This window comes from Oryza glaberrima, chromosome 2, assembly GCF_000147395.1.
Source record: "Oryza glaberrima chromosome 2, OglaRS2, whole genome shotgun sequence".
NCBI lineage: Eukaryota > Viridiplantae > Streptophyta > Magnoliopsida > Poales > Poaceae > Oryza > Oryza glaberrima.
The window spans coordinates 30,712,426-30,773,373 of record NC_068327.1 but is presented as its reverse complement, the minus strand read 5'-3'; the positions used below and the strand labels follow the sequence as shown (position 1 = coordinate 30,773,373).

The 60,948-nt window shown below is 44.1% G+C and overlaps 7 protein-coding genes across 9 annotated transcripts; 4 read left to right on the top strand and 3 right to left on the bottom strand.

Moving 5' to 3' along the window:
* Positions 1–242: 242 nt before the first annotated feature.
* LOC127761334 (transcription factor bHLH94-like) lies at positions 243–2,503 on the top strand. 2 transcript variants are annotated; one of them, XM_052285611.1, is made up of 4 exons: positions 243–538; positions 608–1,130; positions 1,491–1,895; positions 2,157–2,503. In XM_052285611.1, the coding sequence occupies exons 2-4, from the start codon at positions 624–626 to the stop codon at positions 2,247–2,249; spliced, it is 1,005 nt and encodes a 334-aa protein (XP_052141571.1). In that variant the 5' UTR covers positions 243–538; positions 608–623; the 3' UTR covers positions 2,250–2,503. The 2 variants fall into 2 exon arrangements, with proteins under 2 accessions (XP_052141571.1, XP_052141570.1); XM_052285610.1 differs by having other exon boundaries at positions 248–1,130.
* Positions 2,504–8,309: 5,806 nt separating this feature from the next.
* LOC127763787 (blue copper protein-like) lies at positions 8,310–9,614 on the top strand. The gene is made up of 2 exons (XM_052288581.1): positions 8,310–8,726; positions 8,842–9,614. Exons 1-2 carry the CDS (start codon positions 8,555–8,557, stop codon positions 9,408–9,410), a joined length of 741 nt encoding a protein of 246 aa, XP_052144541.1. The 5' UTR covers positions 8,310–8,554; the 3' UTR covers positions 9,411–9,614.
* Positions 9,615–24,928: 15,314 nt separating this feature from the next.
* On the top strand, positions 24,929–25,921 carry LOC127763804 (uncharacterized). The gene has a single exon (XM_052288597.1). It carries the CDS (start codon positions 25,121–25,123, stop codon positions 25,682–25,684), a length of 564 nt encoding a protein of 187 aa, XP_052144557.1. The 5' UTR covers positions 24,929–25,120; the 3' UTR covers positions 25,685–25,921.
* Positions 25,922–27,347: 1,426 nt separating this feature from the next.
* LOC127763393 (uncharacterized) lies at positions 27,348–34,540 on the bottom strand. Its single transcript, XM_052288080.1, has 14 exons — positions 34,093–34,540; positions 33,360–33,436; positions 32,524–32,682; positions 32,079–32,292; positions 31,914–32,000; positions 31,688–31,827; positions 31,389–31,469; positions 30,837–30,901; positions 30,455–30,630; positions 29,507–29,637; positions 29,324–29,411; positions 28,965–29,178; positions 28,537–28,643; positions 27,348–28,393 (listed from the first exon to the last, which is right to left on the bottom strand). Exons 1-14 carry the CDS (start codon positions 34,258–34,260, stop codon positions 27,896–27,898), a joined length of 2,205 nt encoding a protein of 734 aa, XP_052144040.1. The 5' UTR covers positions 34,261–34,540; the 3' UTR covers positions 27,348–27,895.
* A 1,857-nt stretch (positions 34,541–36,397) lies between these two features.
* On the bottom strand, positions 36,398–37,543 carry LOC127763125 (24.1 kDa heat shock protein, mitochondrial). Its single transcript, XM_052287744.1, has 2 exons — positions 37,194–37,543; positions 36,398–37,088 (listed from the first exon to the last, which is right to left on the bottom strand). The coding sequence occupies exons 1-2, from the start codon at positions 37,438–37,440 to the stop codon at positions 36,673–36,675; spliced, it is 663 nt and encodes a 220-aa protein (XP_052143704.1). The 5' UTR covers positions 37,441–37,543; the 3' UTR covers positions 36,398–36,672.
* Positions 37,544–37,754: 211 nt separating this feature from the next.
* On the top strand, positions 37,755–42,191 carry LOC127763126 (polyadenylate-binding protein 2-like). 2 transcript variants are annotated; one of them, XM_052287745.1, is made up of 6 exons: positions 37,755–37,943; positions 38,035–38,146; positions 39,098–39,168; positions 41,364–41,555; positions 41,666–41,787; positions 41,870–42,191. In XM_052287745.1, the coding sequence occupies exons 1-6, from the start codon at positions 37,839–37,841 to the stop codon at positions 41,916–41,918; spliced, it is 651 nt and encodes a 216-aa protein (XP_052143705.1). In that variant the 5' UTR covers positions 37,755–37,838; the 3' UTR covers positions 41,919–42,191. The 2 variants fall into 2 exon arrangements, with proteins under 2 accessions (XP_052143705.1, XP_052143706.1); XM_052287746.1 differs by having other exon boundaries at positions 37,756–37,943; positions 38,035–38,134.
* A 4,739-nt stretch (positions 42,192–46,930) lies between these two features.
* Positions 46,931–49,737, bottom strand: LOC127763500 (F-box protein FBW2-like). The gene is made up of 2 exons (XM_052288225.1): positions 48,687–49,737; positions 46,931–47,861 (listed from the first exon to the last, which is right to left on the bottom strand). Exons 1-2 carry the CDS (start codon positions 49,001–49,003, stop codon positions 47,204–47,206), a joined length of 975 nt encoding a protein of 324 aa, XP_052144185.1. The 5' UTR covers positions 49,004–49,737; the 3' UTR covers positions 46,931–47,203.
* Between the last annotated feature and the right edge of the window lie 11,211 nt (positions 49,738–60,948).

Genomic DNA, 60,948 nt, shown 5'->3' with positions numbered 1-60,948 from the left:
TACTACTTCCCTGCACTCCCACTCTGACTCTCAAAGTCTATTCTACTGTTTGTATACATCACCTTTTTCAACAAGGACAAGGAAGATGGAATCAAAGAATAACCAATGCGTACTGCACCAGATAATTAGCCCACAAAAGGATGATTAGTTGATCCCTAATTAAGCTAAAGCTATGCTAATCCAAGCAAGCTACCATGCGCGAACGTGGCATCGGGCGACAGGCCGGACACGAGGATACGTGTGGTTTGCCTCCCCTGGATTCGCCATGTATATACCCCATATTCCCTTCTTCTTCCCCGTGCCGTGGCAGGTTGGGTCGTTGTCCCCATAGCACATCCATGATATTCCAAGCTTCTCTTTAAAAGGGACCACCTTTTGCTGCCCCCCTGACCCGAGTTCTCTCCTCTCCTCTCCTAGTCTCCTCCCTCCCATGCACGCCGCCCATGGTGGAGGTGGAAGGCAACCAGTAACCATCTTGCCAATCTCGAGTTCTCAGCTTGTGGTCACAGGTGGAGATTGGCCACTTCTTGCCTACCTGGTACGTGCTAATGACCAGCTAGCTAGAATGGTACGAGGCTGAGCGAGTGACTGGAAGCTTGGTTGGTAGGTAGGAGAAGGCTCTCATGGCGCTGGAAGCTGTGGTGTTCCCGCAGGAGCACCTGTCGTGCGCTGCCGCCATGTACGCGGCGCCGCCGTCGTCGCTGGGATGCGGCGTTGACATGGACGAGTTCGAGGAGAACGGTGGTGTGGTGCTGCAAGAGGAGGCCGGAGTGGCGGTGCACGGCGGCGGCGGCGGTGGCGCTGGTGGGATGATGAGCGTCTGGGTCAACGCGGCGACCTGCGCGCGCTCCATTGCTGCTTCCGGCGCCGTGGAGGAGTTCTGGGACGAGAGGCAGTACCCCGTGTCGTCACCGCCGGCGGCGCCGACGCCAGCAGCGTCCGGCGGTGGTGGCGGCCACGCCAAGGCGGCCGCGCGGAGGCGGCGGCGGCGGCCCAAGGTGGTGAAGAACAAGGAGGAGGCCGAGAGCCAGCGGCGCAACCACATCGCCGTGGAACGCAACCGGCGGCGGCAGATGAACGAGTACCTCGCCGTGCTCCGCTCCCTCATGCCGCCATCCTACGCGCAGCGGGTACGTATACGTGACACCCTCTCTCGCACGATCAGTACTGTATCATCATCCCTACGCCTCGTCGTGCCCGTGTGTGCTATGCATGGACGAACGGCTTGGCATTCACCGCATCGCCTCGCGCTGAGTCCCCAACATTTCACTGTAACGGATGTCAAATCTCCTCCCTGGCCATATGCATATGGCGCGCAGCGGGCGCTTTGGTTGCATCTGTCACGGAATCTATGGCGAGACCTTGTGTGGTCGTGTACTCGTGTACCACCACCACTTCGCCGCGCATCAAAAGCCGCGCCGTCCTGCGTGTGCGTGGCGCCAATGCATGCTAAGCTGATGATCGACCGTACGTGGTGTTTGCTGCTGCAGGGTGACCAGGCGTCGATCGTCGCCGGCGCCATCAACTTCGTCAAGGAGCTGGAGCAGCTGCTCCAGTCGCTAGAGGCCCAGAAGCGTCGCGCCGAGCACGCGCCGCCGGCGCCGCCGTTCGCCGGGTTCTTCACGTTCCCTCAGTACTCTACCACAGTTGGTGACAACAATGCGGCCGGCTCTGGCGCCGCCGACGGCGAGGGCGGCTGCGGCGCGCGGCCCGGCGCGGCCGACATCGAGGTGGCCATGGCGGAGAGCCACGCGAACGTGAGGGTGCTCGCGCCGCGGCGGCCGAGGCAGCTGCTGAGGATGGTGGTGGCGCTGCAGTGCCTCGGCCTCACCGTGCTCCACCTCAACGTCACCACCACCGCCGACCATTTGGCGCTCTACTCCTTCAGCCTCAAGGTTTGCATCAAGCCGTTCTTTCGCGCGCTACAGACCTACAGTGACAGATTAATTTTTTTTTTTTTGCGGGGAAGGGTAAATCTATTACTCAAATTTAGAGTCATCACAGATTATCTGTGATATAAAGTTACAAGACCCTTCCAACCAGAAATCAGAAACATTCTCCGACCGTGCTTTATTCGCTAACGCATGGCTAACCCGGTTCTGACTCCCTACGCGCAGATTAATTTGATTTGATTGATTCATCATTTTGTGTTGCAGATGGAGGATGAATGCCGGCTTTCGTCAGTCGACGAGATCGCCGGCGCCGTCAATCAGATGGTCACGAAGATCGCTGGCGAGTGCATTAGTTAGTTAATTAGCTTGAAAAAAAAAGAGGTGTTTTTGTGCGTGTATGTGTTTGTAGCAATTAATCCCGTCCTAGTACATGGATAATTCAGGCGATTTGAGCCATTGTCAGGGTAGTACAATACTAGCTGCCCGCCATGTTTGCGTGCAAGTAATTAAACATGTATCAATCAGCGGATCAGATCTGCTTAACTGAATTTTCAAAGTACATATGTAAGCATCCAGCTCGTCGAGTCACATCTCGCAGCACCAATTATTTAGCACCTGCGTGTGCCTACGGGTGATCAACTCGTGGTGGCTAATTTTCTTTCATTTTTTCTAATCATTTCTAAACGAAACTGGACGGTTTTAGTCCATGAATCACAGTTCATCAGGTAGGAAGTAATGTACTATGACGCGCTTCAATCATATTTTACATTGCTATCACCCTGGCGATCACGTATGTACCTTGATGGCTTCAGATGTCGGAGTCTGAAGATGAAAAGAGCCTCTCGGGTAACAGACGTCGGAGTCATTGTGACTGAACCAGCCGTAGTGGCCTTTCCTACATCATGCTGCTGCTACTGATCAGGGCAAAAGTTTTCGTAGGATTTTTGGACTTTCATCCACAAAGTCTCTTTCTAGGATTCGAATGATTAAAATGGGGGCCATGGTTGCGGATTGGATTTTAGGAGTATATCCCATAGGAATTATTGCAATTGAGTTGAACAATGCTAATGAACAGGAATCCTCTTCTTTTTAGAGAGTAAAATGGCAAGCCTGGTTGTGAAGTTTCTGAAAGATTGAAAACGACTCAAAAAGAATGAAAGCCACTGCATGTACGGATAGCTTTATTTTCGGAATCATTCCAAGCTATCACTAACATGTGGGGGTCCATCAATTTGCTTAAATTTTCTAGGCTATATGTGAGAGATGGTTGAAATCAATTCTGAGTTTTTGTAATGCACCGTCAGTCCGCGGAAAAACGAATAAGCAACCGTACTAAGCTTACTGAACTGTAACTGAAAAGAATGTTACCCACATGCCTGCAAATCTGCAATACTGCATCTGCATATGCCTTGGCAGTGGGTATTTTGCTGCTTTCTGAACTGTAGTGTCTTTTTGCGGCCTACTAGCTTGCTCCTTCAATTCAATCTGCAGTCCAGCTCTGAAAGAAAGGTGTGCAGAAACGATAGAAGAAAGAGCTTTAATTTCCTTCAAGAATTGTATTGTCCCTTTTCTGTAAGATTTTTATTTGTTGTTTAGTGATTTGAGTAAGTATCTGCTTCAGTTCTTCAGTGCCGTCTCAAACAAAACTGGATACAGTACAATTAGGTGACAATAGAGGAATCGATTTGGAGTATCTAGAGGCAGAGGTAATTCTGCTTTCTTCAGTTCACTCCTCCAAGAAAGTTTCGAACTTTATAATAACAGCAAGTGTGTTCATATAGCTGTAGTTTGATAGAGAATCATAAAATGTCAGAAGGTAGCTGGGCTGGCTAACAGTCTTATAAGATGACAGAGGGTCTCAAGGACGCTAAAATTAGGCATTTGCTATTTTTCAATAGATCACAATCAAGGCATTTTCCATTTTTCAATTATCAAAAATCAACATTCATCACCTTCAGGAAAAAGAAACTGAACATTCAGAAAGTTGTTACTCACAGCTGCCTAATCATGGAGAAAAATAGGATGGTACTGAAAGTCTTGCTATTCTCAATGGGACAAGGAATCATCCCTTAACATGATTTCTAGGCCGATGCTAACTAAATAGATCATCCTGCAAAAAGTTGAAGAGAAAGACAAAGCCACTGTACTTTTGGATCTTGTCTTAGAGCAAATGAGCAAGCCAGTGCATCATACGTACCATAGCCAGTAGCGAGCTATTTGGTGTTAGGGTTCTTACAAAAAGGGCTACGAGGACTGAGCACATGCGGCTGCACAAAATCTGGGTCTAGCGAACCCATTTGCCAACTCTGTAACATCAGGTTAGGTCTCCAGAATATAACAATGTGATTGATGTCTGAAAGAGATCAGGAATTCTTAAGTGGTCCACTGCATTTCCAATGGAGGAACATGCCAATGACTCTACCATCAGAAAGATCTCCGGCACCAGATCTTGGTTGGAAATACCCGTATGAAAAATTCACAACCATAGTGCCATACTTAGTTGACGATCATTGGATAATTAAGCTTATCTGTTAGATAACGTGTGCCTTAATTATTGTGCTTAAACAATCAAAGAATGAGAGTATCATACGCTAAGCATAACTTGGACAACTTGATCCGTCAGACATACTATCTTGGATTCATGCTACACTGTCCATCTTCACTCGATCATCAGCAGATGTCTCAGGAGATCTGAACTGAAATGAGATGCAATCAGCGCGCTGGCTTGATTTACTTAAAAACTTATGATTAAACATATTCTTAAATCCCCATTGATTAGCCAACAGCTAGCTAGTCATATGTCAAAATAACTTATTAGCGATAAAAAATAATTTGTGAGTAAATTTTGTCCTTAGCGACTTAAAAATTAATACTAAAAAGAAAGAACGTTAAAAATATCCTAAAATTGACTTCAAAAATTAAGTTTTAAATTTAAAATTTAAAGTTTAAACGTCCAACCCTTGATCCCAAATTTCATGTGTATTCTGAAAGTAAAAAATAAAAATAAAAATGAGCAGTTCTATGTGTGCAGGGACAAACCAAACCACCAAACACATTTCAGGAAGGGCTCGCCGGTCACCAATCGCCGTATGCAGATGAAATAACAGATACATCACACCTACCATGGGATCCCTTCTGGACCAGGAAATGCAAATACCCGGTGTTCTTGCCCTTCAACTCTGCAAGTCTAGTGATCCATCACCTGATGCATGTATCGACAAGAAGAGAAAAACAGGCCATCTGCTGTGGAATAATGACTGGTTAAAGGTGTTGCCAGATATAGAGCTATCGTGGTGAGCCCCCTTCCATTGATTCCTGTATCTCCCATCCCATTATGTAAGCGAAAAAAAAAAAAACCACTCCGCTGAGAAACAAAACGCGAGTGAGACTGAAAAAGGTCAGGCCTGAATTACTGCAAGTTGGTACTTGTATGCTGTACAAGAAGGAACAGTATTATAGTAGACCAGTGGTTAGGTACAATGGACCATTCAGGCCCTTGCCGGCTCTCCTCCAAGGCTCTGCAAAGTGGTCGAGAGAATATTTGTTGTCACATTCTGTTGTACCCCCCGATTGGCAGGCTCTTGATGCAACAGTGGTAGAACACAGGGCAAAGTGAGAGCGAATTCAGCTCGTTAAAGGGACGCGAGCAACAGTTGTTCATTTATTATTTACAGTGTCGATGCGGCGGCACTGAATTTTGATCGATCCAACCGAATCCTTGAATAACAGTTGGGTTGGAGTACGGAGAGGAAAATCTGGTTGGCCCGGCCGTGAGTTGATCGTGTATTGGCGCCTGATGCTTTGCACAGTTTACGGATCATTTCCTCACGTCGTCACTGCGGGCAGTTTATTTTTTAAAAAATAACCGTAATGACACATAACCATCACGTAGGCACCATGACGAATGAAGACCGGATCAACAGGCCATATAGACCCCATATCAGATAAAACCACCTACAAAGAGTTGAGGGAGACACGATATCCAGTTTTGCATGTAAGAATGATAATCGGACTCGGCCAATAATTAAGGGACTCCAAATGAATTTTCCAATTTTTAGCCTAATATGGCCCACAGAATGCTTGGGTCTGATTGCTAGTACCAATTTTAGTATGTTCTGGCCTTGGGAATAAGTTTACTCTAGGTCCCTCAATTTGTCGCCCAGTCTGATTTTCATCCTCAGTCCAGAAAACCGGATAAAACACATCCCTCAACTTACAAAACCATGCATAAGAGGTCCCTTGGCAGTATTGTGGCCGGTTTTAGATGATGTGGCACACACGTGGTTCCCTTTGACTAGGTCCTCATCCCACGTGGTATTGACGTGGCGCTAACGTGTCAATTGGATGCCCAAAAAATAATAAAAACTATGGGACCCACATGTCAGCTACACACGAAAATAAAAAAAAGGCGGGCCCATGTGGTCCCACATGTCATCGTCCCTCTTCCCTCCACCCCCTCTCTTTCTCTCTCCTACACTACAAAAGGGCAAGCGGCGGCGGGCAGCGCAGAGCGGTGGGCGGAGCGACAACGGGCGGCGGAGAACGGAGGGGTGGCGGGCGGTGGGCGGAGCGAGCGCCGGGCGGAGAAGAGGAGCGGCGGGTGGAAGCGAAGCGTCGGCGGGGCGGTGGGCAGAGCAGTGGGGTGGCAGGTGGAAGTGGAGCGTCGGTGGGGCGGTGGGCCGAGCGACGGCGGGCACCAGGGGCGGTGGCCGCAGCGAGAGGAGCGGCGCACGACGGCGGGAGAGAGGAGAGGCGGCCGGCGGACGAGAGGAGCGCCGCGCGGTCGGCCTCCCTTCCTCTCCCTCTGTCATCCGCGGTGAAGAGATGGGGTGGAAAAGGTGGGTTTTTTTATTTGACTGATAGGTGGGTTCCGCATATTTCGTTTAATTTTTTTTGTTTCTAATTTTGTTCCTTTATTTTTTTTCTGATCAAAACGCCACGTCAATGCCACGTGAGATGAGGATCTAGTCAAAGGGAGCCACGTATGCGCCGCGTCATCCAAAACTGGCCACAATACTACCGAGGGACCTCTTATACACGGTTTGTTTTTGTAAGTTGAGGGATATGTTTTCTGGATTGAGGATGAAAATCAGACTGGGCGACAAATTGAGGGAATGGAGTGAACTTATTCCCTGGCCTTGTGGGTGTACAATTGAGCTACAGAATTCAGAACAGAAACGGCATTCACAGAACAGGAACATCACAAGTCACAACATCTCCTACTACCATACGAGCATGCAGAATTCAGAATAGAAACGGCATTCCCACCTAACGCGGACCATGACACCTGATGCCTTCACACTTTGGAACTGACCGGGAGCATGAGCATGGAAGGATGGGCCACGCACAGGGTCGCGTTCCATTGTTGTTGATCTGAAGTCTGAACTGCAAAAGGAGCATTTCAGTCTCGTAGGAGGAGAGTGCCTTACTGTCTGAAAAACATCGCCCGTAATTTGTTCTTTCAGACTTTCAGAGGGCGCTCAGAGCAGTAGGAACATTCTTGGATCGGTTGGTAGGCAAGCGACCATCTTCTGACATCTGGAGTCTTGAATAGCGTCTCAATCTCAATCCGACCCCGGAAACAAAGCAGATGCTTCCATTTTGCCTTCTAATTAATCAGGGGTCTACTGTCAAAAATAATAATAATCAGGGGTCTAATCCTCTACTGTCCAGTCCTTCACCCAGAATATATATGCAGTGTTCATGTCACGCTTTTGTCTTATAAATTAACTAGTGGCAACAGCATATTGATGTCTGACCACTGGATAACACCGACGCAAATCATCTGCATCTCATGCACAGGGAAAATCAATCTTACCGTCCTAAAACTCGTTTGATAAACAGCAAGTGTGAAGTCATTATCAAAATAGTTGGTGCGTAGCTTGGCCCAGTTGATCTCCATGTGAAGAGGTAAATCAGATGCCACACCGGAGGCCCGCTGAGCTAGATACAATCCGGACGGTACACTCCACTTTGCTGAATTATTTTTCGCCGCGCCGCTTTGTTGAATTATCAAATGAAAAGATATTGCACCTAAAAGAACAGTTTAGGCTCGAAGCTATAATGCTCCTTTGATGCGTATCTCTCAGTTGGGCATCCGAAAGAAAGGAGAATTTTGATGTGAGCCACCCTTTTTCTCTGCTTCCAGTGTACGTTTTCGAATAATTTGACAATTGACCATTTGTAAATGAAAAGATGTGTAGTCTATAGTGGAATTAGATTTTGTCTGGTCATTTAATCAGTGACACATGGGTGATAATATCGACCAGCCAAAATCAGCAAACTGAGAAAACTGCACAGGATCGATATCATCACGATGGGAAAAAAAAGGAACTTTTCTTGAGACTTAAATCATGATGATTTTATTGGTTGTTGGCATGCACAGAACAGCCAGAGCTTTGGCTCTGTTCATCCAAAGGCGTTCCATTTCCTCATCGGTAAAGCGAGCTCGATATATTCTTTCCCACACGTTCGGTGACAACCACTCGGCCACCAAACCTCCCCGTTGTTGCAATCGATCAATGCTGCTATATATAAGGGACATGCTTTCCGTCGCGTCTCGTCTTCTCATGGTTGCAACTCTCCAAGAATCATCTCAAGTGTAAACACGTACGCGCTGCCAACCTTATTTCCCAGATTATCTGATCAGTGACTCCATCGCAATGGCTTCTTGCGGCGCTTCCTGCCTGACAATTGCGGCGCTGCTGCTAGCGGCGTGCGCCTCCTCCGCCGCCGCCACCAGCTACACCGTCGGCGACGCGTCCGGGTGGACGATTGGCGTTGATTACACCAGCTGGGCCGGCTCCAAGTCGTTCAAAGTCGGAGACAGCCTCGGTAAGTGCATGCGAGTGCATGACCATGCTGCCATGGACATGGATTTGATTTTTTTTCGTTGCTTGACTTGACGAGTTGGAGTTACGAGTGTTTGGTGGTTTGATTTACTGTGTAGTGTTCAAGTACGCGAGCGGGGCGCACACGGTGGTGGAGGTGAGCGCGGCGGGGTACCTGGCGTGCGCGGCGGCCAACGCGCTCGGCTCCGACAGCAGCGGCTCGACCACCGTCGCCCTCAAGACGCCCGGCAAGCACTACTTCATCTGCACCATCGCCGGCCACTGCGCCGGCGGCATGAAGATGGAGGTGGACGTCTCCGGCTCCTCCTCCTCCTCCGGCGGCGGCGGCGGAGGTGGAGGTGGCGGTGGCTCCACCCCCTCCTCGCCATCGTCGCCAACACCGACCACGCCGAATCCGTCGACCCCGACGCCGACCACGCCGTATCCGTCAACCCCGATGCCAACCACGCCGTATCCTTCGACCCCAATGACGACGCCCACCACGCCGTACACGACTCCGACGTCTCCGGCGTGCTCTGGCGGCGCCGGCGCCACGCCGGTAACCCCGGTGACGCCGGGCACCGTCCCGTTCATGTCATACAATGGCGCCGGCGGGCTCGGACCGGTGGCGCTGGCTACCATCGGAATGGTTTGCTTCGTCGTATTCGTGCAGCTTGGACTGTTGTAGAGTAGTAGCCAGGATGGAGGCAGTGCAAAGTGATCGTATATGTAGTATTTAGATGTACGTACAAAGGTCGCGTCGTGTACTGCAATGCTAAATGTAATGTGTTCATTGTATTCATTGTTGTAGCTGTGGAGCTGAATTGCTACATCTCAAGTTACCCTATTTTTCAGCCCCATCGCGTGGCTTATAAAATTTTTATAAGCGTGTTCTCAATTATCTAAAAGCAAGGGTTAAAAAATAAACTACGATGAAAAAACCTCAAAATCAACTCTAAATTTTATGTTGAAAAATTCAAATTTTGACTGATAAGTATAAGCATAAGCGAAAAGATGAGGCCATTCCAGTCATGGCAACCGCTCAAAATTGTTCCTTTTTATACTTTTGGATTGCGTTATCTTGGGGAAAGGAAATTAAATTCCTTGTGTTTTTATCATGTTCATGTGATAGTAATATGCGAATTGGATTGTACTACTAATACCAACGCACACGATTCGTTGATAGTGTTTCTGGCACTTGAGTTGATGAGATCCAGTGGACTTTGTAGAAGCCCATGTGTATTTAAACGGCCCGTTTATGATTAGAAGACTAACCATTAGTCTAGTTTGGCTCCCAATACATCACAGACTTTTTGTCCATGACTATATTTTAAAATAGATGTTACCAGTTACCGTGGGAGTTTTGTGTGATAACAGTAAAAATAACATAAATACTTTGCATAATTTGTATTTTATCGACTATTGAGAAAAAGCTACAAACAATCGATATGATTTGGTTATAACAATTTAAATTATATATAGATTAATTATTCAAAAGCAAAATTGAGGTGATGTGGTTCGATAAGAGAAGAAAAAGAAGATAGATAATATAGATTAATCACGTAAAGACTAAGGTGATATGACTTCGTAATAGAATAAAGGAAGAAATATAATTTAGACCATAGATCAATTATCTAAGGGATAGAAATAATCAAGGTGATTTGGCTTAATGAAAGAAGAGAAAAATAGCATTACCTATGTTAGGTTGCATTCTTTTCTCCACTTTCTCAACTTATACTCTCTCGTTTTTCACGCGCTTGCTTCCCAAATCTCTAAATGATGCATTTTTTTTGTTATAAAACTATTTCTATAGCAAAGTTGTTTAAAAATTATACTAATTCATTTTAAAGTGTTTTTAGCTAATACTTAATTAGTCATGCGCTATTGACTCGTTCCGTTTTACCTGCGTGAGGTACCGAATGCAACCTCATTGGAGTTCCCAATCCTAGTTTGTGTGCAATGGTCCATTTAATTAGTTTTTGCTTCGACTGCGTTCTTTCGTGAGAGATAGGGGATATTGTGACTCGTTTTCCACGCGCACGTTTTTCAAACTACTATACAATGTGTTTTTAGCAAAAAAAAATTTTCTATAGGAAAGTTGCTTTAAAAAATCATATTAATCTATTTTTTAAAATTTAAAATAGTTAATACTCAATTAATTATGCGCTAATAGCTCATCTCTTTTCCTCTCCTCTCAAACACTCCCGATCAAATTGTTGTAAACCAACGCACCTATTAGCGGATCACCGGATCCGTTCCCTGTCCCTCCCACAGCAGTAGAGGCGTGAGATGATGTAGAACACCCGCGCCCATCCCTTTGCCCTCAAGAACATTGCAGAAGTAGACAATGAACACATATATAGGGTGGAGCTCTCTCTTCATTATAGATCTCATCTGGAGTACAAGCCAACCATTAGCCATTAGATGTCACACCCTGCCCCTGTATATATAGAGGTCTTAGGAGGAGATAGATCTTATCTCTACTCCGGTTCGGATTGGCCCACAAGAAACTTATCTCCAAGAGATTTGTTTCACAACACTCCCCCTTGGGCTAATCCGCGACCAACTCATGTCTCGTCAAAACTCCTACCAAAACCCAGTGGGAAAAAGGCTAGGAGAAAGAGTACATAGTTATCGCTCATGCATTGCACGTTGTTGCCTCGTTAAAAACCTTATGTGAGGAACACCAACTCCACTCATTCAAGGGAAAAAGAGTACAACACTAAGGACTACACGGTCCATCTTGTGGGTCATGTTCTAGGGTGCTCTCCCCCTGAACCTAGCAAACATCAAAGTCTTCTCATCCCAATTCTTCGGAAAATCTTCCGAGAACTAAAAGCGAGGAGAGACTAGGTGATCAATCCTCTAGATTATCACTCAACTTGAATTGCTGCTCACCTCACCTCCCCTCAGGAGTCTATGAGGCAGCCCACTTATATTTGGTGTCGGTCAATAAAGACAGATCTGATTATGATAGGACCTTAGGAACAGGTCTAAGTGATCGTCATCGAGTCAATGCCCTGGGCATACTCTAAGACATTTCGATGTCTCGCAAATGACAATCAACACATAGCACATACTCCCCCTGATGACAACCTTTGTCACAGACCATGTTCCCATAGCATTAAACATCTCTCAGATGTATGCGTAGGCAAGAATCTTTCAGATCCTCAAACCATTAGTCTTAAAAGACTTGTCTCATTTCACTGCTAAAACGAGAGCAGGGAACATAGAGAGTAATGCATTCCAACACTATCATATACCACAATATCATACTGTTGTGCAACGCAATCTATTTCATCCTTCAGAAGGATTATGGGGATAAATAAGTCGCAACGGCACGCACCTCCTGGTCGTGATCCCATCAAGCACTTGGCCTGATCATTGTAACTTTCTCTGACTGTGTCAACAACAATTAGGGATCCACAAGATCAACCACAAGCCTTCCAAAGACATGTTGTAACGATCAGAGGAACTAGCTAGTCTGAAAATTTAAGCACTATGGGGGATAACACAGCCAACAACACCAAGTATACCTTAGCAGGTATTAGAGGACACCACCATTCCAACCATCAGGTGGAACAGATTTCACGAGTGTACACACTCCAGTGATAATCGCGAGATGCACATGTGCCTACAGACTTCGTCTGTGATCTCATCAGGTTCCTCATTTCAATCTTACCGGGTCATAAATGGGTCATCATCCCTCCAAGGGATTATACAATATGGTGTGTTCAGACTTACTAATTATTTTGTATCTCAGAGGAAAATTCATCAATGAGGTCTCTCCCTCAGAGAAAATTCCGTCAATGAGATTTTCTCCCAACGGGAGATTGTACTCTTACCGGAATACCTATTGGTACGAGATTTGCATGCTGCAACTTCACTACCGAGTCTATTCAAGACCTCACGGATTTCCTAAATCCGTTAACTGCATATTTAATTTCATGCTATTTTGCCAATACCTTTATTTAGCGGAACATTCAACTCATGTGGGAGAGGTCACGTCAAGGACCTACTTGAACCATCGCACATCACCACCTCATTATCTCAATAATGACCCGTAAAAATCCGAACAAACAACATTCGCGACTTTTACTTAGCGATTCGGTTCAGCCTCAATTGCATTTCCATTTGACCCGATTTGAGCATCGCATGCTCATGCCATGGACTTTTTCCGGATTCGGGTTCTCTCAGAGAGAATCATTAGCAAGAGGTGACATAGTGTCGATACATTTATTCCCACTTACACATTTAACCAGATCTTCGTTATTTCCCAAAACGATCGATCCATGGTTGTTCCGTATTCCTAGCACCATAATATGCGCGCATTGCTAGGAATGTCGTCTCCACGACGAACATCATTATGAGGTATATCACCTTCCAAAGGTGAATTCTCCACCAGGAGAATCAAAGGAGTATGCTCACATCCAGTGAGAACTCTTATGCTCTGACTAAGGTCTACGGATCGTGTTAGCAGGCGTCCCCGCACAACATGATCAAATGCCATAAGTCTTATGTGGATAAGATATTATTCCCGGGTCTATCCACATTTACCACAATTGGGAGCATTACTCTTTTTAACAACTATCCAGTTGTTCCTCATACGATTTTGTTGGCAAAAACTCCGTGCACCAAGCAACCAGGAGTATGAACTAAACATACAAGTTCAGCTCATTTAGTGTGTTCACTCAAAGAATTCTCCAGGCATTCCAAAATGGGCATTTCTCTCCCCCTAATGCCGAGATGTCTTGCAATAGCATACTACCAATCCCCATATCGTGGCATAGGATTAAGGAATTTCACCTCGATCACAAATGTTCTCCCACGAATGTATGCTACGGTGGTGATATATTTGGGAAATATTTACACACTTTAATAGGAGAGATTTTTCCATTATATGCAGTGAGCCTGGACATATACCAATACAGTGGCATGAATACTGTATTCTTCCTTCTTCCGAAGGGTTATCCTCAACCTCTTAGTTAGGATATACAAGTCTGCAAAAACCACCATTACTACCAAATGTATATGCAACCAACATGCAAATACTTTAGCCAAATGCACTCTCCATGGATTAATGCTCACCTAGTGCCATTCAAACTCACAATCAATTCCGGATCGACGTGCAATAGACATCGCATGTCATATGCTTAAGAAGGCAACCTATGGTGGCAAAACGCATTCCGATGCGCTCAACAAGGAGTATGATAACAAAATGCGCGGCCACTAGCCTGCGCTGCCAAGCAGATTTTTGTGGTGCAAAGTTGTTTTAAAGTCCATCTCGTTTAATGCCCAAGTTTGACCCCAATTACTCATACCAAACTCTAGAATTGGGTCATAGTTAAGCAACATGTTTTAGGTACGATCCACAAGCGAATTATCTAACCACATTTGCTACTGTCCCTAGACATAGCCATCGAGAGATAATCAATACCTCCAACAATGGTAATATTCACAATAAAACCATTATATTTAGACATATCCACAAAAATAGTGGAATGTGTCGGTGCAACCGTCGTTGGCATAACGAGCTCAACGCATGCAACACGACGAACCTTTGCATGGCTTGCACATGTCCACACGCGAAAAACGCCAGTGTGCGACAAGCATGGTCATCAACTCATGGGTGATCAACCAACACAACCAGGGAGTAGTCATCGACTACGAGAGCGCGATAAAACGCAATAGTGCATAGCCAACCTTTGTCTGAAATACAGTTACGTCGAACTGTGTGAGTGGTTGTAACTCATCGGATCATACACTAATTGTTCTTCTAAACTAAAGCATTTTATCAATTCCAGCATGAAGATAAGCTTTAGAATAAAACAGGAAAGACCAAGAACGTTATTTATCTGAGAAATATCGATCTAATGCAAAGTTCCAAACTAAGAAAAAGATAAACTGCTTGGCAACAGTATAGTCGACCAATGTCCTCCTAGGACATGCTCTAAACTAGCCATACAACTCCCGTTGTCAAAACGACTTTATTAGACAAACACTACCAACAATTGGTCAACAACCAAAGGTGGCCATTTAGCGCTAGATCCACACGACGACCGAGACTGGGTCAACACCCAAGTCAAGCTGTTGGCGCTATAGTGAAGTGGGAATCATGCCTATTCACAGCATCTACCCTTGGGCTTATTCCTCTAGATTTGCCTCCTCTTTTCCGGTGTCCTTGCAAGACATCAGGTTCCAAATAATATTGAGAAGATATGTGCACTCCAAGGGCAACCATACGAACAGTGTCATTCCACCACATGGAAAACACTCTACATCTTTCACCGGGCTAGGTGAAAAATATCTCAAATTATTGAACCTCGCAACTCCACGTTGCCAAAAAATTGAGGTATAATCATTTATCTCCAAATCAGAAAAGCATGCTCTCAACCATTGGGAAAGCAAAAAAAATGTCGACCGTAGTCCGACCATACTCTGATTGAGATGTTAAGCCACTAGGGGAAAGGCATAATAAATCCCAAACACATTGTCTAATTCCACACATTTCAACGACTCAGAATCCCATTCTTGAGTGTGATCATAGGGATAGAGTGATCTACATTAATGCCCAAAGCCATACAATAGTCATTGAAGGCCTTTACGTGAAATCACCCATACTATCATCCGAATCGTTTCATGCGGCTCTCAGAGAACGCAACACGCAAACGGACGATATGCGCAGTGAATACGGCAAAAGCATGGATCTCGTACAACAAGTATATGTGACTCCATCTTGTAGACACATCGATATCACCATTTATGTATGGAGGAGTGTATAAGTAAAGAGTGGTCTTATCCATAGCCATGGATATTTAATTTCCCAAAATTTTCATGCATTAGGTGATTTTCTGTTATTTACTTGGTCTTATTTGGCATTATATTCCCAATATTTATGCCACACAGAAAACCATCACACATAAATGTAGGAAAATAAACCCATCATAATGTTCCAAGGGGGGATTCTACACTGTATGAACACAATTTATGGAAGCATCATAACCTAGAAAACCATCTCTAGATTATTTAGTTGGAATTGCATCAATTTTAAAAGCAAAGCAATGCTTAAAAAACACCATTACATGGTTATTTACGAGTCTGGAGACCCACATGCAAAACCAAACTATACAAGGCCTAAGCAACAAGACATAGCCACACAAACAAAATTAATATAATCTCTTGTTAATTACAAGGTTCAAACTGCAAAATTGCATTAAACAGTGAACTATAGCATAAAAACCCAACACTCCGGGGGCTTAAACGCAACTTGTCAATAAACCGAAATTAATCGGGCCGAATTAACGTTCAGGCCACGATCTTATTTGGGCTAGCAAGCATAGTGTAGCCCAAAATGCCTAATGGGCCAAATTTCCGAAACTCTAGGCCCATGAGGATTTCCAGGTTTATTATTTTTATTAATTTGTTTGGGCTATCTCGTTACCGTTGGGCTTTATTCGGTCGGGCGGAGGCAGACCAGCCCAGCCGGTTCGCCTAAGTGACCGAGAGAGGGAAGGGGGGAATTAGGGTTTCCCCTTTCCCATTCATTGTCCGCAACGGCGTCCACCGCCCGGCGCATCGGCCCCTCGGGCACGGCGGCGGCGTTGGAGGCCGTCGACTGTCAACTTTGAAGGGATTTAGGGCGGTGCACGGCGAGGAGGTCATCGACGACCCATCCACTACCCCGATTGGCAAGACGGCGGCGACAACATCACTCCTATGTGGCAATTTGGTGCGATGGCGGCTCGGTGGCACACGACGGAGCTCCGCGTCGACCCGCGCATCCTCATGACGGCAGCGAGGCGAACTCAACGACGGCAACTGAGACCCCAACAATGGCAACCAAATTGCATCCGGCCATATCGTCTCAGCAGAGGTTAATCCGATAGCAGACAGCCGACGACCCATCATCCTCCCACCACGGCTCGACGGCAGCGTCGATGGGAGGTCAACGGCGGCGGCGCCTCGCTTCGGCATTAACTCCGGCGGCAACGGCAACATGGGTTTAGGGCTTTTTCTGAGACGGCGGTTTCCCGCGACGGCATCGACGCAAGGTCGACGGCGTACCCAACAGCGACGACGAACGATGGCTAACATGTCTCTAAGTCCGACTACATAGACTGAGAATATGTCACCGCATTCCTGGCGTGGCGTCATCAGAGAAAGAGAGAAACAGAGAGATGCGAGGGAGGGTGGGCGAGTCGGCCGATTCGGCCTAGCCGAATCAGGCACGTCTCCAGTCCAGGGTTTCCCATCAATTTTAATGATTTCTCTCATACGGTTTTCTCCAGTTTTCATCAAATGAAATAGATGCATATAGATCAAAAGCAGGAAATTAATCTACCGCTAGATCAAGAGCAGGATCAAAAATCTACTGCAAGCAAAGCATCCATAATATGATAAAAATGAGAAAATATAATCAATCTATAAAAACATATAGATTTCATACCTTAATAGACACATGCCCGGATGCATCTATAGATTAGTAAATTAGTGTACAAACTAATCTTACTAATTACCTCATTAGCACATGTCATCAGATCGATCGATGCATGCACTAGTTTGCTTTCTCCAGTGGTTGGGCATCCTGTTTGCCGCGTCCACGCCAGCCATCGAGCTGGTCCGGCCGATGCGGCGCTGCGTGCATCTCGTCTTGCACTCGCGCTGCCGCGCGGAGAGCAGTGTGGGCTGCGCAAGGGGCAGGAGCCCACCCGAGGGGTCAACCTCGTGGCAGACGGTGCGCAGCTCCGATCCCTTCACATGCGGTGGCCTGCGCGCACGGGCGAGGGATGGCGTGGCCGGACGCCGCGCGACATGGACGACATCTCTCCGGCGTGGTGACGCCCAACGAGTCCATATGCGACCAATGCAGTACATGCAAAACAGACAGCAATCCAATCTAATTAGCAACAAGGAAATTAATTAGATGCATATGCCTTGCAAGCGATCAAGATGGACGGCCCCGGATCGATCGCACCAAGCGACATCGCCGAGGTCGTGCGCTGGCGGCTCGGTCGGTCGCATGCGCCTGCATGCACGTCCCAGCGTATACTGCTTCCGGACGTGCGGCGGCCTGGAGACTAGCAACAACCAATAATCAAGGTCAGCGGCATCTGCTAAGCCGCGTCGTCCTGGTACACCGCGAGCAGGTAGCTACGCTATCTCGCAAAACAAAACCAGGACAAACAATAGATCAATCTGTAGCTAGAAATTAATCTAACAAAAATAACAGATTAGAACGACAAACCGGTGAACGGAGAGCTGCTGATAACGTGTTGTAAACCAACGCGCCTATTAGCGGATCACCGGATCCGTTCCCTGTCCCTCCCACAGCAGTAGAGGCGTGAGATGATGTAGAACACCCGCACCCATCCCTTTGCCCTCAAGAACATTGCAGAAGTAGACAATGAACACAGATATAGGGTGTAGCTCTCTCTTCATTATAGATCTCATCTAGAGTACAAAACAACCATTAGCCATTAGATGTCACACCCTGCCCCTGTATATATAAGGGTCTTAGGAGGAGATAGATCTTATCTCTACTCCGGTTCGGATTGGCCCACAAGAAACTTATCTCCAAGAGATTTGTTTCACAACACAAATGACTGGAAGAACATCTACTCCAAAATGACCAGATGTTTGCGTGAGTTGGAGTAAAGCAAGATTACTACTCCCAGTACGGACCAGCCCATCTTATAATCTGGGCAGAGCAAACTTGGGCTCTCTTGACCACACATCCCTTTCGACACGCCAACTTTATGTAGCCCAGCTTTCATGTAGTCTTAAATTCGTTGTACTGCAAAACCTGTAAAACCTGATACAATACATTTCCAACTTACAAAACAAAATAACTAGTGCAAACGAGGTCTCTTAGCAGTATTGTTTTCGGTTTTAGTTGACAAGATGCCTACGTGATTCCTTTGACTAGATTTTCATCCTACACAGCATTAACGTGACGCTTACATGACAGATTGATCCAGAAAAAGCAAATAAAGGGAGCAAAATTAAAATAATAAAAATAAAACAAAATATGAAAGACCTATATGTCAGTTAAACAAGAATATAAAAATAGTGGGACCCATATATCACCTTATCTACCTCTGAGATGTGGTATTGTGGGTCAGGGACTATTTTCAGACTCGGCGATAACTTAACAGATCTAAATTGAACTTATTGCCCCTAGCTTACTGAGTAACACGGGCCAGGTCCGCTGTGCCGCGTCATCTTGGAAGTTCGCAACTCCACCCCGGCACTCTGCACGCTGCACGCAACGTAACTCACAAACCTGAACAAACTCCAACGAAGCACGGGGCACGTAGCAGCGCGTGGCTGGCCTGGGCTCCGCGTAACACGGGTGTATTCGAACACGCTGCGAAGTGTAAAACACGGAAGCTTCCCTGAGATGGCGGTGCGAGGGCGACGGTGCGCTCACGGCATCACGAACCCACTGTGGTGTTACTTGTAATCGTCGGCGATCGAGCATACGTGGTTCCAGCTGTGCCAAATTAACCAGAACGCACCGCCACGCCTGCACCGACGCGGCGTGGCGTGTCAGCGAGCAAAGCTCGGAAAGAATCATTAAAAAAACAGCCACTTGTTGCTGCCGATCACCCCCTGCTCACGACCGAACGAGAGGCATGTGCGAGCAACTTGGCACTAGCAACTACTGTCTCTATCCTAAAATAAATGCAGCCGTGAATATCCATGTTTAACATACCGTATGTCTTATTTGAAAAATTTATGAAAAATTTGAAAATATTTAGTCACACATAAAATATTATTTATATTTTATCATCTAATAGAAATAGAAATTATAATCATAAAAAATTTCAAATAAGACGAACGATCAAACATTGATTATGAATAGTGTAAAACTGTATTTATTTTATTACGGAGAGAGTACTACCGCAGAGCGCCAGCGTCGTGCGCGCGGGATTGCCGTACCGTACGTCGGTACGAGCGCTCATGGGCTCTCTCTTTGCGCGAACCCCGCCGAGTATCGGCACTTCCGTCCGTCCGGGTCCGGATCATTTTTTAGATTCGGATAGTTTCGGTCGAAATTATCCGGAAATTCTCGGATTCGGAAACGAATTCGGATATTTTTTCTCAAAAATGAAAACGAATACAGTAAAGTACTATCCGTTAGAATCGGAAAACGGTCGGAAACTTTCCAGAATTTTTTTCAGATAACCATAGATATTGAGCACATTTTAGAAAAAACACGTATATATGCATAACTTTTTCATACGGAATTAGATGAAGACAAATTTTATATCAACATTGTAGAGCTCGATGAGATCTACAACTTTATTATTGACTATTTTATTATTTGAGGTCATTTAAGGGTCTAAATATTCATTATAATATACCATATTAATTTTTACAAAATCTCAGATCTACAATTCAAACGACATCTGATGGAGATGTGTTCCATATCAAAATTGTAGAGCTCAACGGGATCTACCACTTTGTAGTTTATAACATTTGTATTTGAAATCATTTAAAGTATAATACAAACATTACAAGTTTCGAAGATGTGAAGTAAAATAAATAACATCTCCAATTTATACAATGGTAAGTAAGTTATACATCTAGTAAAAGGTCTTGGGAATAGAAAATGATAATCATATTTGCATATGGATCTCTTAGAGGAACAGCCATGAAAATCGATTTTTCACATACAGTTGTGGGACCGTCTACAAAATTGACGATATAAATGTTGGAGATGTTGAACTAAAATAATAAGCGATATCTCTTCCTTTATCAAGAAACTCAATTTGAGAGGTTTTTTATATACCGGTAAATATTCGCTACCGTATTCGTTCCGTCTCGTATTCACTCCGTATCTGTATTCGATAATATTCGATTTCATTTCCGTATCCGAGTTTTCGATTCCGAAAAAAAAATAAAAACGAATATGATAAAACTAGTTTCCGTCCGTTTCCGATCCGTTTTCATCCCTAATCGGCACAGGTATCGTAGTGTCGTATGGTGCTAGCTAGGATACCATGCAGACGAAATGGTACATACCGCTTCCAGGATTCATTTTCAGATGGTATCGTGCTTGTATCGGGGTACATAACATAGAATCGTTAGAGTCACGTAAGGACCAGGATATTGAGGGCCTGTTTAGATCCCATGTTAAAATTTTCACCCATTCACGTCGAATGTTTGTACATATGCATGGAGTATTAAATATAGAAAAAAAAACTAATTACACAAATTACATGTAAATTGCGAGACGAATCTTTTAAGCCTAATTGCTCCAAATGATCTGACAATATGGTGTTACAGTAAACATTTGCTAATGACGGATTAATTATGCTTAATAAATTTGTCTCGCAATTTACATGCGAAATCTTTAATTTGTTTTGTTATTAGTATGCGTTTAATATTTCAAATGTGTGTCTGTATATCCAATGTAACACGCCAAAACTTTTTACTCTAGATCCTAACTTCTGAATGTATTTCTTTCATGTATCTTTAAAATCAATGTCAAATAAAACTAATGGCACTAATAGGTGATTTTCTCTGGATAAATCTATCTCTTTATGTTATATATTATTATTACTCTATTTTTTATAGGCTATACATAATTAATATAAATATTAAATTAAACTTAAAAAAGAAAATATTATAATATCCCGCTAACATGATACAATCCTACAATCCGATACTACTTTAAAAACAATTCTACCTAGAATCCCGCTAATGTTGGAGTCCTTCGAACTGTTATGGGCCTGTGGCATGGTAGTAGGTTAAGGTGTGTTTCGTACTCCATCTTTTCAACCTCTATTCTCTTTTTTCATTAACACGCTTTTCAAACTATAAACAAAGTGTGTTTTAAAAGATACTTTAAAAAACATATAAATTTATTTTCCAAAGTTTTTAAGCTAATATTTAAATAAGTATACACTAATGAACTATCTCCTTTTTTTTTTTGAGGGAAGACCATTTTTACAGGAGAAACATACAGCCTGAAAATAAAATTAGACCTTATCCAGTTATCCTGTAGACATTTTTTTCGAGGTTATCCTGCAGACCCCTTTTTTTTCGAGGTTATCTTGTTGACATTGAAAGACAGCATACATTTTGAGTTGCTAAACAAGTGGTCCGAGTGCAAAACTTGCCCTGCTCATGCTCAAGCTGTGAAGAAATTTCCAACCAAATCAGCAAAGCATGGCTTCGTACGTTCCTCGTCCGCGCAAAATCCTGTATAGATATCATTGAAGTTTCATCACAAATTCCTGAAACGAGTAGCACAAGACAAACTTTGTTCCGCCTTTGTCATTTGAATTCAGACCACCGGTCCAGCCGTCCAGCACGAAACCATGGGCCTCGTCTTCCGCTTCCTTTGAACCCGGAGCCTGACCACGTCTCTACTTCAGAAAACATCAGGGCCTCCCTCCTCTCTCTTTCACGTGACAGCAGCCGAGACGAGGGGGTACGAGACTCGATCGCATCGAAGAATTCTTCGCCGTTTTTCGCGGCTGCTTCGCGGCCTCCTCCTCCTTCGCTGTCGCCTCACCGACGCCTTGGTCTCCAGTCCATGGCTTTGCGTGCTTGGAGTGACGTAAAGATGCCGGCTCGATCTGTAAACAACGACCCGTTCGTACCATCTTGCGTTTGTATCTTCCCCCCACCAAAAGTGAATTTTATTTTATAGTATGGGTTTCTCCAGGCTTTTTAGCCTATCCTGCTTTTTTTTTCCTTTTTCCAAAAGCTGGTTGCCACCTGCGAGTGTTGCAACTTCGCCTGGAAATGTACACCCACTTTGCTTTGATTTTCCATTTTTCCAGCATGTTGATCAGTTGATGCTTCTCACTGCAGAGTGCCAAAAACTATGATATGTTTTGGTAGTGGTCTAGCTTTAGCTCTAGCTTCTTTTTTTTTTCTTGCTAAAATTCACTCAAACGGTTTAAAATTTATCCAAAAAAAAATCAAGCTGACTAGATTATAGCGCGCTAACAAAATAAACTAGAGATATGAAGATGTGTTTAGCTTACTTTGTAACTCCATTCCATATCTAACTCCTAAAGTTAAAATTTAGTATTCATTCAATGTTAAAAAAATCAATCTAGGATATAATATGATATGATATATTCAGATTCATTGTTCTATAATATATCATATCATATCCTAAGTTATAACAGTGAGAATAATTGGAACCCAATTAAACACATCCTAGAAGTCGAGAACAAAAGGTGTGTTTGGTTGCTGGCCACACTTTACCATAGCCAAGGTTAGGCAAATTGTGGCAACCATAAAAACATGGTGCATTATTGCTAGTCACAAAGTGTGGCAAAATTGATAAGAAAATGGAGTCAAGTGTGGCAAAATTGGTAAGAAAATAGAATCCATGACGTGTGAGACATGCTATTGATAAAATGTGGCAATTTACAATTGTGACAGTAAACTAAACACATGTCTAACAAATTATGGTGGTAAAAACATGATGTGGCAAAGTGTGACCATGGATCAAACACCTCCAAGATACAATGAAATTAAGCTACATCTTACATGAAGTGCTCGCCCGGTGGTGCACGGTGCACCAATTAATCCCAGGGAGAAGGGTCACTTAGCTCCTCTGTATTAAAATTTATTATATGTGCTTGGCATGTTAATTTTCTATGGTTTTCCTCCAGAGCTCTACTATTAGTATATTGTTTCCGCCACCAAATCCACACAGAAGTTTCAGCTGCCGGCAGGTGTGACAGCACGCAAACAACTCCAAAACAACATCATGATACAGGGCAGCCACCAGACTTCCCATACATCATCACAAAAGGTCAAAGCCTCAAAAGGAAAGGAACCCAACGAAGGAGAGAATGAAGCGAAATTCCCCGCCGTGGCACCGAAGGAATTTATCGATCCATCACCAAAAGTCATCCACTCATCCCAGATTCAGGATCGGAAGCTTCCAAAAAGTCCCCATTACACAAAACAAAACACGAGATAAATTGCAAAAGAAAATGAAGAAAAAAAAACAGGATCAGAAAAGTTAGCGAAAAAAAGGGAGTGGATTCTAATCCTCGTATACCCTTTTCTTCTAAATTCGATGCAAATAGTTGTGCAAAATTCTGAAAAAAATTGACAATGTAGAGTATAATGATACCTACTAGTCCACCAAAATTCAAGTTCAAATTTAATCTACACATCGAGAAAAAAAAAAGACAAATTTAGATATAGACAGTACGCTCCTATTCATACGCTGAATTTGTCTTTTTTATATCTCGAGTGTGAGTTGAGTTTGGACTTAAGATTTTGTGGAGATGTATATATGTGTTATATGAATGTTTTCAAATTTTTTTAGAATTTTTCATAACCGCTTAGATGGTTTTTAAGTAAATGAGAGAACGTCACCTCGAGTAATTAGAATAGTTTCAAAAAAACAATCAAGGCAAAACCGTACTAGTAAAGTACTACTGCTGCTGCGACGACGAAGGGTAGTTCACATTTCTGGTTGAGTGTCCGATCACGATGACGGATTTCGCGAAACTGTAACACATTTTAATTGAATTTTGATCAAATTTACTGCTTTAAATTTAAATTCCTGGGAAACCATTTATAATTTCACTCAGAATCTGCTTTCGTCCCATGTCAAAACCCCCAAAGCCCAAAATCGAGAAAACACTTTTAATCACCTAGGTGGACATTCACCCATTTGTTGCATGTCAACTAAATGGGTATGAAAAAAATTCAAAAAATTTGACAAGATAGATTCATATATAATATATCACCCCACAAACATGCAAGTTCAAATTCGACTTCTACAAGTTGTAACAAAAATAACAAATCAAACTCTCATCAGTATACGTATATTCGCAATTAAATTTGTTATTTTTGTTACAACTTATAAAAGTTAAATTTTAAGTTGTATGTTTGTGTAGTGATATATTATATATCAATCTATCTTGTAATTTTTTTTAAAATTTTTTTATGATCATTTAGTTGACATGCACTTAATAAGTGAACATCCACTCGATTGTTTAGAATCCACCTTCCCAAAATCGACCAATTTTCGATCGGTTTTCGTCGAAAACGTGAAACAGCCCGCCCCCGTACGCACGCACACGCCGCCAACCCGGACCCAGCCAGCTCCCGCTCCACACCGCACCAGCACCGCGACCGCAGCCAGGCAGCCAGCCCAGCCGAGGCGCGAGCGCAACGCGGGAAAAAGTCCAACGACACCACCACCCCGGATCGCATTGCAATCCCGCCACAACTCGCGTGCAAGTGCAACATCCGCGAAGCTCCCCGCGCGCGCGAGCCCAACCACCCGCGTATATGGGCACCCGCCCCCACACAGCGACGTCGCCTAGCTGCTGCACGAGCGGATGAGCCGATAATAATAGACGAGCGCGCGGGCGGCAAATCGATCGGCATCCTAGGATTCTTGGCATGGCGATGGGGAGGAAGAACAAGGCGGCGGAGGGTGCGAGGTGCCGGCGGCACCGGCAGCGTGGCGGCGGCGGCGGCGGCGGCGGCGGCGCGGGGGTCTGCGCGCCCTGCCTGCGGGAGCGCCTGTCCCACCTGACGTCCGCCTCGGCGTCGGCGTCGGCGTCGCTGCCGTCCGTCGTGCGCGGCGAGGAGGAGGAGGCGTCGTCCTGCTGCTCGTCGTCGAGTGAGGCGTCCAGCGACGCTTCGTCGTCGGCCGCGTCAGGGTCCAGCAGCCCGTGGGCGGCGCGGTTCCACCGGGAGATGGTGGCGGCCGGCGGCCGCGGCGGCGGGAGGCTGTCGCTTCTGATGAGGAACGAGCGGGTGTTGCTGGACAGCGACGAGGTGGCGAGCGTGGTGAGGCGGATGCGGGAGAGGCGGCGGCAGGCGAGGAGCTTCTGGGCGAAGCTGCTGCACGCGACGGTGGGCGGAGGCGGAGGCAAGAAGGAGGGGTGCTCGATGGCGCACTCCAAGACGCTGGACCAGGAGAGGAGCACCACGGCGGCGGCCAAGTGGATCCTTTTCTGAGGCCGTGCAAATGCAGATGCATGCATGCAGCGAAGCGATGATGTCAAGATGATGAGATCGTCAGCGTGCGTCGCTGTAAATTCTTCTTGGCTTTCTAGTTTGGTTGGAACTTGGAAAAGTAGATTTGTTGATGCGGTTTTCTCTTTGGTTGTTTTGGTTCATTTCTTTGTTTGATTTTGGTCTATCCTGTACAGGCCGGTTTGAAGCAAAATGACAGTGATCGACATTCTTTGGTTAGCTCTTGCTGCTGTGTATAGCAAAAAAATGTTTCTGAATATTGTGGCTATTTGTTAACCTGCTTATACATACGACTGTTACGCCTGCACCATTATAGATCATGGACCTGAAGTTAATCATAGCTGATAAGCAAATACCAAAAGTAATTTGTAGAATTTCTATGCATGCATCCTTTACGATTTAGAATCCAATGCTACAATGTAAAGAAAAAAAACTACAAAAACAACTATAATATTAAATTTTTTTACAACAACTTATAAGTACGTGTAAACGATAGGGGCTGAATTTCCTGATGTTTGATTTACAACTTTCAAATGTATATAAGTGCCCCCATAGTAGTTTCGCTTATGCTTATCCGTACCGCTTATTGCCAAAAAAAATATATAGATAAAACTTTTAGGGTCCCTTTGAAAAGTATTTATGTAAGAATTTCATAGGGTTCAAATCCTATAGAAAATTTTCCTATTTGACCCTTTTATACAAAGGATTGGAGTTTTCCAAATCCAATGAAATCCATATGAAATGACTGATTGTATATAGATTTTGGAAAAAAAAAACTTAGCAAGAGTATCAACCTCTTAGAAAATTTTCTCCGAGTCTCTCTCTTATCTGATTCCTATGTTTTTCATATGATCTAATCAAATGGTGATTAATCCCTGTATTTTGTATTCATCTATTTTATATTTATATTTCTGTCAGAATTATGTGTTTTTCATATTCCTCCTTTTTTTTCATTCCTGCGATTTAAAGAGACCCTTATATGTGCGTTCTTAGTGATTAAAAAACAAATGGTATAAAATAAACTCTGATAAGAAAACCATAAGATCTACTTTCAAATTAAGTTTTAAAAATTTAAATTTTGACTTGTAATGAATAAGTATAAACGAAACAATGAGACTGTAGATATATCTTCCGGCTAGTGTGAAATGATGTTTCTTGAGAATGATTTCAGATAGGCATCTATTGTAGGAGTATATATATATACTGGTATTTTTCCCAAAAGTTTGAGCATATCAGCTGAAGTGTATTCCTCATTGTCATCATCCCTTGAGAATATTATTTTTCTTATTTATATCATATAATTTTATATAAGAATAATCCAACCGTACAGATATATAGAACAAAATATTTTTGGCTTTTCTTGTTGTGTTCTTCTAATGGCTGCTATATTTTTCATCATGCAATGGATTTGCTTCCCTACTCATCCCATGAAACTGTTCAGGTGGTCCAACCAATAGCAGTAAATACGCAATTTTCTCTTATCTATGATCGTTTCTTCAAAGATTTACATCAGACAACAGCTAAAATCATATATATTATTCTAAGCCATAAAGCAAGTCACCCTGTCCAGATCCACAAAAGAATTGGTAATCAACAGACAGCCCGCATCAGTACTTCAGCAGTATATGGTGCAATTTTTACGGCTTGCCTGTGCCGTGCGACGAGAACCAAACAGGGAAGAACTAGTAAAAATGCATTCCTTCGATCATTGCAGCAACACAGCATGCACGCGTTTTAGTTTCAGTAGACAAGACAAATGGAATTTCCACCACACAAAAACATTTGTGTGTACTACATTTTCAGTTAATACATTATATTCGTGATTTTTTTCCAAGACATTTTACACTCGTCAGCTTCGACTCACTACATCCTCTCCATTACCAAAGTGTTACAAAAACATGTTAACAATGTACTGTATGTGTAGAGCAGAAAAGTCCCATAATCTCATGATCTCTTGTTTGGAGAATCTGCTGTCCTTTCTGCACACGTAGGGCAGAACCTGTCATCATCATGTCATCCTTTTATCTTTGCAGCTTTCCAGATGGGCAGGCGTCCTGACTCCTGAGCTTCCAAGAAGGCCACCTCCATCATCTAATCTATACATCCTGTATCTTCTGTTCTGCATCTAATGCTACCAAATCGTTTTAATTTCTGAGCTTGCATATTCTAACTTCTAAAAGAATATATCATAACCTATCTTGTTGATCCTGGGAATGTAGGATCCATGTCACCAGTATTGTCATCATCATCGTCAAGGTAATCCACAGGCATATCTGCAGGACGTCGTTTTAATTTTTGGAAGATTTCATCAAGTGATTCGGGCGAAGAGACATTTGAATGTGGAGCAAATCCTGGGTCTTGGCGCAAAGGAATGAATTTTTTGGAACCCATGTTTGCTTTGAAGTTCTGAAAACCAATCTTCATCGTTGCCCATGTTTGGGAAATTCCAGCTGATGAGCCGACTGGTGCACCAGTATTGGACCGCTGTTCAGAACTCCCTTCCTCAAGCAAAGATACAGAAGTTGAAGAAATTTCCTTTTTTGCTGGCTTCACTGCCTGTCTGCTCTGTTCTCTGATAGCTGAATACTTGGTAGCAATAGTTTCTCTGTTGTTAGCATATTTGGATTGACCTACTCTTCCGTCAGCTCTAGAGGAAGTAGCTCCTGATTTCATCTCCAGTGTATTTTCAACCTGTGTACAACATGTAGATAAAAGAATGGAAAGGAGAAATGCCAGTAAGTGACACGGCAAAAGATAATTCAGCCAGAAACAATAGGAAGCTGAAAAATAGAATAACACAAGCTTGTGAATGCAGAGTAAGCATCCTTACGCACCAATGGCACCTTTCCAGATTCAACGTCTGTGTTGACATTATTGAAATTTCTTGCCAATGGGATAACCTGCTCGCCTACTTTACATCCTTGTTCAATCCAAGACCTCTCTGCGGGAGAAGTGCATAAATCACTTCAGCGGAACATGCTTTTCAGAGAACCAAAGGGAGTACTTGCACCAGATTTTTCAGTGTTTATACAAAGAGATTGGTGATAGTGATAGGATAAGCCACTAATTTCAATAATGAACAAGGATGTATACTGAATGGTGACATACACATTGTGTTTAGTTTGAGAAGAAATAAGAAAAGTCCCAGTGTGTACGGAAGGGGCAAGCAGTAAGAAGAATAAGAACAAAACAAAGGCTAGTATATGATCTAAAGAGAAAGAAAGGGCTGGAATCCACCCAGACAAATCTAGTCAGTCGTTACCTTTTTGCAGAATGATCATTCCAGACGGATCAAAACCATCCATATTTTCTTCCTCACGCTGGAATTTGAACCTTTTCCAGCTTCCGAAAAAGTTAATCAAACGCCCAAAGAAATTACTTGCAACCAATAGTGTATAAACAACCATAAATAATGGATATATCCTGTTGAAGCCTCTTCCAAAGAAAGGAACGGCATCATCGATGTTTCCCATTCTCTACAACACAAGGTCCATTCAAAGATTATCAGGTACAAGATATCATGGTAACAAAGAAAAAAGGGGTAGACCATTTCCTTTTCAATGTTAACTACCAACACCTTTAAATAGCAAATGAATATCAGAAGAACTGCACAACTTTTACCTTCTCAAAAGTAGTTTTGGCATCACCACCAAGTCGAATGAGATTCAGGAAGTTATAAGAAATAGGAGGTGCATATCTTGCAACCATTCTGCAGAATAGCATTTGGTGCAAAGTGTAGAATGAGTGAACAGCTTTGGTAAAGGAATCAAGTCAAGTATGAAAAGGAAAACATAGAAAACTTACGAGCAGATCATAAGCAAGCTGACAGAACTGGTTTGTCTCGGAGTCAGAGAATAAAACATTAACATCCCAATCTGAAACAGTGAGTAGTAAGTGCAAATGCACATATACATCAAAGGGACAAATGCAGCAACCTGTAAACAAATGAAAAGTTTGTGAATCATCACGGACAATATAGATATCATACAGCAATTGTACAATCGTGTGACAAGACAGGGGCAATTCATTTGTTCGAAGGGAAATATATCCTGTATAAAAACAATGGAGAAATAGAATAGCATGCTTTGATACAAAGATTGTGGAAGTCTCTGACACTATGGGCCAACCTTACCAAATTTTGGTGAAGTTGCCAAAAAGTGGCTACATTTAGTTTGCTGCCAAATTTTGGTAACTATATAAGAAATCCTGTCAAAATTTTGGTAAGTTGCCAAAATTTTGACAACTATGCCAAAATTTTGGCAATACCAAATTTTGGTAAGGTTTTTTTGGCATCAAAGTGAACAGGCCCTATATTTGTTTGTACTACAAATTTTTCCCCTGGTACTAAATTTACGAGTGTTTTAAGTAACCAATAGAGAGAAGTACACAGAATTGGTGTAGTATATACTAAGTACCTAAGTAATCACAAGTACTCCCTCTATCCAAAAATATAAGGCGTATTTTGTTTCATTTGACCAACAATTACTCATTAGAATATAATTTTTGTGGCATAAAATTTGATACTATTAGATTCATATTCAAAAGTACTTATTATAATAATGCTTTTGTCTCACATAAATTAACAATTGTTAGTTGCCTTGCCCTAACAAAACAAAATACGCCTTATACCTTTGGACGATGGGAGTAACACACTACAGTAAGCATTACAGAAAGTTAGGACTAGATAACAGAACTGCCCTGTACAGTGGACGTGAGGCTAAGACAATTTACATGAAGCACCCAATTTCTTACCTGAACCAAAACCTCCTGTTTCCCTACGGACTTGACAAGAATGGAGAAAAGGGACAAATCAACACCACTTGGCAGCAAAGTGGCTTCAGCCAGCAGTATAGCAGCTGACATACAGCCAAGAACAATAGCAAATCCTTTCTGAAGCTGCTTCCTCAGAACACAGCGCCAAATGAACTCTGGCAACACAAAAAAGTATTACGGAGTCAATCCCATCGATTACTTATCAGCCATAAGCAGTAAATTGAATTTACTAAGAATCTTCGAACAATGAAATATTCTAACTAAGAACATTGCATCTCTGAATTCATTGTAAGCCATTTTGACTAGTAAATAAATAAGGACAAAACCGGTGCAAAAAAGTTAGTATAGGTCAAAGAAATACCCATTGTGTCCAAAAGGGAACCCAGTGTGCCCGGTCGACTTTCCCTAAAACTTGACACAAATTTCCTGTTTAGGGGAAAAAAAGAAATTAAGGTCATACTGCTTGTGGTCTGATCTCTCATCAGACAAATATAATTGATTGTTAAAACAAATCAAGATTTTTAAATCAAATCATTGAAGCATATTGTATAGTCAAGTCGACAAACATAAGCATCTACAGCAACAAGAGCCCACCAAATCAAGTATTTTTTTGGCTAATACCAGTGTAGATTACAATTATAATAACCAAGAATAATGTAACCAAACCTTTGCAGAACAATCGAAATTTTCTGTTTGTACACAATTTCCCTTTTTCCTGTTTAACCAACCAACTAAACCTTCTTCGGCACAAGGGGCATATCACTTAGCATCACTTATACCAGACAATTGACAAGTGCAATATCCTTGTGGCATTGCAAACCCCTAAAGGTAGATGCTCAGTTTATGGGAGTATGGGACATAAGTATTCAATTAGAGCATATAGCATAGTGCAGTACCATATAAATGAACTCACCATCCATTTGCGTCACGTCGTTCATAATTTTTAATGGTGTCTTCTAGTTCAAGGGCTTCCATGACATAAGTCATATATTCACTGTAAAATCACACCAATGAAGTATAAAACTATCAGTTAATGGCAAGTTGGCAACAATGGCACAACTTCAATGTTGTGCATTCTAAACAAATAAGATTTATGGTATTTGAAATATCCATATAACTTGCATTTGTCATACTTGACATTAGTAAAAGAAATGTGAAATTGTGGAGGGCAGCTATTATCATCCAGTTAACCAGTAGTTTATGAAATTATACCTTTTACACCTGTAGTACTCCTCGTGAGCCCTCCTAAGTTGACGTCGAAGTGTGGCCATTGTTTTATCATCTGTATCATAGTCCATATCATTTTCACCTAATCTTCCACCAGAAGGCTTAAAAGATGGATCCTCCCGCAGCTGAAATGGACAGAATCACAAATTGTTGCATCTAATTGCAAAATTTTAGGTTCAACATTAAGTAGTGCTTTTGATTGCATTAGTACCATCTGAGCCAACATTTTGTCAATAATATCCATATAAGGCCTCAAAAGGTCACGCTTTGACATTTGATTAGAAGTGGCTTGAGCAACCTGTAAAAAGAATAACAATTAAGAAAATTGCTGCAAGTACAACATCACTATTTCTTTTTTTAAAAAAAAAATACTTACAACAATTGCATTTGAATATTCTTGATGAGCATTATCAAGCTTGACAGCCATCTTTGCTACTCTATGAGAAAGTACTTTTTGTCGGTGAGTCCAGTCTGCATTTTTCCAAATGTTTCGAGGGATTTCACTCAAACCAAAACCAAGAAGGAATGCACCAGTGACCAGCCCAAAAGTATTTGAACATGCCATTGCAAAGCCCACAATACCACCATCCCTGCCAAAATTTTTGTTGCAGATAAAGAGATCGGGTTTTACAGAATAAAAGTTTAAATGAAAGCAGTTATCTCAAGAAGTAATCTCAACGACTCAGGGCAAGACAAATGTTTTTGTTGGGAACAGTAGTAGTATTCTTGGTAGCTAATGATAGCTTCAAGATATTACAAGGCTAAATTTATATATCAAATGGGTCATAGAACAGGGACAATAAGTGGAGGTTAGAACGTACCATGCTCTATGCATCACTAGAAGCAATATGAGTCCAAAGAGGCCAATGGCCCCCACAATAGAATAAAAGAGCAGGTTCATATGAATACTAGTCTTCAGCCTTTCTTTAACAGTGAAATCTCCAGCATCTTCATAGCCTTGAATAGTAGGTACTACAGCCCTGTTTAGGGATACATGTTATGGATATTGTTTAGAGAAATAAAGCAAATGCATGTTTAGAGAAAATAAACATAAACGCTCTTCTGAAATATAAACACCATTGCAAGCTATAGAACAATATTAGTACACCCAGCATCTATATAGTCTAGAATTCTAGAAATGCTAACACAAACTAATGCATAACTAAATTACTAGCCAAGAAAGACCATGGATTGTCCTACTGCAAATAGTATAAGCCACTGTACAGGAACAGCATGAGCTTAAGTACTATGAAATATCAAACAGGCAATATATCACAGGAGAAGGCACTCAAAGAAGGGTTATTCAAGCATTCTATTGACAGACCATGCAATAGAACTGCAACACACTCAATAATTTTTCAAGTATGGACTTAGTTTAGTTAAAAATCAAACAAATTGCATTGATACCAAAGGAATGATATTCTAAATCACTGCTCTGGCAGCAGAAAAATAAGAAGCATATCAAAAGAAAGGAATCATGCGTTTTGAATATTTGGTAATAGTGCTAACATATCATTCTAAGAAACAACCTATTGTATAATGGCATTCACATCAATAGCTGTTGCAGATGGCTGTGAGGATCAGAAGCATCACAACCATGGAACAAATGGTGCAAGACATGTTGATACTTGATAGTGATAAATTAATGACAGCATACCATGTTAGGATAAATGTGCTCCAATACGACCAACTCCAAAAGAAGCCGATGCCACCTTTCTCACGGCCAGTTAATGTCTGCAAGTTGTTATGTAAAAGTTCAGACCAAATGAATTCACAAAATCATCTTCTAGCCTAGTGATCAGATAAAGTCCCCGTAGAGACTGAAATATTTGTTGCCAGGATATATATGTCGTTTATTAGTGTTTTAATTTTTAAAACACAGACGTCAAAAGTAAACTTGTCTCTCTGCAAACTGTTCCTCTAGTAAGAGTTTGTATGACGTCATCAACATAACAATGGCGACAAGGACTAGCTGTCGGTAGTCAAGTAGTGCACAGGGAAACTTCTCCAAGGCTAATTGGGGTCAGGAAAGCCATATGCACTTCTCTATAGTACCGAATTGCCTCAGATTCATCGTTTATGATGCATTCGTTAGAACTATGTAATGAACTAGTGGCCTCTCTGATAGACGACAGGTTGAACCTATTCATCAGACCTCATTCCGGTGACCAACACCAACAATTTAAATGCGTGATTCAACAAAAAATCTCTCGTCGAACACCCCAAACACCATGCCCTAATATGCTCGAATCATAGAACCTAATTCGCAACAGTACTAAAACATGCAATCAGCTCAGCCCGGAGCGGATCTAACCACACCGGCATAGAAATTGTTGGGGGGAATCCATACACGGACGAGGAACGCGATCCAGAGGGGTGGGTGATCTAACCGTCCAGATGTCGGCGGGGACGAGGATGATGAAGGAGAGGGAGCAGAACCAGGCGTAGCCGACGGTGGCGATGACGTAGCGCGGCACGCCTGGGCCGGCGAAGTAGCGGAGCGTGACGGTGACCATGCCCAGCGTCAGGGGCAGCGATATCAGGTAGAACACCCACATCTCGCCGCCCTCCGCTTCGCCTCGCCTCGCCTCGCCGCCGGGGCCGCGGCCGGAGGAGATGGCGGAGCTGCGGGTGGAGCCGGGGCCGGTGCCGAAGCTTCTTCTCCGGCGTCGCACGCAAGCGCGAGGCCGCGTGGGTGAGGAGGTGGAGGCTGCGAGATCGGCGCCCTGGTTTGTCTCTCGGAGAAGTGGAGGCGCACGCACACGGCGAGGCGACGCGGGGAGGGGAAGGAGAAGGGGGAAGATGGTGGTGGGCTCGCCGTGCCTAACCGAGATCGTTTGTTAGAAAGTGGAAATGTCGGTCCGAGGGGAGTAATACGCACGCAAAATCGGATAATAGTATTGTTATTCCTCCTGTGGATGAATATGATCGGTTAATTTTGAACATTTTACCGGAAAAAGTAAGGGAGAGAAGGAACACCGTTACAGAAAGCCATCAAACGTTATTTTAATGAAAAAAAGTATCTCCGTTAAGTTAGGCCAAGGTGTGGTAGCTGACCTTGGTGTTACGGATGCTTGACCTCGATCTACTAAATGAATCTTGTATTCCTCGCAAAAAAAATGTATTGCTATTGCAAATACAAATACAGTGTATAGGGCAGAAGTGCAGTATATACAATTGTATGCTACTGGTATGCAGAAGCAGAAGTGCATGATGGAATAAAGGGTCACTAATCACTATCCCGCTAAGGATATTCTGTAGGTTGCAAACGGTTATGCTTTTGCTTCTTCAGGCCGGGTGCGCACCGCGTTGGCAACTGCAGTGCTAAAATTTGAGCTGGGTTGGATTGGTAAGATGTGGACAATCCATCACTAGGGCCTGACGAAACTCGATGAAATTAAGTGATATCTATGAATTTATCAAAATTCGAGTTGTTATTGTTGATTTGATGGGGTTTATTTCAACCCGTTCGGGTCTGTAATCACTACACGCAAAAACACATGTTAAGAAAAAGTCAGTGAACCATGCCTTTACTCTACGATGTGTATGTGCAATGATCAAGATTTATAGTCCAACAATTATATTATCCTAATTACGTCATAAAATATCATATATGTTTTTTAATATTATAGGCGACGTTGTTCACATCTAAATTTTGACCACTGTTTCTATTTTTATATTTAAAACATTCAGAAAAAATGATTTCACTAATGAAGTACATTGCACATGAATATAATATCTGTAAGAATACGAAATGCACGTTGTCAGGTAGTAGTAGAGTAAATGGGATTGGAAGGAGTATATCTGATTCCTAAAGGATTATTTTCTCTCCCTGAAATCCACATACATGGCCCAAGCCAGGCATAGGACAACTTAGAAATTAAGGGGTTGTTCAAATCGATGTCATTCTAAATTAACCATATTATTTTTAAATAAAGTTATCAAATATTTATATACATTTAGTATGTAAGGAATCCTACCAAAATATAGCAATTGTCAACTGGTAAGCTTTAAGCTTCAAGTAAATCCTTTAGGATTATATTTTTTAAACAAATGTATAATGTCTAACTAAACTAAATGAATTCAGCCTTAGAACGCGTTCTAAATAGCTAATCGAGTGGTTTACAAGTGACCAGACACGATTCTACCAATCTTTTTTGGTAATTTCTACACATAAAACTTGTACCAAAATATGGAAAGTTAATAAACCAAACACCACCTAGCCTCCCCTCATCTTATAAAGATTTGGTAGTGCCGAAAATTAGGTTCATCCAATATTGATAAGGTTTCTGGTAATGTTGTATATAAGTCCTATACACGACAACAATTCACAATTCAATCCTAGAATATGATAACTATTCAAGGATGCAACAAACATATCGCATTGGATTTCGTTCAATGTCAAGTATTCGTAAACAATTTTTCAAGTTAAAATTGTTGACTGAAATGGAGCTATAGCTTCTTGAAGCTTCAGCAATCCAGCTTGAAGCTGCTGTCACCAACTCACCATACATATTACCGAACGGATTCCTCTAGCCAAGTTTTTGATTTTTTATGAATTCTGTCACCATTCCAATTACCGAACGGGTTCCTCTAACCAAATTTTGAATTTTATCATGCACAGCAAAATGATTCCTCTCGCCAAGTTTTGATTTTTCATGGATATATGTAGAGCAAAATGAAGGACGCCTTGGCTTTAATTGTCTCGCGCACGGTTATTCCGCTTCACGTGCGCGCTCGCTCCGTTTTCGCGCGGAGTCCGCCTGAATTTGACCACGACGCGAGAGATCTCGCGATACGAGATCAATCGCATAAGTAAAATTTTTTTATCATAAGTAAACCAAAACTTTTATCTCCATAACTTCGAAAACAAAACAAAGCTACAGCACGCCGTATTTCTTATTGGATAAAAGGAGACGATCCATCCGCATCCTGCAACTTCGCACGCCGAACGCGCGCGGATTGAGCTCCTACTCGACGTTGACCTGGAAGACGTCCCTGCGCTGCTCCTCCTTCACCTTGGGCACGACCACCTTGAGCACGCCGTTCTTCATCTCCGCCTTGATCTGGTCCATCCTGTACACCTCCGGCGCGAGCTCGATGCGGCCGCTGTACCTCGCCGGGGCGGCGCCCTCGTCCTCGCCGGCCTCCTTCTCCCCCTCGCCCTTGATCACGAGGCTGTTCTGCTCCGCCCACACCTTCACGTGCTCCTTCCCCAGGCCCGGCATGTCCACCCTCAGGTGCAGCGCCTCCTCGCTCTCCTTCGCGTTCCACCCGCGCCGCAGCGTCGCGGCGCCGGCGCGCCCGGCCGGCGTCGCCAGGTCGTCCATGAGGCTCAGCAGCCGCCCGAGGCTCTGCGGCGCGCTGAACGGATCACGGAACACATCTGCAAATCGATCGGGAAATCGAGAACATGTTCAGGACAGCGATTTGATGAGATCAATTGGTGCAAACTCCGGATGAGCTTGACACGGCGAGAGATGACGACTACCTGAGAAGAAGGCGGGCATGGTGGCGTCGCGTGTGGGGCGCCTGGTGTCGTACCCACGGCCGCTGTCGTCGTCCGACTCGTCCCTCTCGTGCCGGCGGAGCTGCGCGCCGGTGTTGTATGCACGGGACCCGCCGGCGACGGCCACCGGCCTGAGAGCGGAGGCGGCGCCTTGGGCCGGCGACGCGGCGAGGAGCTGCTCCACGAGGCGGAACAGTGGGATCCTCTTCAATGCCACGATGGAAGCCATGGCTCTCCACTCCTCTCTCGCTCTCGCTGCGTAACTGTGCTTATCTTTTGGATTTTGCGTTGAGAATGAATCAGCGAGCGGAGAAACGAGAGGATTTATCGTCGCGGCAAATCTTGGAGAAGAATTCAGAAGCTTCCGGAAGCTGCCGCTGCAAGGCTGTATGCCCCTTCCACGGGAAGGTTCCAGAAGGCGCGGGACTGAGCGCCGCCTTCAGTTATCCCTTATCCGGCGGAACGCACAATTCAGATGGGCCGATATCTTTAGTCCCAGTAAAATAACCGGCCCGTTTTGGGCCCACCCATTCGCTTCCGATTCGATCCCTTGCCAAAAGTCACGAACACCAAAGGAGAGACCCGAGTCAGATTGGGGATCGACGAAGGTGGGGAGGGGCGAACGCCATGGACGAGGAGGAGCACGAGGTGTACGGGCAAGAGATCCCGGAGGACGGGGACATGGACGGCGCGGACGTCGACATGGCCTCCGGGGGGGACGACGCCGCGAAGGTCTCCCTACCTCCATGATCCGCGCATCTATGGTCTATGAACCTAACCCTACTTCGAGTAGCTGACTACTACCCCATTTGGCTTGTTGCAGCTGCAGGAGCTCGACCAGATGAAGCGAAGGCTGAAGGAGATGGAGGAAGAGGCCGCGGCCCTCCGCGACATGCAGGCCAAAGTCGCCAAGGAGATGCAAGGTGGTCCGCCGGGTGTGCTCACTGCCTGCCTAATTTTTACTGATGCTTTTATGTTTTTCTTGTTGCGATCTGCTATGTTCATATCGGCCTCATTCGATCTGTATTGTGAGGATCTACGTGTACCCTAGGTTAGATGACTATCTGATCAAGTTTAAAACTTATTAAGGTCCCTCAATTTCGACTAGGTTAACTTGGTGAGGTTAGATCGATCGGCCGTTAATTCGTGCCCTACTCTGATAGTCTGATTTAGGAATTGGTACTTCCGAGTTCCAAATATGTATATTTGGGTTAACTTTTGCTACTTAACATTTCAACCACGATCCAATCTGCTTGAATATAAGGTTTCGGATTTCTTCATTTTTGTTGTTGACTGTGCCCTTATATTTTGGGATATACACATATTTTTACTTGTTAGTCCATGTGGCTAGAAATCTCAGTCTACCCCTATATTATCATTTGAGTGTATATATCTGGACAAGTCCTGGAGGTTTTGGATTAGGGGCCTGTTCACTTTGATGCCAAAAAAAACCTTACCAAATTTTGGCAATCATTACCAAAATTTTGGCAAACTATGCCAAAATTTTGGTAGGATTTCTTATATAGTTGCCAAATTTTGGCCGCAAACTAAATGTAGCCTTTTTTTTTTGGCAATTTTACCAAAATTTGGTAAAGTTGAAAATGGCATCAAAGTGAACAGGCCCTAGGATTTACTTTGGTTTTGTCTTCAAATGATTAGTATTATGGGCCTGCTTGCCCCGCTGCCTGCACCAGGTTCGCTGGCTGCAGCAGCTAAGCAGCAGCAAGCTGTGAGGCAACAATTCACCCATAAAACACTTCAAACATCTATATCTGAATGTGCCTTGACCCGATGTTCTATTTCCCACATTTTCAGTTTTCTGATAGGTACTAGTTGGTAAGTTTCCATTGCAACTTCTCTAATGCTATTACTCTTTTGTTTTGTAGGAGGAGATCCTAGCGCGTCTACAGCTGAGGCAAAGGAGCAGGTGGATGCTCGATCTGTGTATGTTGGAAATGTAAGAATTTATAAAGACCCATACTCTCTCTCACACACACGTTTCATATGATGGAAACTGTAAGCTACTCCCTCGGTCCCAAAAGGAATTTCACTCTAGGATTCAAAATTCGTCGCACAAAGATTGTCACTCTAGGGTACTACTTGTCCCATCAATCACCTCTCATTCAAATTTCTCCCCATACTATCCCCAACCACACATCATTATATAAGGGGTAGTATAGTCTTTTCTCCTCAAACCTTAAGTCTCTGCTAAACATCCTAGAATGTCTTTCTTTTGGGATGGAGGGAGTCCTATTTAGTGGCATTGATAACTACCACATTTTTTAGCACTAAATGTGGAATACATGGATATATGTACAGTGTAACATATCATTAGATATTTTCTGCTGGTTCCTTGCTAGTTGAAAGATACCTTTGGTACATTTCACTTAGATATGACATACTTGTGCCAAATTATATAGCTCTCCTAGCCCCCCCCCCTTCACCCCACCACATACACATCCAAAAACAAATGCTTGTTTTGTTTTCTCGACTTCCCTTAAGCTCACCTAATAGCCTGCCTTATCTCCGAAAATTAGTTTACTTCTGCTTGTCTTAAATGTCAGAAGACATCATTAAAGCTATCAAAAATTGGGTTTCTCTCTTCATTTTAATCCATGCTTAATACTGTTCATTCGAACAACAAAACATAAATTTCCATGCACAGTTTTGTACTGTTGTTGTGATTTTTCCTCTGTGCTTATTGCCGTTCTGTTTCTAATGATAGTAGAAGATAGTATCTTATATGGCTATATGGTGAATATGCCTTGTTTTGGTGCATTGATTGAATAATGGTGATGGCCGCAGGGTAGTGCTGAGATCAAGCCTTTCTCAAATCGAGTAATTGGCATCTGGTTGAACACCTGCCTGCATTTTAGTATTAGCTTAGAATTGAAAAAAAAAAGAGAAATTCCCTGAAAAAAATAAAAAGAGCATGGGCAAAAAGGAAAAAAAAGAGCATGGGCAAAAAGGAAAAAAAAGAGCATGGGCAAAAGAAAAAGAAAAAAGGGAAAAAAAACAAACATGAATATTCTAGGATAGGTTATCCTTGAAGGAGCAAAGGAAGTCTAGAAAGCAGCTGTACACTCCTTGGTGCTTGAGACTCGAACCTGCATACGATGTGATGTGATTCTTAGCGACTGGTCCAATGAGAATCACCTGAATACACATAGGTATGACATATAAGCCTAATATTAGGGAGCCTTCATATTAACTTTATTCATCTTTGTATCTCCATCTTTCCTTTTTTTTTTTTACTTCTCTTGTGATGTCAAAGCACATCTTTCTATTTCTTTTGCCCCCTTTTCATTGACCACCTTAATTATTCTTGATGACATTGCTGATGTGTCAGCATAAATGTCAGTATTGTTTTGTGGGGACTACATTGAACTTTTCTTACAAGCAAGTAAAGGCTACCCAGTATTCTAGTAGCCCAAATGGGTGACATCATGAAAATTAACCTTTTGTTCAGTAAATGCTATGGAAGTCAGTAATTTGTATGAAAATTTAACAGCACTTGCATATGTTTAACAAAAATCCTTTTAACTATGACATTTATATTTTCCTGAAAGTCTTGCCGTACAGACTATACTGTACGATAGTCCTAGAATTTGCATCATCTATGCTAGTTTTTGCCTTGTTAGCATGATATTGTGCTTTTCTCTTCGCTTCAGAGTTCAGTATGTCTGGTCTCATACTCCATTTGTCACATCACGGGCACAATTATATTATTTACAATTATGATATTCCTAGATAATCAGTTATATGATGTTCCCCTTATAATGTTTCCAACTTTCGAAGTGGTAGTTACACCCAAAGTGTCATCTTGACTGGGTTTAGCCTGAAACACACTTTAAACATTGATTTTTGTTGACCTGAAATTTCCTCACCTGTGTATCAACCATGTGAAATTTTCAATTAGTATCAGGCATGGCAATTTTGTATTGTACCGAGGTATCTTATGTAGCACACTGAAACCTTTAAAAGGCAGAAATGGTTCTTTTGAGATTAACCGGTTAAAATCCGAATATTATCAAGGTGACTTGATAAGCATTTTTTTAATTCTATTACCAGTCTGCAAGCACATCTGATTATCTAATCTGACATGTACATTTAGTTTTCATTCATCTTAGTGATACAAATCATTTACCGCAGGTTGATTATGCATGTACCCCAGAAGAAGTGCAGCAGCATTTTCAAGCGTGTGGCACGGTCAATAGAGTGACGATCTTAACTGACAAGTTTGGACAGCCAAAAGGTTTTGCTTATGTGGAATTTCTGGAACAAGAAGCAGTTCAGGAGGCTCTGAATTTGAATGAATCTGAACTGCATGGTCGTCAGATAAAGGTGCAGAAATTACCAACAGATCCCTGTTTTGTCACCTGAAGGATTCAAAAACTCCTTTTCACATGTTTTTGTCCTCGCAATTTACTCAATTTCTGTTTTGTGCTCAACAGGTGGCACCAAAGAGGACTAATGTCCCTGGGATGAAGCAGCGTCCACCGCGTGGATACAATCCTTATCATGGTTACCCATATAGATCGTATGGGGCCCCATATTTCCCACCATATGGTTACGGGTAAGTTTAGCTTTTTTGACAACATGGATGTCTAATTCTTTATGTCTGGTGTCTAACATCCATATTGTGTATTCTTGTTCAGGAGAGTCCCCAGATTCCGCCGTCCAATGCGCTACAGGCCATACTTTTGAAGTAAGAGGTTTTCATGACGTGGAACGCAACACCAAGCCTAGTCGCTAGTCAGCCAAGTCGGTCCCAGAAATAATTCTACTATCTGGTATTTTAGTTTCCCAGCAGACATGCTGGGTGAATGCTTCCACCCCCACCATATTCCATTTTGGTAACGTCCGCTCACTAGTTATCAGTATCTTGTATCGTTGGTTCTGCAGTACGCAAAACGTAGTGTTATCTTATTATATTATATATACCTGCATCATATGATATTGGTTTGCCATACTTGGTAATATGTCTGGATATAAGCGTGGGATTGTGATGGTTGATTACAGCCCTTATCAGAAGCGATGATGCTTGGGTACAACAAGATTGCTGATCTAAATCTCATCATATTTAACTCTTGGCAGTGGATTCATCTAAAGAAGAATCACCGTTAGATTTTTGAACTATACGGGGTAGGCTCGAAAGCTATTGCACGAGATATCATATATCATGTGTCATACATAAAATTTTCAATCCTTGGTCTGCAAAACTAAAATTATAAAACGGCCCAATGATTCTTTTCACCTTGTGTGAGGGTATCAAAGTATGGATTTATAATGTCAAAAAAAAGTATGGATTCATGTTCACAACTTTGCTAGTGATTTGCCATTGTTGGTATATAATCTATAAACACTTGCATGTACGTCGACGTCGTAACAGTTCAGGCCCATATAATTAGAGATATAATGGAAGAGTGTTCGAGGATAAAATATTGGATCTGATTGTTAGAGCAAATTTAATAGTATAGCCAACTACTAGCTTCAATTCATCTATAACCAATATAATAGCTCATTCATACAATAGTTACATACTACACTATTAATACCTGGTCCCACCTGTCATACATACACTGTGTCTTGGAGTCCGTGCTACAGCTGCCTACAAATCTGTAGCCCGCTGCCCTTCTTTCCTCATTTATCTTCTTAAAATATGTTTGCAGTTGGCTTATAGCCTTCTATTGTACCTGCTCTTACTCACATAGAGTGTACAACAAGATAATGGGTAGTCGAGCCGAGTTAGCTCTATATACGGCTCTAGTTTGTGATATGTGAGTATAGTGGTGTATGCGCTCATATACGTCTTTCGTAGTTTTGTGTAATCCAAGAAATAATGCTTTACAACTGAAAAGAACAAGGCAAGTTGACGAAACTTACTTTCTTGCTGAAGATTGAAACGATGCAACCTCGCTCGAAACTATGAACTCGGCAAGTTGGCGAAACTTATTTCCTTGCTGAAGATTGAAACGATGCAACCTCATTTGAAACTATGAACTCGTCGGAATAAAAGGTGGTGACTTCCTTGCTGAAGATTGAAACGATGCAACCTCGCTTGAAACTATGAACTCGTCAGAATAAAAGGTGGTGATGCGCCGAAAGTAATTATATTGATATGTGGAAATATCTTACAAATATCTTGGGTGTATATATTTATGTCTTCGGGTTGATACATGAGATAATATTTCCTGAGAAGAAAAGAAAAATAACTAATCTGCTTATTTAATAGATATACTTAAAAATATGAAACTGTCTTGCCGTGATCTTCGCGATTCCTCTTTAAATTCAGCTTGATCTTGATAAACTTCCATCTACCTTTTGGGTTTTTCTTAACCGAATCTATTAAATAATCGTACCAAATTTTGGTATTAACATATGCCCCTAATTTTGGAGTATAAGAACTTATGCTTCGAATTATCTTCTTCCTAACATTTATGACTCCAAAATTTCTTTCTCCTTTGCCTTTTGCAATCGTCTTTCACGTGTCTTCTTCCTAGCATTTATGAGTCCAAAATTTCTTTCTCCTTTACCTCTTGCAATCGTCTATATCTTATGCATTAAATAAGCTAAATTTTCAAACTCTTGGAAGATACAACTCTAGACAATGAAGTAACTAAAAATATATCTGATAAAAAAACGCTTGCATCAACTTAAATAGAATATCGGGTCTAACCGACAAAGTTCTACCCACGCCAATACGAGCAAAGTTGATGGAAATTACTTTCTTGCCGGCGATCAAAATGATGCAGCCCAACTCGAAAGCAAGATCCCGAACTTGATGTCTTACCGAGGATCGAACTTTACCATCGCAACCCTGCTCGAAAACAAAAACCTGGCGAAAGGTTGGACCAACCAAAATTTTATTTTATTAATATGTGGAAATATCTTACAAAGTCTGGTAGGATACGAGATAAGACTCCTAACTAGAAAATAAAATAATAATAACTAATTTTGATGAGGACATCCTCCACTATTACCCGCTGGCAAAGACGCAAGTCGGGCGGCGACCGTGTGAGCCCCTGAATAATCCCACCTTACCTAGCTTGGGAGGAGAAAGCCACCCTTCCTCTATTGGACTAATCTTTTAGGGAGATTGGGCCTTTCCCCGAGTGGGTGTGCCTATGAACTGTCGGGGTCCGGGCAACCTTAAGTTATTGGGCCTCGGCCAACCCCACCTGGGTCGGATTGTAATCATTTGGTATCAGAGCTAGGCCCTTGTTAAGGGGGTGGGAATGATGAGCACATCCTCCACTATTACCCGCTGGCAAAGATGCAAAAGTCTAGCGGCGACCGTGTGAGCCTCCGAATAATCCCACCTTACTTAGCTTGGGAGGAGGAAGCCACCTTAAAAGGGAGAGCCACCCTTCCCCTATTGCACTAGTCTTTTAGGGAGATTGGGCCTTTCCCAGAGTGGGTGTGCCTATGAACTGTTGGGGCCCGGGCAACCTTAAGTTATTGGGCCTCGGCCAATCCCACCTGGGTCGGATTGTTATTATTTGGTATTAGAGCTGGGCCCTTGTCACCTAGGGAGATTGGGTTTTTCACCTGGGCAACCTTAAGTTATTGGGCCTCGGCCAATCCCACCTGGGTCGGATTGTTATTATTTGGTATTAGAGCTGGGCCCTTGTCACCTAGGGAGATTGGGTTTTTCACCCGGGCAACCTTAAGTTATTGGGCCTCGGCCAATCCCACCTGGGTCGGATTGTTATTATTTGGTATCAGAGTTGGGCCCTTGTCACCTAGGGAGATTGGGTTTTTCACTGAGTGGGTGTGGCTATGAACTACTGGACCGGATTGTTATCAAATTTAGTCTATCAAGATATATATATTACAAATATGAAAGTATCTTGCTGTGCTATTCACGATTCCTCTTTAAGTTCGTTTTTTTTTTCTTTACCGAATCCGGTGGAAACCGTATCAAATTGTGGTGTTAACACTTACGCGTCTGAACCCTGATACTAGTATCCTGTAAGTTTGGATCCGATCTTGAATGCAGGCTGCTTGCTACAGTATGCTTCCGATTTAGCAACTGCTGTAGCTCGCATCACCGGCCACGGCCAGACGGCCAGTACCAGCCCGTAAAGCACGACGCTGTCTCGTCGCCGTCCGATCCGGGCTCCCACCATTTCCTGTAGCCCTGCACCGTCCAATGGTGCGGGCCTTGGATCTCATTAAGGCTGTGTTTAGATCTAAAGTTTGGATCCAAATTTCAGTCCTTTTCCATCACATCAATATGTCATATACATAACTTTTCAGTCACATCATCTCCAATTTCAACCAAAATCTAAACTTTGCGCTGAACTAAACACAGCCCAAGTCTCAGCCAGCCAGCTCGTGTTTACTCCGGAGAAAAGCTGTTTCACTGTCAGCGTTCGTAGGCCCGAGATGAAGGGCTAATCTTCTTCTGTCGCATGGCCCAAACAAGGATAATCTTCTTCTCTCCCATTGAGACAGAGCCAGAGGAGCTGAATTTTACTGTGTGTTACAGAGGCAGAGGCCGTCTCAGCGAGACGATAAGCTTTAGCAATCCTAGACACTCACTATTGTCAACCGCGAGTTCCAACAAAAGAATCTTGGAAAGCTAGCAAAGCAAGGGGACAAGAGAATGGCAGGTGAGGGTGGTGAGGACACATGGATAACACAAAACCGAAAGCGAAAAGAACATGGGATTAGGTTGAAAGAGGACAGGCATCCCATTCTGAAGCCGCGTTTAAACAATCCTAACGCCGGTGTTCATTGTGTGGATTTCCAGAAAGCTCACAGCCCTTTTCCATCCTTTTCAGAGTTCAGACCAGCCTAATCAAGAATGATTCCTATTGCCACTGCAAACGGCAACAATATTTGCCAGGGATGTCCCTGTAGTGTAGTGCCAGCTTGGTATCTCTCTTCTAATCTCCTTTTGTCTTAACTGTTGAGTTCAGTGCAAGGATGCTTAACAAAATTACACTGCATTACAGCCAAGCTGCAGAAGAGGTATCCCTGATCAGTGTGATTCCTGGATCAGTACAGGATCATACTACTGTACTTGATATAGTAACACATAATGTTAAGAGACAATCCTGACTCAATGATCTCAATGTTTGTACAAAACAAGAGCATCAAATATTTAGCCAGAGGCATCCAATCAGACCTGACCATACCTCAAGATGGATAACCAGTATACTGTACTCCATATAATAATCTGCTGGTATATATGGGAATTGGGAATACACTGCAGAATCCTACACTAGTGTTGCAGCGGCAAAAGTTGCAGAGAGGCCCATAGGCGCATGGGAATGCCAGGGCTTGTAGTAACCTGCCTCGCAAGAGACAATCCATCTGCCGGTGAAAAAAAGATCCTGCTTTACCAGCTACACTACCACATTGTTTTCAACTGTGAAATCAGTGGTCACCGTGGTCCGACCGGCCTAAAAGTGGATCACTAGTAAGCTTTTTAACTGTTGGTTTTGCTTGTCCTGGGAGCAGCATTGACATGTAACGTAAATCAAGGGCATGCAGATGCAGTACTCTACTCTCTCTTCTCCACTGCTCTCCCTGGCATAGCAAGGCAGGCCACACCACACCTGCTGCTGCACATCTTGTCCAATAGATGAGGCAGCAGATTGCCCATCTCTCGTTGTACTGCCAATCTCTCCATAAAACACTCCCAACCAACAGATCACACAAGCTACAGTTTTTGTAGATTCGTTGTAGGACATGAGCAGGGCAGGTGATTTTTCACCACATATTGCATTTGCATTGCTTCTTCATGTAAACACCAAAGTTTACATCTGGATGTAGTAGTAGTAACAACTAGCCGTAGAAGTTCACTCACACATATCTGCACTGCAAGCTAGTGATGCTGATGACACACTGGCACACGCGCACACACACAGAGTACAACAACACATCTGCAAGACTGCAACTGCAAGCTTAGGTACACGGCTCGAGAGGAAGAGCAAGGACAGTGAGGTCAGGGACTGAGCTGAGCTGAGCTGCTCTCATGGTCATGGTGATGGTGGCCAATCGAAGCCAGCATAGCTCTCGCTGAAGCCGCCGCCGTAGAACCTGACCTCCAGGTTCTCGAGGCCCTGGCCGTCGTCCCAAATGGCCTCGTCGTCGCTCCCGACGGCGTAGTAGTCGTCGTCGTCGTCCTCCATGAGCTCCCACGAGTAGATGGAGGAGTCGTCGGAGTAGTCGGAGCACTCCTCCAGGTAGCTGTTCTCGAAGCAGTCGTCGACGCCGGGGCCGAGCACCCTCAGCCCCGGGTGCCTCTCCTGCAGGAACTTGTCGTCGACGGCCCAGCAGCCGCGGAGGTCGAGGAACCGGAGGTCGCGGCACCGCGCGAGGATGTCGAGCACCGCATCCGTCGCGATCACCATGTAGCCCATCTCCAGGTGCCGGAGCCTCGGCATGGTGCAGGCGATGGCGCGCGCCTCGTCGCGCTGGCACGCCTTGCCGGCGACGTCCGTCGGGTGCATCACCCGCCGGAGCCCCACCAGCGACTTGCAGTTCTTGCCGAACGCCTCCAGCGCGCGCGCCCCGATCTTGGTGCAGCTGCTGATGTCCAGGAACGTCACGTTGGGCAGCCTCGGCGCCACGCTCTCCACCGCCGCGTCGCTGATCTCGCTCCGTGGAATCTCCAGCGTCCTCAGTGCCCGTGCACTTGCAAAACCACCACCAAAATTCAGCACCAAGAATTACTGCTAGTAATAAACCAGATAATTAACCATTGAGTTACAGTTAATTGCTGGAAATGGATTAGAGCACGCGCGGTAATGAAATTCTGCGTGCAGAACATACTGAATCTGGGATTGGCAGCAAGCAAGACGTGCAATGGCAGCAGGAGAGAACGGTGAATAATCCACTGGAGAGAATGGGTGTATGCATGTGCGAGCCGTGCAGGGCGCAGTACTTGAGTTTGTACTTGTGGCTCCAACGTTTAGCGAAACGGTGATAAGCCGGAATCAATAAGGGTTAAAGTTTTGGGAGGGGAATATGAATTGGTCGTGTCATGGTGGCAATTCGACATGTTCCCATCCACAAAACACATCCATGTCAAAAAAAAAAAATCAAAGAATCAATACTACGACTAGTAGGAAACGGATGCTGAACTGAAGCCACTAGTTCACTAGTTCAGAATCAGAGGCCAGTGAGCTGGTCTGTAAAATTTTGCCTGAACTCCAAAGCTGAAAATTTGGTAAAAATGTTGAATTTAACCATGGGGAAATGGTGGTAACACAAACTTTTTACGGTCTGCAATTTTCTGAAACCAAATTTACTGCCTGCACTAGATTGATCCATGACCATGTCAGCTACTGACAGAAAAATAACAATCGCTGATCATTTATAACCTCAGGATTTTACTACATCAGAGAGCGCTATCAAAATGCTGGAATTCAACCATCCCGGTAAAAGAATCATTCAGAAACGGACAGAACGCTGAACCAAAAAGAATAAAAAAAAACAGAGAGAGAGAACAAAACTTACTGGTCTCCGATGAAGGAGAAGAGCGGGTCGCCGGGGAGGCCGGAGACGCTGATGCGGCGGCAGGAGCCGCAGCTGCGGGCGACGAGCATCTCCACCATGCGGACGAGCTGCTCGGGCTTGCCCTGCTGCTGCCGCCACTCCTCGATGTCGATCTCCTGCCAGCAGTACGGCCCGGCCACCACCCGGCTCCACGACTTGCACACCCGTGGCACCACCGTCAGCACCTCCCGGAGCGGCAGGTTCCGGAAGACGAGCCCCAGCGCGTCCGGCAGAAGCTCCTCCCAGCACCTGTACTCGCCGCCGCCGCACTCCCCCATCTCCTCCTCCCTCTCCTTCTGCACTGCAAAATGGACCGTCCTTTTACAAGCTACTACTACCACTACTTACTACACAGAGCAGCATGGTTGGTGTTCTTCCAACCACCAGCATCAATTGCAGCAGAGAATGCTGCTACAATCCATTTCTGCTCCAAAAACAGCCTGAATTTCTTGCTCAAACCAAGAACAGCAACTAGAAGCAAGTGAGGGGAGCTTTACCTTGGAGATCACTCAAGAATCAGAGAAGCAGCTAAAAGTAGCAGCTTACTTGGAGCATATACTTTGTTTACACCGCGAGTGAGAGACCAAATGAGGAAACCCCTATCCAAGAACCAATAGAGGAGTAAGATGTAAGCATCATCCAAAAGCTGGCAAGGCAAGGAGAGCTTAATTAAACACTAAAACTAGAGACCTCAATCACAGGGTTCCATGAACAGCAAGGGCACAGATCTATAAAGAAGGGTTCTTGCAGGGATGGAAAGGGATAGCTAAGCTGGGGGGCAACAGCAGTATGCCAATTGAGATGCTCCCCCATCCATATGCTTTTCCACACCACGGCCAAACAAAAGGCACTAGGGGATATTTGTGGGGGAAGAACACAAAAGCTCTAACCTTTTTGGCTCAAAGCAAAAGATAAGAACAGAACAGAGCAGGAATATATATATTTCTTTCCTACTATACATGAATTAGAAATGCAACTGTTCTAGGATTGCGAGGGCTTTATGGCCTGCACATTTTACCAGACTGGGAAGGAGGAGGTGGTGGAGGAGGAGGAGGAGAAGGTCCAAATTCCAATCAGGATCTGCAGGAGGTAACACCTGATGGAGGAGAGGAGACTTTGAGAGTGTGACACTGGGAGGGAGAATGGCCAGCAGCAGTAGAAGACTGAACAAAGCTACGGTTAAAGCTTTTTGTGTTTGCATGTGTTCGCAAGAGAGAAAAATGTATAGAGAGTACTCCAGTGTATATGCAAGAATCTCGTTGAGCAAGAGGAAGGATCTTCCCCTTGTCTTTTTTTTAAATATAATTCTGCCAGGCACTCACATGTTGATAAGACAGCAACATGCAGGTATTTACGAGTAGTTTGTTTCTTTACTTCCTACCCACTCCCAAATACTCCAAGTTCAGTTTGAATTTCGGAAAAGAATTTGACACGCTAGTAAAAGTTGGTAAGATTTGCCCCTTAAAATACTTTCATGCCATGTTATTTGTAATAGTTTTCCAAATGTAGGTTTAGGAAATGTAAAATTAAAGTTTTCTTTTGATTACACAAAAGACACAAATATCCCTCAACACATGCTCAAAGCAATAGGGGCAAATGGTAGGGGTGAAAACGATATGGGAATTTCCCGACCGTATCGATACCGTTTTCGGAAAACTAATATGATAATAATATTTTTACCGATGGTTACTATTTTCAAATTTTAGTTTTTTAAATTTATGTTAGTGTGGCATTGAAGTTGACACTAAATAGATGAATTCATAAATATGGAAATTTTCCGACCATTTCCGTTCATTTTCGAAAAAATAATAAAATAATGTATTGTTTCCAACTATTTTCGACCGTTTTCATCCCTGGCGAATGGCATCCCCCTTGTCGAAACCACTCGAGAAATTGGTGCAAGCACGCTCTAGATTCTCATCCTCTTGTAGCGGTGTCCTAGTTTCTACAAGTTGGTTACGTCGGAGGGCCTAGAGAGGAGAGATGTTCCATCTTCTCTCTCACCCTCTCTCCCTAAATCCGGAAGACGTGGATAGAGTTGGGCTTTGTGGTGGTTGTAAGGGTGTTTTTTTGGGCGATCTCGTCTGTGTTCCGTTGTTGGACTAGTGGTGGCCGGTCACGCTTAGTGGCGGTCGGTTCGGTGCTAGCATTCTCCCGGACCTGTGTGTGGGCGCTGCCAGTGTGTGGGTGGTGGTATATTTTTTTTCTTTTTCCTGGTTACGGCCTTTCAGGGTTGTAATATTGTAAATTTTTTCTGCTCTATTAATAAAACTTTGTTAGGGGGGGTTTGAACGGCAGATCTCTTCTCACACTGAATTTCTATTGAAATACTACTGTATATGCGTAATATTTACAGGTAACATGATTTAAAACCAAGTAAACAAATGATGCATGACTTGTGGACGATTTTATTGTGCATGATTCGAGAGGATTTGGGTGGGGAATAGATACAAGCAAAAAAAAAAAAACAATTATGCCCAGTCTATTCGTTGGTTTCATTCAATTCGATTAGCAACAAAACATGGCTCCAGAAGATGATTATATCGTGACGTTCGTGCCGTTCCCTGTCTATTCGTTGGTTTCATTCAATTTGATTAGCATTGAGCATAGTGAAGTTGGTCATCAATAGGTAGATCATTCACGGCCACATCAATCTGATTACGATTTAGCCATAACTGATAACATTATGTCTGGGCCCAGCGTTGATGATCCCTTTTTAAGCAACAGTAAACTTTGGTGAGCATTTAGCTGTTGTAGCTGAAGCCGTTGATTGTGTGATCAACCGCTATTTTGCAACTGTTCGGTACTGCTCTAGCACCTTTTATTAGTTGGCATTTTCACCATAATTATGACACCAACCTGCAACTAAGACTCGCAATATGAATCTTGTACTGTACTGTACTAATATCTCGTGTGTGGCTCCTCGAAGGCCCGGTTTAGTTTCAAAATTTTTTTTCTCAAGAATATCACATCAAATCTTTGGACACATACATAGAACATTAAATATAGATAAAAATAAAAATTAATTATACGGTTTGCATTAAAATCGCGAGACGAATCTTTTGAGTCTAATGAGTCCATGATTAGCCATAAGTGCTAGTAACCCACACGTGTTAATGATGGATTAATTAGGCTTAAAAGATTCGTCTCCCGATTTTCAGGCAAGTTATGAAATTAGTTTTTTCATTCGTGTCCGAAAACCCATTCTGACATCCGGTCAAACGTTTGATGTGATATCTAAAAAAAATTTTAGCCAACTAAACATGGCCTTTAGTTTCTTCAATACCAATACTGAAAATCTCATTATCAACTGGCATGAAGCCATGAACTCCTTATATCTGAAGCTTCTGAAGTTAATTATGCACAGCAGAATGGCACTATACATGTGGGACGGGAAGCGATTGTTCCACGTTGTGGAGCAGTGAGTAATTAACTGCAAATCAAGCGGAGAAAATGGTGTACTTTATATACGGAAACTGGGATATTCTTCCTTCAAACATCGTCGACCTAGTCACTAGCGGTGCATCGCTGCATGTGACTGTGTGTCTGCATGCAACATGAGCTTGAGTATGTTGTTGATCTCAGCACGGTGAGACGCGATTGCGAGGGACAAACACGGAGTCCTTTCCTGTCGGAGTTGAATTGATGCCCGTGGCGCCGTGCCCATGTCGGCTTCACATCCGTCAGTGCACTGCCTAGCTTCGTGTGTACGTACGACCTTGCAGGCAACTAGCTAGGGTGCGTTCACGTTAAAATTGAAAGTTTAGTTAAAATTAGAATGATGTGATGGAAAAGTTAGAAGTTTATATGTGGAGAAAAGTTTTAATGTGATGGAAAAATTAAAAGTTTGAAGAAAAAGTTTGAAACTAAACTCGGCCTTAGTGCTCATGCAAAATTGTTTAAACTCGATCTGGTTTAAACTTGGCTTTTTTTTCTTAAAAACTGAAGCCAGCAAAGCTAGTGTTATATTAAGTATGGGAGAAAAAAGTATTTACAAGATCACCAGAAGGGTGAAAGAGAGAAAGGGAGAGGAAAGAAGAAGCTACTAAACAACAAAATAAACATCCTAGACGAATAATCTCGCAATATTTGTTGCTCCACATATTTTCCATAGCTTGATTGCGTCATGTATCTTGTCTAGTAGCTGCGGTAGGGGTTTTTGCTGATTTCGAAATACTCGTCTGTTCCGCTCACACCATATTTCCCATGCTATCATAAGCATGGGTTTAAACTTGGCATCGCGAATTCAGAAGCAAATACTCCTATATGCGAGAATACAGTGCTGATTTCGAAATACTCGTCTGTTCCGCTCACACCATATTTCCCATGCTAACAGAAGCATGGGTTTAAACTTGGCATCGCGAATTCAGAAGCAAATACTCCTATATGCGAGAATACAGTAACACCTCACAGAAAGAAACATGATTCAGAATTTCAGATTCTTTTTTTTTTCATTTCCCCAAGGAAAAGGAAACGTCGTCGTCAACTCATGCTAACTTGGTTGGTGGTCGCTGGCAGGGTATATAGCTGCCGCTAATCATTGTCCTTCCTAGTGAAAACAAGTACTGTTGTAATATGCTCACTAAGCCCACCGTAGGATGGCGACACTTCGAGACTCTCTCTCTCTCTCTCTCTCTCTCTCTCATCAGCTTGCTCCGAATTGACTGCAACGAAAAGGAATTGCAAGTTTGGAGCCATCGAATGCATGGGGGTCCTCAAGGAAGACGAAATAGCTCACACTACCTGCTCTCTCTATCAGCTCTACGCCCTCTAGTTCCACATGGAAGTGCAGCTTTTGCCATGCTTGATGCATCCATCTGCCCCTTACGAGTACTGGTCAAATTTTTTTTGACAATAATTGGATCGGTTTAGCGTGCACGCACAAGCATGCTACGTACTTGTGCGAGCAGATCACCAGTGTGATCTGGGATCTGTGTTATTATTGTCCTCTCAATCGTCGCAAAGCTGCAACTTTCCAGGCATGACACATTGCATGCATGGTACTATCAGCCATATTCGGCTACTGCTTTGATTTTCCTTATCACACACCGATTAGACGATTACTAATTTACGCTGTGTTCGCAGCATCAGGGAAGTGTAAATATCGGCGATAATCTCATCAGCAAATGCTTTGCAGTACTCATCTTAAGAGAAAAGGAAAGCTGCGTGTGCATGATTGCAAAGTCGCCTGGGAACAACTGAAAGTCTGGAGGTGGTCCTGTTTAGATCCTGGGACTAAATTTTTAGTCCCTGTTATATCGGATGTTGAGACACTAATTAGAAGTATTAAACTTAGATTAATGAAAAAACCCATTTCATAACCCTGTACTAATTCGCGAGACGAATCTATTGAACATAATTAATCTATAATTAGCCTATGTGATGCTACAGTAAACATATGCTAATTATGGATAAATTAGATTTAAAAAATTTGTCTCACGAATTAGCTCTCATTTATGCAATTAGTTTTGTAAGTAGTTTATGTTCAATACTCCAAATTAGTATCTAAAATCCGATGTGACATGTACTAAAGTTTAGTTTTTGGATCCAAACACCACCAAAACACAGAAACACCTTGGTACGTAGGAGTACAGAGATACGCCGTCCTGCGTATTCTCGAAAATGAAACAGGAACAGCTGAAAGCCTGAAACTGTACGTGCAGCAACCTGTTTACCTTACCTGTGTCCTCCTGGACACGGCCGGACGAAACGAGAGAAGGATCTGGGGCGATTTTTGTTACTACTGTATTACCTTCGCTGCAAGCTTGTAGCTCTCTGAAACCTGCGAGAGGATAACACACAGGCGAGCTACTACTAGCTATCTATAGGCGTGTGAGTAACCGCGTATGCACGTACTCCGCGTCAGTGGCGAGACGCTGCTGCCTTTAACCATTTCCAATTTATGGTTAGCTTCCGCAACAGTGGCGTGTCGCTGGTGCAGGCCCCTCCATCCCCTCTCCTCTCCTCTCTCGATCCCACTCGCTGCAGCTTGAATCCAAGATTGGGACACTTGCTAAATGCTTCTGCAGTGGCGAGGAGAATAAATGTGCATTCAACTACTGGCCAACCGAGCTGGGCCACACCCCCTCACCTCATGGACATCTCTGGTCGTGTTCAGTTCCTTGACCGATTTTTTTTAAAATTACACGAATACACATTTAAAGTATTAAATATTAACTAATAATAAAATAAATTACAGAATCTGCATGTAAATTGCAAGATGAATTTATTAAGCATAATTAATCTATCATTAGTAAATGTTTACTGTAGCATTATATTGTCAAATCATGACGTAATTAGGCTCAAAAGATTCGTCTCGTAATTTACATGCGAACTATGCAATTGATTTTTTCATCCACATTTAATGCTCCATGTATGTGTCAAACATTCGATGTGATGTTTTTGGCAAAAAAAAAAATTGAATCCAAACATTCTGTGTCTCAGGCTGCTTCAACTCCTCTTCACACCCAGCCCTTCTCAGTTTCTTGTGCTTTCCACAATCTCAAAACTCTCTGATCATCTCCTGGCTTTCAAAAGCTCAAATTTTTGCAGCAACTACTAAGTTCAGTTTACTTTTGTTTTCTGAAACTGTCATGGTGCCATTGCAGGATTGGATTTCTCAGCTTCTAGTTAACCAAAGCAAACAACAAAAAGAAGCAACGAAAACAGAAGACTGAAGCCTAAAAGCTTCTAGCAGCTACCGAACCACCTTTACTTTTGCTTTGCAAGCCTGTGTGTAACTCTGGCCGTCTGAAGACTGAAGCCACTGCGCTGTTGTTTTGACAGTTTCACCTACCGCAGGAGACGCTGCAGAGGAAAGGGTAAGAACAGGAGGAACAGAACAGGGAGATGTGAACACTGTAGGGCAATGGCATTTTTAATATAGCTAGCATTCGAGCCGTGGGGGTCCATACAGTGACCAAATCCCCCAAGCGATCGCATTGTTAGCTCACATGCAAAAAGGAATCCGGTTGTGGCTGCCATCTTGTTTCCAAATGAGACAACTAGGTGTTCTATTAAGCAAGCTCTAACACTGTGCTATCACACATTCACACTGCAACCGTGAGGTATGGCAGTACTGCAGGTAGAGCTAGGCATGCAGATTGGTTCATGGAGTCACCAACCAGATGAATAAACAAAGCTTCGAGTACCCGATGACTGCCATATGAGGAGTGTTTGAGTGAGTGAGTGATCATCACATTCAGGGGCAGCATTGCAAAGACTTTTTCAGTAGACAAAGCTGTGCTGTTATGCAGAGTAACAGGCCTGTTACTGTAAAATATTCAGAAAAGACGAGCACAGGCAGCTACTAGGGTCTACAAGGGCCATGACATAGCAAAAGCATGTGATTAAAATCTGGGCGCCTTTGGCTATTTTGTCCTTATTAGTTTACTTTTGCTGTATCTCTCGCACCCCTGTAAAGTTGATTCTGAACTCTGAAGTGATTCCCTGGTAATCCTACATGGTAACTACTCCTCATATCATACAGATGTCTAACCAACCAAGCAATCCTAGGTTATGGAGAGATCAGTTAGAATTGTTAAAGCCTTTTGATTAGGTCCCTTAGCATAGAAAATCTGGTGGAATAAGCTAGCTAATGCCCTCCACTTGTGTGCTTCACTGCAGAACCACATAATCCAGGTTAACTAGTGGTGTTTACAAACAAAATGTGGGTGAAGTTAATCTAGGTTAAGGTTGGCTGTTCAAGTAAATTCTAACTTGAACCATACTACGCAGGAATGCAGGATTGTTTTGACTCCAAATCATGTTCACTCAATCATGTCATCTTATAGATGGTCTGGTGGGGGCGTGGTGCCTGAGGGGACGTGCATGATAGATGAGTACCTAACTACCCTAGCAGTGAAAGCAAAGGTAAACGACATGCACAACTGTAGTGACATGCTCGGCATTTATCTGATTCAGGATCATAGCAGCGTAAACGAAAACATCATGCAGGCCAGCCCACATTTATCTGGTTCAGGATCGATCAATACACGGCATTACTCGCATCACAACACTGCAATCTTTCTGCCGCCGTTGAGCAGCTAGTGTGTTACTGCACGGTACAACTCGCATCAGGAATGAATTTTTGCTGCAGAACCTGGAGATTAGACCGTTCGATCTGGAGCTGAACATTAAGGCCGGATCTTATGAACACTGCATCGGTTGTCCCGGTGAAATAGATCAGAGAACCAATGGTGGAAATCCATTTACAGGTGCGCATTCATTTCTCACGCAGTAGGGGAGTACTACAGCTCTGAAGGGGAGTAGATCAAAACAGGAGGACAATGTACCCGAAGATGCAACGTACGTGGGCTGTGGTTTTATGTGCTCACTGGTACGAGAACTGTCCTGACATGTGTACAAACGAACGATGCTGCTGCACATGGCTCGAGGGATAAAATCGCACGCCAAATCTGAGCCTCGTTAATGGTTTCGCACTATCAATGAGAGTCCGTGTGACCGTAAGTCCGTAAGGACCGTAACCTTGCCGAAACTTTGTCGTAAGAACAAACGGATGCCAAATCTGGCCATAGTTGCCAAGATTAGCAATCCCTGCATCATCCATGAGCACCACTAGAACGAAAACCAACACCCGGTTTATTTCCGCTAGAAAGTTGAAATTTTGCTTCCTCGCAGGCAATGCCCGGAATCACCAGCCAGAGGTTGGTCTCGCTAGCTCCCGGTTGGAATTATTATACATGGGACTTTGGTTGCGGGCTACAATTTGGAGTGGGGAACAGAGCTGTGCATTGCACGATATATGGAATAAGTCCACTCTGACTCCCTCAATTATACCTCTAATCTGATTCATATCCCTAAACCGCAATAGCGGATATTTTGACCCCCTAATCTGATTTGTATCTCTAAACTGCAATACCGGCTATTTTGAACCCCCCTCCAACAATTGAAAATGACCCACGTATTAGTGTCACATTTTATTCTTCCTTCCCTTTCTTTATTCTCTTCAATTTTTCTTTCTTCCTTCTTTTTTCCTACACACTTGCACGGTGACTCAAGGCAGATGAGGATCAGCAGCTCGAGGAGTGGCGGTTGGGGCCCAGATCGGTGGATGGGGATAGGGCTAGCTTGGAGTAGAGATCTAGGAAGCGCTCCTCCTACTGGTGAGTTGAGGTCAATGGGGGTGGACGGGCGGTGGAGGTTGAGGAAGCCGGCGGGGTGACGACGAATTCAAGGCGTCGCGTGTCCTTTCTTCTCTCAACGCATGTGTCTAGCCCGCTGACGGTGGTTGCTTGCTCTCCTCCTCACCAACTCGGTGACAACGGGGACACGTGGACAAGTTCAAGCTTGAGGAGACTCGTCGGCCGTCACCCAACTCGGCGTGTTGGTGCCTCCGTCCTCCCGCCTCATGCACATGCTCTTAGCCTCCGTGGGTGTCTTAGCGTCGAGCTTTGTCGTGTTGGTGCCTCCGTCCTCCCGCAGAGCGTCGTGCATGAACGCCATGCCGTCAGCGATGTTGGTGATGATATGGAGCCCTCCCTTGAGGCCCACCGCCAAAGATATGAGAGTGTCGCTGCATCCCATCGTCAGTGGGCAAGACACATGCGTTGAGAGAAGAAAGGACACGCGACGCCTTGAATTCGCCGTCGCCCCGCCGACTTCTCAACCTCCGCCGCCCGTCCACCCCCATTGACCTCAACTCACCAGTAGGAGGAGTGCCTCCTAGATCTCTGCTCCAGACCGTTCTTATCCTCGTCCAACTGGTTTGGGCCACTGACGACCAGCTCCTCTTCACGCACGGGAGGGGAGGCCAACGTAGGACACATCGTTGCTATGGATGGGGTTCACCGTGGAACTGTGTGGGAAAAATAATGAAGAAAGAAAAAGAGAAGAGAATAAAGAAACGGAAGGGAGAGGAAAATGTGACATTAACATGTGGGTCCGGTCTTGCATGCTGAATCAGTCTGTTGGACCGGGTCAAAGCATCGCGTCAGTGAAAACGTCCTCCAAAACTGTTGTGGGAGTTAAATTACAACGATTTTAAGAGTTGGAGGATCAAGATATCCGATATTGCGCGATTCAGGGTACAATATATTTTGAGGGAGTCAAAGTGGACTTATTCCAAGATATAATGGGCCTTGGAGGTGGGCTGTGGTGTGTGACATGAGCCGGCTGACCAAGTAAGGAAAAAGTACACCGAAGGTCCCTCAACTTGTCATCCGGTTACAAAATCATCCCTCAACCGCAAAACCAGATATAAAACATCCCTCAATTTACAAAAAGTATTTCGGTGGTTTTGATTCCGGTTTTATCCTACGTGGCGGCTGAGTCAGCGTGGGACCCACGTGGGCCCCACCTGTCAGTGTGGCCACGTTGGCCTCCTCTCTCTTTCCCATTCTCTCTCTCTCACTCACTCTTCTCTTCTCTTCTGGCAGGCCGGCCGGCGGCTGGGGCGGAGGCCGCCGGGGCGGGCCGGCGGCAGCGGCGACGCCGGCGACGAGGACGACGCCGGCTTCATGCGAAGCTGCAGCCCGTACCTGCATCGCAGCGTTGGCGTCCAGGTGGTGCGCGGATTCGACGCGGAGAAATCCCTAGGATTCGGCAAGGGGGAGGAAGCCCGTGATGAGGCGGGCAACGAGCGCAGGAAGCAGAGGCGATGAGCCGGCGACCGATGGCGACGGTGGGGGTGGCCGGCGGCGACCTCGTCCAGCGACTCGCGAGGAAGATGAGAGGAGGGCCTGAGACTCCGAGAGGAGTTAACAGCGAAATCCAGATGGGCGACGAGGCGGCGGGGCGGGAGAGGAGGAGGAGGCGGCGGCGGCGGCGGCGATGCGGGAGAAGGCGAGGGCGGCCTCCACCTCGCTCTGCGATGGCGGTAGCGACGCCCATGACTCCGACCACCATGCCCCGCCCATGGTCTCCTACTCTCCTCCGAGCACGAGAATCACCACCATCATCACCGCTTCGTCGCCGCAGCCAACGCCGCCGCCGCCGCCAACGCCCCTCGTCGCCGCCGCCACCACACCGTAGTCCACCTCCATCGCTTCAAAGAATCGTCGTCGTCGTCGTTGCCGGCGGCAGGCCGGCTCCTCGGCGGGCTTCTCTCGCCGGGGTTCGACGAGGCGTCGTGCCTCAGCCAGTACGAGGCCTCGACGCGGTGGAAGCCGTCGCCGTTCCCGGTCTCCTTCTACTTGGTCGAGCGGCTGCGGCGGTACGAGGCCAACCACCGGTGGTGCGCCCCGGGCACCGCGCGCTACCGGGACGCCGTTGAGCGGCTCCATTCCGGCGACCGCAACGCTGGCGACGGCGACGCCGAGTGCAGGTACGTTGTGTGGGTCCCCATCCCGGGCATCGCTTCAACATGCTCAAGAACGGCGTCGGCCGCCCCGAGCCCACGCGCCGCCACCCGAGCGGCGATGTCGCAGACGAAGTAGCATTGGGTCGGGAACTCGGGATGAGAAAATTGGCCCTGTTTGGAGAGCTAGCCAAGAGTTATTTTGAGAGCTATTTTTTTAGCACAAGGAAATAACCCTCCAATAAAATAGCCCTAAGTTGTTTGGATCCAACGGTTATTTTGAGAGCTATTTGGTCTTTAATGTAACTTCCTATGGAGAGAGATAGAGAGAAAAGACAATTTTTTAGTGAGCCCTACCCAAAATAGTCTCAATTAGCACCCCTTGGGTGGGATAGATTTTTTGGGTGGATTATTTCCAAATAACCCTCAATTAGCTCACCCTTTTGGATCTTTTTAGACAATTTAAGCTATTTGAGGGAGGGCTTAAAAAATATCCCTTCGATCCAAACAGAACCATTGACATTTTGCCATGCTCAAAAAACGGTTTCGCTAGAATGCCATCTCGAAAACACGTTTCGTTAAAATGCCAATATGAAACGCATGCTCACCGCCACTTTGTCATTTTGGCCATTTTGTGTATTTTCGAAATCATTTTTCACTAGAATGCTTTCCCTGGACCAAAATACCCCTAACACGGGCCCCACCTGTCATACTCTCTCACCTCTCCTTTTCCCATTCTTCCCCTCTTCCTCTCTCTCTTTCTCGGACACCGTCGGAGCGGCGGTGGCCGGGAGGCAGGCTGTGGCCGGCGGCGGGCGTCAACCAAGCGAGCGAGCGCCCTGACATCTCCTCTCTCCGGCCATGGCGATCTCGCCGGCAGCGACGACCACGGGGACCTAGCGGTGCGAGTGGGGCGACAGCGGTGGCGGCGCATGTGCTCGTCTTCCCGGCGCTGGGGTAGGGCCA

Coding starts and splice junctions, on each gene's coding strand:
- LOC127763804 (XM_052288597.1), top strand. CDS start 25,121: ATGGCGATGGGGAGGAAGAACAAGGCGGCGGAGGGTGCGAGGTGCCGG.
- LOC127761334 (XM_052285611.1), top strand. CDS start 624: ATGGCGCTGGAAGCTGTGGTGTTCCCGCAGGAGCACCTGTCGTGCGCT. Junction 1,131..1,490: donor CGCCATCCTACGCGCAGCGG/GTACGTATACGT, acceptor TTGCTGCTGCAG/GGTGACCAGGCGTCGATCGT. Junction 1,896..2,156: donor TCTACTCCTTCAGCCTCAAG/GTTTGCATCAAG, acceptor TTTGTGTTGCAG/ATGGAGGATGAATGCCGGCT.
- LOC127763500 (XM_052288225.1), bottom strand. CDS start 49,003: ATGGGGGAGTGCGGCGGCGGCGAGTACAGGTGCTGGGAGGAGCTTCTG. Junction 47,862..48,686: donor TTCTCCTTCATCGGAGACCA/GTAAGTTTTGTT, acceptor TGGTTTTGCAAG/TGCACGGGCACTGAGGACGC.
- LOC127763787 (XM_052288581.1), top strand. CDS start 8,555: ATGGCTTCTTGCGGCGCTTCCTGCCTGACAATTGCGGCGCTGCTGCTA. Junction 8,727..8,841: donor CAAAGTCGGAGACAGCCTCG/GTAAGTGCATGC, acceptor TTTACTGTGTAG/TGTTCAAGTACGCGAGCGGG.
- LOC127763126 (XM_052287745.1), top strand. CDS start 37,839: ATGGACGAGGAGGAGCACGAGGTGTACGGGCAAGAGATCCCGGAGGAC. Junction 39,169..41,363: donor GATCTGTGTATGTTGGAAAT/GTAAGAATTTAT, acceptor CATTTACCGCAG/GTTGATTATGCATGTACCCC. Junction 41,556..41,665: donor TGCATGGTCGTCAGATAAAG/GTGCAGAAATTA, acceptor TGTGCTCAACAG/GTGGCACCAAAGAGGACTAA.
- LOC127763125 (XM_052287744.1), bottom strand. CDS start 37,440: ATGGCTTCCATCGTGGCATTGAAGAGGATCCCACTGTTCCGCCTCGTG. Junction 37,089..37,193: donor CATGCCCGCCTTCTTCTCAG/GTAGTCGTCATC, acceptor ATCGATTTGCAG/ATGTGTTCCGTGATCCGTTC.
- LOC127763393 (XM_052288080.1), bottom strand. CDS start 34,260: ATGTGGGTGTTCTACCTGATATCGCTGCCCCTGACGCTGGGCATGGTC. Junction 29,179..29,323: donor CCAAAACTACTTTTGAGAAG/GTAAAAGTTGTG, acceptor CTTGTGTTGTAG/AGAATGGGAAACATCGATGA. Junction 28,394..28,536: donor AATCTGGAAAGGTGCCATTG/GTGCGTAAGGAT, acceptor TGTTGTACACAG/GTTGAAAATACACTGGAGAT.